Raw genomic sequence first — 71,666 nt, 5'->3', positions numbered from 1 at the left:
TATTTGTGGGTACCCCGAGTCCAACGGTCCCACCCTTAAGTCTCTAGGACTTAGGGTTCCAGAGTTATGAGCATTTGAAGTTCCCCCATATAAGTGAGTTGGGAGAGTCAAAATTTTCCTAAGTGTGAAATGCCAAAAGTGTTCCCCCAGAAAGTGTCTAGGAGCACGTTTCAGAACCTTAGGAATGGTTTGGACCCCCCTTTTTGTGGTACTTTTTGTCAAGGTGAAGTTGGTGTTTAGGGTTGTCAAGAGTGTACAGGGCTTGGAGTTTTAATCACGGTCAGTTTTGACCGATCCTCAGGGGGGTAAGATAGAGACATGGGACCTTGTCCTACCCCCGCCCCCCCATTTGTGTGTACCCCGAGTCCAACGGTACCACCCTTGAGTCTGTAGCACATAGGGTTCCGGAGTTATGAGCATTTGAAGTTCCCCCATATAAGTGAGTTGGGAGAGTCAATATTTGGGGTTTTAACAAGGGTCAGTTTTGACCCATCCTCAGGGAGCAAGGTAGAGACATGAGACCTTGTCCTACCCCCCCATTTGTGGGTACCCCGAGTCCAACGGTCCCACCCTTAAGTCTCTAGGACTTAGGGTTCCAGAGTTATGAGCATTTGAAGTTCCCCCATATAAGTGAGTTGGGAGAGTCAAAATTTTCCTAAGTGTGAAATGCCAAAAGTGTTCCCCCAGAAAGTGTCTAGGAGCACGTTTCAGAGCCTTAGGAGTGGTTTGGACCCCCCTTTTTGTGGTACTTTTTGTCAAGGTGAAGTTGGTGTTTAGGGTTGTCAAGAGTGTACAGGGCTTGGACTTTTAATCAGGGTCAGTTTTGACCGATCCTCAGGGGGGTAAGATAGAGACATGGGACCTTGTCCTACCCCCCCATTTGTGTGTACCCCGAGTCCAACGGTACCACCCTTGAGTCTGTAGCACATAGGGTTCCGGAGTTATGAGCATTTGAAGTTCCCCCATATAAGTGAGTTGGGAGAGTCAATATTTGGGGTTTTAACAAGGGTCAGTTTTGACCCATCCTCAGGGAGCAAGGTAGAGACATGAGACCTTGTCCTACCCCCCCCATTTGTGGGTACCCCGAGTCCAACGGTCCCACCCTTAAGTCTCTAGGACTTAGGGTTCCAGAGTTATGAGCATTTGAAGTTCCCCCATATAAGTGAGTTGGGAGAGTCAAAATTTTCCTAAGTGTGAAATGCCAAAAGTGTTCCCCCAGAAAGTGTCTAGGAGCACGTTTTAGAGCTTAGGAGTGGTTTGGACCCCCCTTTTTGTGGTACTTTTTGTCAAGGTGAAGTTGGTGTTTAGGGTTGTCAAGAGTGTACAGGGCTTGGACTTTTAATCAGGGTCAGTTTTGACCCATCCTCAGGGGGGTAAGATAGAGACATGGGACCTTGTCCTACCCCCCCATTTGTGTGTACCCCGAGTCCAACGGTACCAGCCTTGAGTCTCTAGCACATAGGGTTCCGGAGTTATGAGCATTTGAAGTTCCCCCATATAAGTGAGTTGGGAGAGTCAAAATCTGGGGTTTTAACCAGGGTCCGTTTTGACCGATCCTCAGGGGGGTAAGATAGAGACATGGGACCTTGTCCTACCCCCCCATTTGTGTGTACCCCGAGTCCAAGGGTACCAGACTTGAGTCTCTAGCACATAGGGTTCCGGAGTTATGAGCATTTGAAGTTCCCCCATATAAGTGAGTTGGGAGAGTCAAAATCTGGGGTTTTAACCAGGGTCTGTTTTGACCGATCCTCAGGGGGGTAAGATAGAGACATGGGACCTTGTCCTACCCCCCATTTGTGTGTACCCCGAGTCCAACGGTACCAGCCTTGAGTCTCTAGCACATAGGGTTCCGGAGTTATGAGCATTTGAAGTTCCCCCATATAAGTGAGTTGGGAGAGTCAAAATCTGGGGTTTTAACCAGGGTCCGTTTTGACCGATCCTCGGGGGTAAGATAGAGACATGGGACCTTGTCCTACCCCCCCATTTGTGTGTACCCCGAGTCCAACGGTACCACCCTTGAGTCTGTAGCACATAGGGTTCCGGAGTTATGAGCATTTGAAGTTCCCCCATATAAGTGAGTTGGGAGAGTCAATATTTGGGGTTTTAACAAGGGTCAGTTTTGACCCATCCTCAGGGAGCAAGGTAGAGACATGAGACCTTGTCCTACCCCCCCATTTGTGGGTACCCCGAGTCCAACGGTCCCACCCTTAAGTCTCTAGGACTTAGGGTTCCAGAGTTATGAGCATTTGAAGTTCCCCCATATAAGTGAGTTGGGAGAGTCAAAATTTTCCTAAGTGTGAAATGCCAAAAGTGTTCCCCCAGAAAGTGTCTAGGAGCACGTTTCAGAGCCTTAGGAGTGGTTTGGACCCCCCTTTTTGTGGTACTTTTTGTCAAGGTGAAGTTGGTGTTTAGGGTTGTCAAGAGTGTACAGGGCTTGGACTTTTAATCAGGGTCAGTTTTGACCGATCCTCAGGGGGGTAAGATAGAGACATGGGACCTTGTCCTACCCCCCCATTTGTGTGTACCCCGAGTACAACGGTACCAGCCTTGAGTCTCTAGCACATAGGGTTCCGGAGTTATGAGCATTTGAAGTTCCCCCATATAAGTGAGTTGGGAGAGTCAAAATCTGGGGTTTTAACCAGGGTCCGTTATGACCGATCCTCAGGGGGGTAAGATAGAGACATGGGACCTTGTCCTACCCCCCCATTTGTGTGTACCCCGAGTCAAACGGTACCAGCCTTGAGTCTCTAGCACATAGGGTTCCGGAGTTATGAGCATTTGAAGTTCCCCCATATAAGTGAGTTGGGAGAGTGAAAATTTGGGGTTTTAACCAGGGTCCGTTTTGACCGATCCTCAGGGAGCAAGATAGAGACATGAGACCTTGTCCTACCCCCCCCCCCCCCCCCCCCCCCCATTTGTGTGTAGCCCGAGTCCAACGGTACCAGCCTTGAGTCTCTAGCACATAGAGTTCTGGAGTTATGAGCATTTGAAGTTCCCCCATATAAGTGAGGTGGGAGAGTCAAAATTTGAGGTTTTAACATGGGTCAGTTTTGACCGATCCTCAGGGGGGTAAGATAGAGACATGAGACCTTGTCCTACCCCCCCATTTGTGTGTACCCCGAGTCCAACGGTACCAGCCTTGAGTCTCTAGCACATAGGGTTCCAGAGTTATGAGCATTTGAAGTTCCCCCATATAAGTGAGTTGGGAGAGTCAAAATTTGAGGTTTTAACAAGGGTCAGTTTTGACCCATCCTCAGGGAGCAAGATAGAGACATGAGACCTTGTCCTACACCCCCATTTGTGGGTACCCCGAGTCCAACGGTCCCACCCTTGAGTCTCTAGGACTTAGGGTTCCAGAGTTATGAGCATTTGAAGTTCCCCCATATAAGTGAGTTGGGAGAGTCAAAATTTTCCTAAGTGTGAAATGCCAAAAGTGTTCCCCCAGGAAGTGTCTAGGAGCACGTTTTAGAGCCTTAGGAGTGGTTTGGACCCCCCTTTTTGTGGTACTTTTTGTCAAGGTGAAGTTGGTGTTTAGGGTTGTCAAGAGTGTACAGGGCTTGGAGTTTTAATCAGGGTCAGTTTTGACAGATCCTCAGGGGGGTAAGATAGAGACATGGGACCTTGTCCTACCCCCCCATTTGTGTGTACCCCGAGTCCAACGGTACCAGCCTTGAGTCTCTAGCACATAGGGTTCCGGAGTTATGAGCATTTGAAGTTCCCCCATATAAGTGAGTTGGGAGAGTCAAAATTTGAGGTTTTAACAAGGGTCAGTTTTGACTCATCCTCAGGGAGCAAGATAGAGACATGAGACCTTGTCCTACACCCCCATTTGTGGGTACCCCGAGTCCAACGGTCCCACCCTTAAGTCTCTAGGACTTAGGGTTCCAGAGTTATCAGCATTTGAAGTTCCCCCATATGAGTGAGTTGGGAGAGTCAAAATTTTCCTAAGTGTGAGATGCCAAAAGTGTTCCCCCAGAAAGTGTCTAGGAACACGTTTCAGAGCCTTAGGAGTGGTTTGGACCCCCCTTTTTGTGGTACTTTTTGTCAAGGTGAAGTTGGTGTTTAGGGTTGTCAAGAGTGTACAGGGCTTGGAGTTTTAATCAGGGTCAGTTTTGACCGATCCTCAGGGGGGTAAGATAGAGACATGGGACCTTGTCCTACGCCCCCATTTGTGTGTACCCCGAGTCCAACGGTACCACCCTTGAGTCTCTAGCACATAGGGTTCCGGAGTTATGAGCATTTGAAGTTCCCCCATATAAGTGAGTTGGGAGAGTCAATATTTGGGGTTTTAACAAGGGTCAGTTTTGACCCATCCTCAGGGAGCAAGGTAGAGACATGAGACCTTGTCCTACCCCCCCCCCCCCATTTGTGGGTACCCCGAGTCCAACGGTCCCACCCTTAAGTCTCTAGGACTTAGGGTTCCAGAGTTATGAGCATTTGAAGTTCCCCCATATAAGTGAGTTGGGAGAGTCAAAATTTTCCTAAGTGTGAAATGCCAAAAGTGTTCCCCCAGAAAGTGTCTAGGAGCACGTTTCAGAGCCTTAGGAGTGGTTTGGACCCCCCTTTTTGTGGTACTTTTTGTCAAGGTGAAGTTGGTGTTTAGGGTTGTCAAGAGTGTACAGGGCTTGGACTTTTAATCAGGGTCAGTTTTGACCGATCCTCAGGGGGGTAAGATAGAGACATGGGACCTTGTCCTACCCCCCCCATTTGTGTGTACCCCGAGTCCAACGGTACCAGCCTTGAGTCTCTAGCACATAGGGTTCCGGAGTTATGAGCATTTGAAGTTCCCCCATATAAGTGAGTTGGGAGAGTCAAAATCTGGGGTTTTAACCAGGGTCCGTTTTGACCCATCCTCATTGGGGGTAAGATAGAGACATGGGACCTTGTCCTACCCCCCATTTGTGTGTACCCCGAGTCCAACGGTACCAGCCTTGAGTCTCTAGCACATAGGGTTCCGGAGTTATGAGCATTTGAAGTTCCCCCATATAAGTGAGTTGGGAGAGTCAAAATCTGGGGTTTTAACCAGGGTCCGTTTTGACCGATCCACGGGGGTAAGATAGAGACATGAGACCTTGTCCTACCCCCCCATTTGTGTGTACCCCGAGTCCAACGGTACCACCCTTGAGTCTGTAGCACATAGGGTTCCAGAGTTATGAGCATTTGAAGTTCCCCCATATAAGTGAGGTGGGAGAGTCAAAATTTGAGGTTTTAACAAGGGTCAGTTTTAACTGAGTTATGAGCATTTGAAGTTCCCCCATATAAGTGAGTTGGGAGAGTGAAAATTTTCCTGTGAAATGCCAAAAGTGTTCCCCCAGAAAGTGTCTAGGAGCACGTTTCAGAGCCTTAGGAGTGGTTTGGACCCCCTTTTTGTGGTACTTTTTTTCAAGGTTAAGTAGGTGTTTAGGGTTGTCAAGAGTGTACAGGGCTTGGAGTTTTAACCAGGGTCAGTTTTGACCGATCCTCAGGGGGGTAAGATAGAGACATGGGACCTTGTCCTACCCCCCCATTTGTGTGTACCCCGAGTCCAACGGTACCAGCCTTGAGTCTCTAGCACATAGGGTTCCAGAGTTATGAGCATTTGAAGTTCCCCCATATAAGTGAGTTGGGAGAGTCAAAATTTGAGGTTTTAACAAGGGTCAGTTTTGACCCATCCTCAGGGAACAAGATAGAGACATGAGACCTTGTCCTACACCCCCATTTGTGGGTACCCCGAGTCCAACGGTCCCACCCTTGAGTCTCTAGGACTTAGGTTTCCAGAGTTATGAGCATTTGAAGTTCCCCCATATAAGTGAGTTGGGAGAGTCAATATTTGGGGTTTTAACAAGGGTCAGTTTTGACCCATCCTCAGGGAGCAAGGTAGAGACATGAGACCTTGTCCTACCCCCCCATTTGTGGGTACCCCGAGTCCAACGGTCCCACCCTTAAGTCTCTAGGACTTAGGGTTCCAGAGTTATGAGCATTTGAAGTTCCCCCATATAAGTGAGTTGGGAGAGTCAAAATTTTCCTAAGTGTGAAATGCCAAAAGTGTTCCCCCAGAAAGTGTCTAGGAGCACGTTTCAGAGCCTTAGGAGTGGTTTGGACCCCCCTTTTTGTGGTACTTTTTGTCAAGGTGAAGTTGGTGTTTAGGGTTGTCAAGAGTGTACAGGGCTTGGACTTTTAATCAGGGTCAGTTTTCACCGATCCATAGGGGGGTAAGATAGAGACATGGGACCTTGTCCTACCCCCCCCCCCCCCCCATTCGTGTGTACCCCGAGTACAACGGTACCAGCCTTGAGTCTCTAGCACATAGGGTTCCGGAGTTATGAGCATTTGAAGTTCCCCCATATAAGTGAATTGGGAGAGTCAAAATCTGGGGTTTTAACCAGGGTCCGTTTTGACCGATCCTCAGGGGGGTAAGATAGAGACATGGGACCTTGTCCTACCCCCCTATTTGTGTGTACCCCGAGTCCAACGGTACCAGCCTTGAGTCTCTAGCACATAGGGTTCCGGAGTTATGAGCATTTGAAGTTCCCCCATATAAGTGAGTTGGGAGAGTCAAAATTTGAGGTTTTAACAAGGGTCAGTTTTGACCCATCCTCAGGGAGCAAGATAGAGACATGAGACCTTGTCCTACACCCCCATTTGTGGGTACCCCGAGTCCAACGGTCCCACCCTTAAGTCTCTAGGACTTAGGGTTCCAGAGTTATGAGCATTTGAAGTTCCCCCATATAAGTGAGTTGGGAGAGTGAAAATTTTCCTAAGTGTGAAATGCCAAAAGTGTTCCCCCAGAAAGTGTCTAGGAGCACGTTTCAGAGCCTTAGGAGTGGTTTGGACCCCCCTTTTTGTGGTACTTTTTGTCAAGGTGAAGTTGGTGTTTAGGGTTGTAAAGAGTGTACAGGGCTTGGAGTTTTAATCAGGGTCAGTTTTGACCGATCCTCAGGGGGGTAAGATAGAGACATGGGACCTTGTCCTACCCCCCCCCCCCCCCCCTCCCCCCCTTTCGTGTGTACCCCGAGTTCAACGGTACCAGCCTTGAGTCTCTAGCACATAGGGTTCCGAAGTTATGAGCATTTGAAGTTCCCCCATATAAGTGAGTTGGGAGAGTCAAAATCTGGGGTTTTAACCAGGGTCCGTTTTGACCGATCCTCAGGGGAGTAAGATAGAGACATGGGACCTCGTCCTACCCCCCCATTTGTGTGTACCCCGAGTCCAACGGTACCAGCCTTGAGTCTGTAGCACATAGGGTTCCGGAGTTATGAGCATTTGAAGTTCCCCCATATAAGTGAGTTGGGAGAGTCAAAATTTGAGGTTTTAACATGGGTCAGTTTTGACCCATCCTCAGGGAGCAAGATAGAGACATGAGACCTTGTCCTACACCCCCATTTGTGGGTACCCCGAGTCCAACGGTACCAGCCTTGAGTCTCTAGCACATAGGGTTCCGGAGTTATGAGCATTTGAAGTTCCCCCATATAAGTGAGTTGGGAGAGTCAAAATCTGGGGTTTTAACCAGGGTCCGTTTTGACCGATCCTCAGGGGAGTAAGATAGAGACATGGGACCTCGTCCTACCCCCCCCATTTGTGTGTACCCCGAGTCCAACGGTACCAGCCTTGAGTCTCTAGCACATAGGGTTCCGGAGTTATGAGCATTTGAAGTTCCCCCATATAAGTGAGTTGGGAGAGTCAAAATTTGAGGTTTTAACAAGGGTCAGTTTTGACCCATCCTCAGGGAGAAAGATAGAGACATGAGACCTTGTCCTACACCCCTATTTGTGGGTACCCCGAGTCCAACGGTCCCACCCTTAAGTCTCTAGGACTTAGGGTTCCAGAGTTATGAGCATTTGAAGTTCCCCCATATAAGTGAGTTGGGAGAGTCAAAATTTTCCTAAGTGTGAAATGCCAAAAGTGTTCCCCCAGAAAGTGTCTAGGAGCACGTTTCAGAACCTTAGGAATGGTTTGGACCCCCCTTTTTGTGGTACTTTTTGTCAAGGTGAAGTTGGTGTTTAGGGTTGTCAAGAGTGTACAGGGCTTGGAGTTTTAATCACGGTCAGTTTTGACCGATCCTCAGGGGGGTAAGATAGAGACATGGGACCTTGTCCTACCCCCCCATTTGTGTGTACCCCGAGTCCAACGGTACCACCCTTGAGTCTGTAGCACATAGGGTTCCGGAGTTATGAGCATTTGAAGTTCCCCCATATAAGTGAGTTGGGAGAGTCAATATTTGGGGTTTTAACAAGGGTCAGTTTTGACCCATCCTCAGGGAGCAAGGTAGAGACATGAGACCTTGTCCTACCCCCCCATTTGTGGGTACCCCGAGTCCAACGGTCCCACCCTTAAGTCTCTAGGACTTAGGGTTCCAGAGTTATGAGCATTTGAAGTTCCCCCATATAAGTGAGTTGGGAGAGTCAAAATTTTCCTAAGTGTGAAATGCCAAAAGTGTTCCCCCAGAAAGTGTCTAGGAGCACGTTTCAGAGCCTTAGGAGTGGTTTGGACCCCCCTTTTTGTGGTACTTTTTGTCAAGGTGAAGTTGGTGTTTAGGGTTGTCAAGAGTGTACAGGGCTTGGACTTTTAATCAGGGTCAGTTTTGACCGATCCTCAGGGGGGTAAGATAGAGACATGGGACCTTGTCCTACCCCCCCATTTGTGTGTACCCCGAGTCCAACGGTACCACCCTTGAGTCTGTAGCACATAGGGTTCCGGAGTTATGAGCATTTGAAGTTCCCCCATATAAGTGAGTTGGGAGAGTCAATATTTGGGGTTTTAACAAGGGTCAGTTTTGACCCATCCTCAGGGAGCAAGGTAGAGACATGAGACCTTGTCCTACCCCCCCATTTGTGGGTACCCCGAGTCCAACGGTCCCACCCTTAAGTCTCTAGGACTTAGGGTTCCAGAGTTATGAGCATTTGAAGTTCCCCCATATAAGTGAGTTGGGAGAGTCAAAATTTTCCTAAGTGTGAAATGCCAAAAGTGTTCCCCCAGAAAGTGTCTAGGAGCACGTTTTAGAGCTTAGGAGTGGTTTGGACCCCCCTTTTTGTGGTACTTTTTGTCAAGGTGAAGTTGGTGTTTAGGGTTGTCAAGAGTGTACAGGGCTTGGAGTTTTAATCAGGGTCAGTTTTGACCCATCCTCAGGGGGGTAAGATAGAGACATGGGACCTTGTCCTACCCCCCCATTTGTGTGTACCCCGAGTCCAACGGTACCAGCCTTGAGTCTCTAGCACATAGGGTTCCGGAGTTATGAGCATTTGAAGTTCCCCCATATAAGTGAGTTGGGAGAGTCAAAATCTGGGGTTTTAACCAGGGTCCGTTTTGACCGATCCTCAGGGGGGTAAGATAGAGACATGGGACCTTGTCCTACCCCCCCCATTTGTGTGTACCCCGAGTCCAAGGGTACCAGACTTGAGTCTCTAGCACATAGGGTTCCGGAGTTATGAGCATTTGAAGTTCCCCCATATAAGTGAGTTGGGAGAGTCAAAATCTGGGGTTTTAACCAGGGTCTGTTTTGACCGATCCTCAGGGGGGTAAGATAGAGACATGGGACCTTGTCCTACCCCCCATTTGTGTGTACCCCGAGTACAACGGTACCAGCCTTGAGTCTCTAGCACATAGGGTTCCGGAGTTATGAGCATTTGAAGTTCCCCCATATAAGTGAGTTGGGAGAGTCAAAATCTGGGGTTTTAACCAGGGTCCGTTTTGACCGATCCTCGGGGGTAAGATAGAGACATGGGACCTTGTCCTACCCCCCCATTTGTGTGTACCCCGAGTCCAACGGTACCACCCTTGAGTCTGTAGCACATAGGGTTCCGGAGTTATGAGCATTTGAAGTTCCCCCATATAAGTGAGTTGGGAGAGTCAATATTTGGGGTTTTAACAAGGGTCAGTTTTGACCCATCCTCAGGGAGCAAGGTAGAGACATGAGACCTTGTCCTACCCCCCCATTTGTGGGTACCCCGAGTCCAACGGTCCCACCCTTAAGTCTCTAGGACTTAGGGTTCCAGAGTTATGAGCATTTGAAGTTCCCCCATATAAGTGAGTTGGGAGAGTCAAAATTTTCCTAAGTGTGAAATGCCAAAAGTGTTCCCCCAGAAAGTGTCTAGGAGCACGTTTCAGAGCCTTAGGAGTGGTTTGGACCCCCCTTTTTGTGGTACTTTTTGTCAAGGTGAAGTTGGTGTTTAGGGTTGTCAAGAGTGTACAGGGCTTGGACTTTTAATCAGGGTCAGTTTTGACCGATCCTCAGGGGGGTAAGATAGAGACATGGGACCTTGTCCTACCCCCCCATTTGTGTGTACCCCGAGTCAAACGGTACCAGCCTTGAGTCTCTAGCACATAGGGTTCCGGAGTTATGAGCATTTGAAGTTCCCCCATATAAGTGAGTTGGGAGAGTGAAAATTTGGGGTTTTAACCAGGGTCCGTTTTGACCGATCCTCAGGGAGCAAGGTAGAGACATGAGACCTTGTCCTACCCCCCCCCCCCCCCCCCATTTGTGTGTAGCCCGAGTCCAACGGTACCAGCCTTGAGTCTCTAGCACATAGAGTTCTGGAGTTATGAGCATTTGAAGTTCCCCCATATAAGTGAGGTGGGAGAGTCAAAATTTGAGGTTTTAACATGGGTCAGTTTTGACCGATCCTCAGGGGGGTAAGATAGAGACATGAGACCTTGTCCTACCCCCCCATTTGTGTGTACCCCGAGTCCAACGGTACCAGCCTTGAGTCTCTAGCACATAGGGTTCCAGAGTTATGAGCATTTGAAGTTCCCCCATATAAGTGAGTTGGGAGAGTCAAAATTTGAGGTTTTAACAAGGGTCAGTTTTGACCCATCCTCAGGGAGCAAGATAGAGACATGAGACCTTGTCCTACACCCCCATTTGTGGGTACCCCGAGTCCAACGGTCCCACCCTTGAGTCTCTAGGACTTAGGGTTCCAGAGTTATGAGCATTTGAAGTTCCCCCATATAAGTGAGTTGGGAGAGTGAAAATTTTCCTAAGTGTGAAATGCCAAAAGTGTTCCCCCAGAAAGTGTCTAGGAGCACGTTTCAGAGCCTTAGGAGTGGTTTGGACCCCCCTTTTTGTGGTACTTTTTGTCAAGGTGAAGTTGGTGTTTAGGGTTGTCAAGAGTGTACAGGGCTTGGAGTTTTAATCAGGGTCAGTTTTCACCGATCCATAGGGGGGTAAGATAGAGACATGGGACCTTGTCCTACCCCCCCCCCCCCCCATTCGTGTGTACCCCGAGTACAACGGTACCAGCCTTGAGTCTCTAGCACATAGGGTTCCGGAGTTATGAGCATTTGAAGTTCCCCCATATAAGTGAATTGGGAGAGTCAAAATCTGGGGTTTTAACCAGGGTCCGTTTTGACCGATCCTCAGGGGGGTAAGATAGAGACATGGGACCTTGTCCTACCCCCCTATTTGTGTGTACCCCGAGTCCAACGGTACCAGCCTTGAGTCTCTAGCACATAGGGTTCCGGAGTTATGAGCATTTGAAGTTCCCCCATATAAGTGAGTTGGGAGAGTCAAAATTTGAGGTTTTAACAAGGGTCAGTTTTGACCCATCCTCAGGGAGCAAGATAGAGACATGAGACCTTGTCCTACACCCCCATTTGTGGGTACCCCGAGTCCAACGGTCCCACCCTTAAGTCTCTAGGACTTAGGGTTCCAGAGTTATGAGCATTTGAAGTTCCCCCATATAAGTGAGTTGGGAGAGTCAAAATTTGAGGTTTTAACAAGGGTCAGTTTTGACCCATCCTCAGGGAGTAAGATAGAGACATGAGACCTTGTCCTACCCCCCCATTTGTGGGTACCCCGAGTCCAATGGTACCACCCTTGAGTCTCTAGCACATAGGGTTCCGGAGTTATGAGCATTTGAAGTTCCCCCATATAAGTGAGTTGGGAGAGTCAAAATTTGCGGTTTTAACAAGGGTCAGTTTTGACCGATCCTCAGGGAGCAAGATAGAGACATGAGACCTTGTCCTATCCCCCCATTTGTGGGTACCCCGAGTCCAACGGTCCCACCCTTAAGTCTCTAGGACTTAGGGTTCCAGAGTTATGAGCATTTGAAGTTCCCCCATATAAGTGAGTTGGGAGAGTGAAAATTTTCCTGTGTGAAATGCCAAAAGTGTTCCCCCAGAAAGTGTCTAGGAGCACGTTTCAGAACCTTAGGAGTGGTTTGGACCCCCCTTTTTGTGGTACTTTTTTTCAAGGTGAAGTTGGTGTTTAGGGTTGTCAAGAGTGTACAGGGCTTGAAGTTTTAATCAGGGTCAGTTTTGACCGATCCTCAGGGGGGTAAGATAGAGACATGGGACCTTGTCCTACCCCCCCATTTGTGTTTACCCCGAGTCCAACGGTACCACCCTTGAGTCTCTAGCACATAGGGTTCCGGAGTTATGAGCATTTGAAGTTCCCCCATATAAGTGAGTTGGGAGAGTCAAAATTTGGGGTTTTAACAAGGGTCAGTTTTGACCCATCCTCAGGGAGCAAGATAGAGACATGAGACCTTGTCCTACACCCCCATTTGTGGGTACCCCGAGTCCAACGGTCCCACCCTTAAGTCTCTAGGACTTAGGGTTCCAGAGTTATGAGCATTTGAAGTTCCCCCATATAAGTGAGTTGGGAGAGTCAAAATTTGAGGTTTTAACAAGGGTCAGTTTTGACCCATCCTCAGGGAGCAAGATAGAGACATGAGACCTTGTCCTACCCCCCCATTTGTGGGTACCCCGAGTCCAACGGTACCACCCTTGAGTCTCTAGCACATAGGGTTCCGGAGTTATGAGCATTTGAAGTTCCCCCATATAAGTGAGTTGGGAGAGTCAAAATTTGGGGTTTTAACAAGGGTCAGTTTTGACCCATCCTCAGGGAGCAAGATAGAGACATGAGACCTTGTCCTACCCCCCCCCCCCATTTGTGTGTACCCCGAGTCCAATGGTACCACCCTTAAGTCTCTAGGACTTACGGTTCCAGAGTTATGAGCATTTGAAGTTCCCCCATATAAGTGAGTTGGGAGAGTGGTACTTTTGTTTAGGGTTGTCAAGGATCTGTATGAGAGACTTATATGCAAATCATCTGACAACTATAGTTACATATATGTGTGGTAGCATGAGAGTGCTGGGATGTTTCCTGACAAATCCGGAAGTCGGAAAGTGCTGCATGAACGGCTGTCAGTCCCCAAAATGTGTTTTCCCTATATGGGTCCAAAATGCTGATGAGCAACAACATCACCCTCAGCAAAAAAAAAAAAAAACTTCTTCAGTTTATTCAGCTAATTAAAAAATTAGCTATACACTATTTGGGCTCACTTGTTGATGAATTGTTATAGTATACAGTACAGTAAAGACTTACAATATACAACATACAATATATACATACACAGCACAGCAGCTATACAATATGTATGATATTAAAGGATGCAATAAATACTTATCAATTTAAAAGGAGCATAATGTTAGACCTACCACCACCAGAGCAAGTTCCTAACTCAGTAATCAGCATGTGGCTGATTCAGGTCATTCCCACTGGCATCCCCCCTTTGAGGTGTGTGTGTTTCCTCATTGACGTTGTGGGACTCATCTGAGCGTCTTATTCGCTGTGGGCACAGCTGAACAGGCAGCAGGAGCTCAGCTCTATTGAATAGTGAAGATCAGCAGCAGGGCTCTTTTTAACCTGCTCATTGATCTGTATGTTTTCTTCTTCTCCCTGGACAGACTTGGCTGAGTTTGTATTCCTGGGCCTGTTTCTGGCAGAGATGTCCATGAAAATGTACGGCCTCGGACCCCAGAACTACTTCCACTCCTCGTTCAACTGTTTTGACTTTGGGGTGAGTCTTCCTGTTCGGCTGGGAGTTCAATCAATGCATGAGCATGTGTAGTGTAATTCATGTAATTCAGGGCTGCTGCTGCTTCAGAAGAAAAATGTGTTTGATTATTGGCAGAGTAAAGTGTTTGGGATAAAGTGCTTGCCAGCTGTATTTATCAGAATGTGTTCACAGGTGATTATTGGCAGTATTTTTGAGGTGATCTGGGCTGCCATCAAACCTGGGGCCTCATTTGGGATTAGTGTCCTGCGAGCTCTGAGACTGCTCAGGATCTTCAAAGTCACCAAGTGAGTCAGCGCATATATCTGTTTATGTGCTGGGGATCACTGATTACGTCATATATGTTCATACAGTGTATCTCCGTGTGTGTAGGTACTGGAACTCTTTGAGGAACCTGGTGGTATCTCTGCTCAACTCCATGAAGTCTATCATCAGCCTGTTGTTCCTCCTCTTCCTCTTCATCGTGGTCTTCGCTCTGCTGGGCATGCAGCTGTTTGGTGGCCAGTGAGTAATTTATTTCTAATGTTGCTGCTGCTCGTAGTGAAGAAATAAAACACAGCCATCTTGAGGGACTTTACACTGACTCCATACAGAATGACTCTGGTAAAACAAGGCTTAATGGATTTGATTTGAATGGATCGTGAGTTTCTCGTCCTTCCATCCTTTGACAGTGTAACAGCATCTGGCTACTTATCTGTTAGCATCATCTGTGACAGCTGTACTTCTTGGCTGTTTGACAGATTCTCTCACTCGTTAGCCCACTTTAACTCCTGCAGGTTAAAGTGGGCTAACAAAACAAAAAAAAAAGCAACGTTATAACTACAAACTCAAAAAAAAAAAAACTCAGCAAAAACAGCCCAGAGGTCAAAGGGTTAAAGAAGAATATAATATTTTGTCACTTATTCTAGAAACATGGACAGAGCATCATGATTCAGCCCTCAGCCGCTGTCAGCATCTCTCTGCACTTTGAAATAATGGGACATATACACAAGTTAGAAATTAAGTCTTAAAATATAACAGTGAATACTTGAATCTTAAAAAGAATCTTGGAATAATTAAAGGAGTAAAAACTCCCAGCAGAATATGATGAAAATAAAAACACATTTCAGAGCAGGCCTCTGGAACAAATGCAGTTTTCCCTCTCTCCTCTCTGTGGCTGTCTTTTAATGAGACTCAGACAGAAAGAAGCTTTCTCAGATTTTCAGAAGGCACAAGACAGATTCTGCTGCCATCCCAGCCTTCTCTGTTTGCATCCCTCGGTTTTGGGGGGAGATGTAATTAGGTCTGTAGTATGACTGATGTAATGCTGCCTCTGTAACTCAACATAATCGGCAGCTGTTAACACCTCACACTGAGGAAGAAGCTGTTATCCACTGTGTCACTGACTTCTTTAAGAGGCTGTAGTCTTATTGATTAATCCTGCAGCATCTCTGTGTACACGTTGTGTCCAGTTACAAATCATACTGAGTAAGAACAAATCAGATCTTATTCATAAAAACGGAAGAAAATCAATGAAATGACTCCATAAAAGTGGCTCCTAAAATAATGACAGTCTGGAATTGTAGGCCAGTAGTGATAAAGACCGGTGGTTGTTCAGGGCTGGGTGAAAAACTGGGGGGAGGGTTGTAGAATCACCTGTTCTATAATAATTCACAATAATTTTAGTATAATTAACATTTATTTCAGCACTAATTGCATCATATAACATCAGAGTCATGCCATTCTCAGCCCTCTGCTGCTCTCACTTTCTGTGCTCTAATAAAAATATTGTTTTTAATCACTCATTCATTTCACTTCTTTCTTTCTTTTTAAATTGATTGCTGTTCAGCTGCTCTCCGTGAAACTTTCCACAGGTTTTTAACATTAAAAAGCACCAGGAAAGGGTAAAACTAGGTCCACTGACCAGCTGTCAGACTCTAAGACTCTTGTTCTGATGTGAAACTGCATGAATTTGTGCAGTGTTGAGTTTCACTGACAGTAGTTTAACAGCCTTCCAAACAGGAAAGTGGAAGCGAGTAGGTGAAATGAGTGAATCGAAAACGTATATACTATTATACTGAATTGATCAAAATAGCAGGTAAACTTGTGCTATTTGTACTGTATGTATGGTATGTATGTATTTTGCCAATACTGTCCAGGATGAGGAAGAGCAGGAGGAGGCCATCAATAAGAAACTCGCCCTCCAGAAGGCCAAGGAGGTAAAGGAGGTCAGCCCCATGTCAGCCGCTAACATTTCCATCACAGCTTAAGTCAACCTCTGTTATCTAATGTTCGTTCCAGCCTTTCTGAAATCTCTGTTCTTTTATTTTATTGCTCAGCTCTCACCCACAAAAAAAAAAAAAAAGACCCACGGGAATTCTGGGAATTTTAGTTCTACAGCTACCCATGCTAAAGAGCAGTTCACCAATATGTCAGCACTCATGACTCTGCAGGGCACACGTCCATCCTGCTCGGTGATTCAATTCTCAGGTTAGCGTTTAGCTTAGGGCACAAACCCTTAACCCTAGCCTAAAAAATGGGAGCAAAAAATAAAGATGAAAGGCAAAAATATAAAACAGCTATGTATACAGAATCCTCCAATAATTCAGTATAAATATAGCAGAATGTTAACATCTCTGGGTCGTTATTTTTCCTGTTTATTTCAGGGAAGCAGAACATTTAGACAAACATACACAGAATAGTCAGAATTTTCTTTTGATATCTTCGTACTTGGTCCCTGTTTGATTTAGCTCTCGGGGCTGCTTTTCCCAGATGACAGCCACATGTTGAAACAAAGCATGATGTTGATTAACATTCTCAGAGTCAATGTCCCAGTGAAAGTCAGTGCTACTCTGCTCACCCACACAGTCTTTTCTTCACAAAGCAGATCCCCCGCTCTCTGCCTCTCAAATGGCCTCTGCTGTAGATTTCTGCAGGGTCCCTGAGAAGAATCATAACATCAGCAGACAAAATACTACTCACAAGTGAAATGAGAAATGTTTTACACTCTTAAACACCCAGTACGTCCATGAGATCCCATTATGTTTCTGACAACCAACCATGGGCACAGACATACAGCATATATGATACTGGGATGGACAGATATTTAACAAAAAGCTTTTCAGAGGAAGCAAAGATACTGAAGCTGTTGTGCGATTTTAATTATAACCATTCAATAAGGTTCAGTCTCAGTTTTGTGTTTCTGAGCTTTGACTGTCCATTACATTGAAATGTGATGGGAGGGGCTAACGGACAAGCAGAGAAGACAGAGAAATGTCGAATGGTGTCTGGCTGTTTCCCTGACTTCATCCTAAATGATGTCCCCTCCCCCCTCCCCCATTTTTGTTTTGTGCATGTGCAGTTTTCTAACACGCAGTCGAGGTAACGCGCATTCTAGCAGCTCATCCATCTGCAGCGTTAACTCACTGTGAGTTATTACCTCTCTGATACACTTTTTAAAGTCCTCTCATGATCCTTCTCTCATTCCTCCTCTTCTGCTGCTAAACCCTTTCTTCTTCTGGTGTCATCATGTCTTTCTTCTGTCTGAGTTGTCCAAAAGAACGTGGCAGCTCTTCTGTGCTCACAGAGCTGTGTGTGTGTGTGTTTCAGTATTTCCATGCCCGTGTTGTGTTTTCATTATTTCCCTGTGGACAACAAGGGTCACAAGTGTCTTTGTCAGTGATGGTAGTATCTGACTGTCTGTGATCCACATCCTTCTGTCTCAGAGCGATTTCTCACTGACTGCACTTCTTCTTCTGTAAATCTCAAGATGCTACATATCACTGTTCATTCTGTATGTGATATGATTCATTTCCCAAGCTGGTTGTAAATATGTATTGTACGTTATAACTGCAGTGTCAGCTGTATGCTTGTGTTTTACAGATAAAGAATGGGACTGCTCAGTAGAAACACAGCAGCTTTTGATAGCAGTTACTATCATTCTTATTTGTACAGTGATTTGTGGTGAGTCAGAACGATGTGGGACTTTGACGGCTGACAGTGACACTAGTGGACTCACGCTGCTGGGGAAATTTTATAGAATTTTCATATCAACAATTCCCATGAAAATGAATGGAGAGTATTTATGTAACACTCTTGTCTTGTTTGATCTTATCGACCACTCAGAGCACTTTACTCTACAGGCCACATTCACCCGGTCACACACACATTCATACGAATGTTTTTATTTTGTCTCAATCCCACATGCACCATCCTGCTGCCTCGGATACAGATTAGTGCACCAAAACAGTCTCCAACAAATGAACTATTGAGTAACGTTTGCTAAAAACCACAGTGACCAGCTATTTGAGGAAATTACTGAAACTTTTTAAAAAATGAAATTATATATTTGTGAGGTGTGAGGTTTAAAGGTTTACGTCTTCAGTAGGAAGCAATGAGCTAGAGGCTTAAAGCCACCGAGACAAGCTAGCATACTGTTGGTTTTAATCTTTTCATTGGATTTGTTGACAATAAGAAAACAATTTTTAAAAAATTGAGTTGTTTCCCATATTCTGTATTGTTAAATGCAACAATCTTCAAAGCAACAAAAGCACTAAATGAAACCTCATTAACCTTATAACCATTAAGATTTGGTAGAAATCTGTCAAGTGACCTTTCACTTGGCCATCAACTAAGGTGTCTTTACGCCTACTGTGGTCATGTGTAAATACATAGATTACACTGTAACAATAATTCGTTACTAGATTGCATACACTTTACCAGACTATCTCCAAAATTGTTGTAGCACTTTCAGTAAGTGATACTGAGATAAGCAACTAAGAGTTTGCTTCTTTAGGCTGCAGATTCTGTGATATCCAGTATTTGTTGCCAGCAAGCAAGAAAGGGTTTGCCCCCCTAATCTCAGATCAGATCACACATCTTCACTCTGTAATTATAAAGCAGCTTTAGGTCTGGCAGATACTGAGGGTCTAACAGCTGAAAGACAGAATTAGTGTTGTAATTGGCCATAAAACTGTCATTTTTGTACTATTTTCAGTATTTGTTTGTTCTGTAATTTCATTTGTATAAATAATGACAGCTAGTAGCACATATATACACATTCTTCAGTTACTTGTGCAACCCTGGTTCTATGAGTAGTTTGAGTGCGATGTCTCAGTGTGGGATATGCTCTCATGCACCTCTTGCATTGCGACAAAGACTATGCAAAACTATAGTTTACTTCAGTGCAATGGAGGCAGATCCCATAGTGAAATAATGCTATGAACGGTCAATCAGATCAGTCAAGCCAAACATTACACAGCTCTTTTCCACTGTAACGGCACAAGTTTGCATTCAGAGTTCAGTATTTTTTATCTCCTGCCCCCCATTATTACCCTGCTCCCTCTCAGCACAAACAATTTCTGTTGGAGTTTTTGTATAATTTTGCATCTCTACTGTACACGTTTCTCCCCTCGTCAGTTTCCTGAAGCTTATTTGCTCCCTCTGTGCTTTTGTCTGTAACTTGTTTCTGTCCCTTTGAAATTCCTTCTCTCCCTCTGTTTGTTTCAATGTTGCTCCCTTTATGTGTTTGTAGGAGTTATGTCTGCACCCCAGTCCATCACTTCCTGAGGTAAACCCAGCCGCCTGCTAGCAAGGTGGTGGATGATGGTGATGATGATGATGATGATTACATACGTAAAAACATACATAATCATTTTCTCATTATTTACATCCTTTGAAAGCAAGACCACATAAATAAAACAGACCTGCCCTGCATTGTTGTCATACACACCATGTTACGGGCTTTCCCGTTCATTCAGTGAGTCCAGTCCCATGTTGTCCATCTACCCTCTTAGCAGGATCACAGTGCAGTGTGTTACATAGTTTTACATATGTAGAAGGTGAGTATGAAGAATGTAAGGGCAGGATGATGGAGCATTGAAAGCATGGACTAAAGTTACATTCTGTCCTTATAATCTGACTTATTTGACCCAATGCCACGTTCAGAGATGGCATGGTTACATGTCATTTTCCAACTGTAAAATAATGTGAAGAGATAGCACTGTTAAAACTTCACACAGAGTCAACAGTGCATGCATTCAGCCATTTCACAGTGCTGTATTACACAGACATTGACAGAAAAAAAAGGTGCTGCATGTCACAGCATGGTTATGTGGCCATGCTTGGCCTTTGTTCAGACATATCCATGGATGAGCCCTCTCCACAGTACAACTGTGATAAGTGAACACAGTGGTTTGCTGTGTTGAAAGCTCCATTGCACCTTGTTCATACTGTAAATCATTCAAGCATGTAGGGACTATGTGTGCCATCGTGGGATGTAAAATGAAATATACTGCAGGTTTTATGTGCCATGAAGTATAAAGTACATACATACTGAATGTGTCACAACTCAAAAGAAAACCATGCCTGCCAGTGTATCCATTGGAAATGCTTAAATCCTTTGTAGAAAAGACAAGTGTTGTGAAAAAACTCTGTCACCGATATCAAAGTAGAGGCATTGGTAAATAATTTACATGGGATTTTGTATTGTGGTGTCAATGTTTTCAGTGGTTGTGATTTGTCTGTTTCTTCTGCCCCTCCCTTAGTAAGGAGCAGCAGAAGTCAATGAAGACAATGTCGGTGTGGGAGCAGAGGGCCAACCAGCTGAGGAGACAGAACCGGGCGAGCTGTGAGGCCCTGTACAGTGAACTGGAGCCTGAGGAGCGCCTCCGTCTGTCCTCGGCCCCCCACAAGACCCACCATGACCGGCCACTGCTTGTCGAGCCCTGCGACGGGCCTATGCTGGGCGGCCACCAGCACCACCATCATAAGCCCTGCATGCCAGAGGAGGGTGAAACTGCCGCCGACCCTCCTGTGCCTCACCAGCCTCGTCGCCACCACCGCCACAGAGACAGGGACCGCACCAGAAATAAAGAGGAGACAAATGATAACGGTGACACTGGTGGGAGACACCACGTCCATCACAGTCGCTCCAAAGATTATGATGGCAGTCGGGGCAAAGAGGGGAAGAGCGAGAGGTCCCGCAGCCGAGAGGGAGGCAGGAGGCATCACCATCAGAGCTCGGTGGATGACAGCGGAGGTGGAGGAGTCACGAGCGAGAGAGAGCATCGCCATCATCACTCACACCGGCAGTCCCGAGGGGGCAACGGGACAGTGAACAGTGGAGGGAGGGGAGAGCGAAGATCCCGGCACAAAGATGGACGTTCTTCTCACAGGGACGGGGACAGGAGTTCCAGGGGAGACAGCGGCGCCAATGGAGAGAGGAGGAGACATCGGACTCATGGATCCAGGGGCCAATCCACAGTTGAGGGAGAGGAGCCCAACGAAAGAGAGAAGACTCATGGTCACAGGTAAAAAGGATTGAAAAATCAAAGCTGCCGCACAGTCAGCACTCTTTCCTCTGAACAGACTTTGTAGGGCTCTAAGCTCATTTAAGCCAGTTGTAGTTTCTGTCATGCTGTAGCTGATTAGTGGTGAAGAATTCATTCAATATTCATTTAATATCTGTTTTTGTTTTGTTTTTTTTTCTTTGGTAACAGTCATGGACCACGCCCACATGCACCACACAACATGTTACTCCAGATTTTTGTTACTACCTGTCCTCCAGGTTTTGAGATACATGTTTTTGGTATCTGTGGCGTCCACTATCAGTGAGGCTCAGGATGCTTTGGTAGGCCTACTCCCAAATCCAGTCTGAAAATATCTACCAAGATTTATGATGATTGGACAGATCGTGAATGAGTTATGGCCAATTTCCAGCCAAGTGCACAACACAGGGAGGAGAGGAGACTGGAGCGGAATAGAAGAGTATTTATTGCAGGGTTAAAGGGATGGGATTTGAGCCAGAGGGGATGGCTGGGAGCGTGTGGGACTGGGCTGGTGGCTTCGCGGAAAAGCCAGGGCTGAACCCACCAGAGTGTCCAGACAGTGGGAAGCTGGGCCGCTGGAGACAGGGGCAGACAGGACTGCAGGAAGAGGAGAACAGATTAAGCAACAAGGCAACAAGGCAACAAGCAAAATATATATTAGAGTGGTACCATGGTGGTAGCGGCAGAGCTGGGTCTTTGTGGAAGTCTTGATTGCAGGATGGGATGCAGCTGGTGGTGGGTTCTGCGTTCTCTCTGAGTCCAGCAGACCTGTCTCCACTCAGACTCTCACACAGACATACAGGGAAAGGGAGACTGCAGGCTTGGCGGGGGGGGGGGGGGGGGTGACAAAATGGTGTTGCTCCTGCTCTGTAAATGTTTATCCAGATCCAACAGCTTTTATTCAGCCAAACTAAATGTCACTGACAGTGGTGACAAGTAGCACAGTCATTTCTTCCCTGAAGGGACTTAAGAATGGGATGTTATTTGAGAATATTCTGTATATTAATATCTAAACTCCTGTCTCTGTTCTAGGGACAGGTTTGGTGACTCAGAGGGGGAGTCCCTAGCCATCTCCCCTCAGCAGGACTCTAAGGGGGCCAACTGGCCTCCTGACGGACCAGAGGACTCAGACAACCAGCGGAATGTCCAACGAACTGGCCGAAGCTCCATCCAAATTCCTCCTGTGACTATCACCTCCCCACCTGGAGAGACCACCCTCATACAAAGTCAGTATCAAGCCGCACATATAATGTGACTCAGAATACTCGAAGGTTTATTCATAGCCACAGTTAAAACAAGAACAGTTCACAGAGAATTCAAATACAGATTAGACAGATGTAGATATTCATCAGGTCTTTTCCCTTTCATAGAGATTGAATAGTGATTGAATATTTGGCCTTAGGAAATTATTTTTTCTGATTTCTATCGAATCAATTCAAGTTTTAAAGACATGAGAAATAAAATGGGAAAAGAAAATTGCAAAAAAAGAAAAACAAAAAGAAATACTCCTCTGAGCCAAAGGAACACCATGTCGGGGATACCAGCATGCTGAGACCAAACAGAGGGCTTAATTACTCATGTGTTTGTAGACCTGGGAAGGTTGAGACGCCCTCATGCAGCTCACACACTGACAGGATCTGCTCCAGCCTCGGACTGTAACAGACCTGGAGTTGGTGTCTGCGCCAAAACTATCCTCAATAAATCATATTGCATTGCCATTCAGGTGTTAAACTGTGTGGTGTACAGCTCTCTGTACACTGAAATCCTAAAAGGCAAAAATAAAAATGTATATGGCGAGTTGACAAAAAAGATTAAATGAATAAAACTAGTATAGTAATAATAGTAAAATTAAATTGGACTGGAAATAAACCACAAAAAGTTGAGTTTATCCATTTCAGATGACCAGTTTCTTGCTTATATGAAAAATGGTCCCCATAGAAAAGAATAGGATCTTTATATTAAATACATTTTTATAAGTCAGTATAGAGATAGCAGGAAATGAGGGAAAGAAAAATGGGGAGCAACATGCAACACAGGACTGGATGTGAACTGGGAACATTATTGTCTGTGGTTGGCACCTTGATCCTGATACATGACCAAAACATGTGACAGCAGGTCACTGGAGACTGACAACTCCCATCGCAAAGAATTTTGATTTGCTCATGTATCTGTGACAGTCTGTGTTTGGTTAAATGTTAATGGTAAAGAGCCTACGGGCTGTGTACGGGCTCTTGAAGAGGACAAAGAAGAGATCTAATTTCTGTTCCACTCTGTTCAATACCACCATGTTCTCAGATTGTTGCTGCAATTGAACTGTCTGTCTTCCCAGTGAACAGTATTGACTGTGAGACAATGCCCATGAATGAGAAGACCCTGGAGGACCTCGGTCAAAGTGGACCCAAACCCATCCTGCCTTACAGTTCTATGTTCATCTTTGGACAGACCAATCCGTGAGTCCCCTCAGCCTTGTTTGTCCACTCACTTTTTGTTGTAGAACCTCCAGTATGTGATGGAAGTCGGATCCTTCAGAGACTGGGCAGCTCTTTTATTTCATATCTATAAACTTGCTCTCTGCTGATTTAGATGACCTTTATTTATGAAGTCAGATGAGAGGTTATATTCATGGCTGTGGCCTCTTGTAAGCCAGTGTTTCAATAAATTTAATTCATACAGTATTGTTGAAACATTTAAATGATTAATCTGCATCATGATTTCCATCGTATATTCCTCCAGTGCTTGTGTATAGTAAATATCCTGGTATTTCTTCACTTGTTTGACAAGTGAATGAAAAAGCAAGGATGTGCTCAGTTTGGTGTCATTATGAGAACTTGGTTTTGTCTTTGTTAAACATTTTCCTTGATGAAGTGACTGAGATCCTGGCTTTATTTAAAGCCTAAGATTTAGACTTAATAACTTTAGACTTTAATAATAAATGGTGAGGAAACAGAAGCTGCTGCCACAGTTCAACCTTTGTTAAATCTGTGTCTCCTGTTGACTGGTCGTCTCCCTGTCTCCCGTCTGTCTTTCCCTGCCTTCTTCTCCGCAGGGTGAGGCGGTTGTGTCACTACATTGTGACCCTGCGTTATTTTGAGATGTCCATCCTGGTTGTCATAGCTATGAGCAGCATCGCTTTAGCAGCAGAGGACCCTGTCTGGACAAATGCCCCTCGCAACAATGTGAGACACAGTGCACATAAACATACACTCAAATACACACTACATGCATATTATACACTTGATTATTCCACACCTATACATATGTACATATACATTATGCAGTGCTAATGCAGTCTCTGTTTGTGCAGGTGCTCAAATATCTGGACTACGCCTTCACTGGTGTTTTCACTTTTGAAATGGTGATAAAGGTAAGCATGTACATGCACCATTAAAAGAGAAATAACCTCAGTGTCTCTTTGTCTTTCACTGCACTTTTCTTCGTCTTGAGTTAAACTGTCTACAGACTGAAGTGATGAATGAGGAGAGGACGGGGAGGCAGTCAGTGCCAGGACCTTACCTCACTGTGACAATTATAGTGCACTCAGGGGATCAGGATGCATTACCTTTTTTTATTGATAATCCACTGTATTTTCATCTAAAATCATCATCATTTACTGTGTGTCACTGATTACTCTAACACAGTGGTGTTTAAACCCATTGGTAGTTCAAAATGAACACTTTATAAATGTTAAATGTTTCTCTCCTTTAACCCCAGTACATCTCCCTGCCACCCCCCTGCTGATACCCACGGTGTTTCCTGGGCCCCTACTCCTATGCTTCTGCCTGAGCTACACCCAAAAGCTGCCCTTCACGGCCTCTTCCGCCAGATCTTGAATGGCTTGTCAGTGCTTTTTCCCTGTCACTCCCATTTCACTGAGAACTCTAGATGTTGAGAAGTTGACAAATCCCAGCATCCCGCCTCCTCAGGGTGAAGGAAGGCCCAACATCCAGTCTCTCTACACTCGGTTGCCAGGCCAGAGTACTTTGAGTGCTTTCGCTCATCGGCAGCCTCTAACCCCTCCTCCCATGGTATCATGACTTCTGTGTTGGGCCAGTTGTCTCCCTCAGGAACTGGAGCTGCTTTCCCAGGTGTGAGGAGTCTTGCTGATTCTCTTAGGCAGAGGCCTTTGGCACTCTCACCAGACCTGATGAACTGAATGAGATGCTTGGCTGAAGAGGAAGGTCTGCTGTTTGGTTCTGCCTGCATGTCTCAATCACTTCAGCCAGTTTCCTCAACATACTGCCGTCATACAACCTGACAGGATGTGCTGGAGACAGCTGGGCTGTCCATCATTCCTCACAGCATCCTCCAACCTCCTTGACCTCTTTCATTTTAAAATGAAATGCACATTGAATTGGTAACACCATACTTTATACTTGCCAGGGTGCTGGCTCTGGTTGATACTTGAAAGGCCATCTGAAATCTGTCTCTGAGCTACTCTCCCCGTCTCCCTGTCCGAGAATCTCTTCCCCACCTGCAAAATATGTCATCTCTTCTGATCCCTTTTCGGATAAACAGACTTTGCGTCTTGAAGGGCTTGATCTTCTTTCCAGCGCATCACAAGCTTATCTAGCCTCTTCAGCAGTCATGATGTGCATCCTGATTTCTGGAGTACGCTTGTGATGTTGTCCATATAGCGTCTCAGTGGCAGAAGCCTTTGTCCTGATGGTAGTTTCGCTCCTCCAACAATCTGTCTGTGATGCCTACTTCTGGCTGTGGCCAGCTTGTGGTGGAATCTTGGAGGGAACAGCACATTCAAACATCCTTGAAGCATTTCACTACCAGGCCTCTGATTCAAACAGGCATGTCGAAAAATTCCAGAGCAACGTTGCTGGGGAACAGAGCCATATGCATTTAAAATTAAAAATTAAAAAAATTAAAATTAAAATCCAGCCACACAACATGCAGCTCGCCTTTCTCTCTCTTGGCCCTCTGGATCTGTTCATCCCCTTGGCCATAATAGAAAAGAAAATTTTCCCCTCTACGTTCATCCATTCTGATGACCTCTGTCACCTCACAGGAACCAGCTGGGTGATCCTAATGGGACTGCCTTTGCTGTACGGCACTTTGAGTTGTTCAAGCTCGGCTTCGGGTAATTTCCAGCTTCCCACACCTCTTGTCCTCCAGTGTGCTTGAAAGGATTCTCACAAGGAAAGTTGCTCCTTTCGTTCTCCCTCTGCACCTGTTCTCTGCCCTCTGCAGGCTGACAGCCTCTGCTTCACCCCGTCCCACAGCACCTTTAGGCCTAGCTTCTTCCACTCCCTTTACTTTAATTACAGCAGACTTTAAAAGTCTGATGTGATTAATTTTAAAATGCTTTATAATAACATAATAACATATCAGAATGTAACATATCATATAGTTCCATATCAGAATTAAGGTGATTTAAATCATTTGAACTTTAATCCTATTAAACATCCTAAAATAAAATGAATTAAACAATGAATAAAACGACATAACAGTGGTGTTTTTGGTTTAGATGGTGGACTTGGGCCTGCTGCTTCATCCTGGATCCTACTTCAGAGACCTGTGGAACATTCTGGACTTCATAGTGGTCAGTGGGGCGCTGGTGGCTTTTGCATTTTCGTAAGTTCAAAAACTCCTACCTTTTTGTCATAAAATGAGTCGTCTCCAGTTTGTAAGTTGTTAATCCTGATTATCAGATGTGCTGGATCTGGTTTGTCAGGTATGATATACAATTTAAACCAAACCTCAGTGAGAAATATTGGAGTATGTTTGGACGGTGGGGGGCGGGGGGGGGGGGCAGAAACCTGTGGTGCAGCTTTTAGTCTGCCACATGTTCAATAGAGGAAAAAGGACCAGTGTGTTTAAACTGTAAACCAGAAGGTAATTAAACAGTAGAGGAAGGTGAGCTCATCTTTTGGCAAAGCCCTGCTACAGAGCAAAAGCTTGTTCAAAGTGATTATGTCTTACAAGTCAAGTTCTGTAAACATGTGGGACCCTGTCCGTCTGCTACCCTGCCAGTTCAGCCAGATGCTGAACGTAAGTGGATCCAGTAATTAGTGAACATCCCTTTTTTATGAGAGTCATATTGATGGACTCATCCCAGGTTGGATGGCTGAGCTTGCATTATGTAAACGTCATCGTATGGATCCACAAGGCTGACACTGTCAACCCACAGAGCCCAGTCAGAAGACTAAAATATAATCATCAGTATGGTGTTTTTAGGTGACAGTCTTTTATGTGACAGTTCTATTGTTGCGTTATATTTGTGAGTCAGTAGTGTCTATGTGTGTGTGTTGTGGTGTTGTGCTGTGCTGTGTGTTTATTGACATGATCCTCTCCCTGTTTCTGTGCTGGGATCGTTGTGAAGGAGCTTCATGGGGTAATGCCTCCTCTATCTCTCTCACCTTGCTCGTCTGTGTCATTCTCTGTGTGTATGTATGTGCGAGAGAAAACATACATGACTCCCACTGCAAAAACAAGTCATTTCCTCACATATTCAGTCTTACATCTTTCACAGAAAAGAGTAAAAAACATTTAAAAAAAAACAGAGTTTGTTTCAGAAAAGTAAATATGAATTGGTTTAGTTCAACCTGAACCGAAAGCATTACAAGATGCATCACTATCAGCTGTGGTGTCCAGCAGGTGTATTTTCCCTTGAAACGACTGTAAGACAATGCAGTATGTGGAGTGAAATTGCTTGTGTGGACGGGTGTGTATTTTGCAGTGTTCACGGGTTGCGCCTGGGACACATTCCCATCTCGTCGTCCACCTAAGACCTTCCTGTACTTGACCCTCATGTGCTTGGCTAAAGGTCCTTCCTCCATGCTCTCCTCTGTTATAGAGGGGCATGTGACCTGCGCGTTCATCATCCTTAGCTTCCTCGAGCCTCTGATGGGAAGTATTTTCATCAGCACTTTGCCTCGACGCGGCTCTGCTTAGGCTGGAATGATACCATCAATTTCACATTCCCTGTTATTAATTCACCCGAGGCTGCTGTCGCAGGGCATGAGTACGACTCAGGGAGTATCAGCCTTCTCTGTGATCTTAGCATGCACATCAGATGGACTTATGACATGTATGCTGTTAGCTGTAGGTTTTTAATGACCGCCCTATGACCATATTGCCCCGTCATTTCCATTTCCATTCAGTTTATTCTATACTTTCCTACTTAGCCTGTATCCGAGTGACTCAACATCCTGCTGCAGATGGAGATATATTCATATGGTTTGGATATGGTGCTGAATAGCATTTGTGAATACTTTTTTTTTTTCATATACAGAACTTTTCAGGGACTGACAGCCTGTCTAAGTGTTCAATATTAAATAAGTAAGACCTTATGAAATGATGCTAACTTCTTAACTATCTACATGGTAACCTAGCACTAGTTACAGGGAAAAGAGTTAGCATATCATTAACTAACTACATTGGTTTGTGGGGTTAATGGTTATTCAGGACTGACACATCCATGGTATGTGGAAGCTGGTCCTGGATGTTACCACATATCAGCAGCTCCTTTTACCTTTTACATTCCAGCAACCACAGACAGCTGTTTCCTAGATACTTTATTTCATCCTAATCCTAAAAGCCCTTTGATGTGATGTTAAAAGTCAAAACATACTGTTTAAATATATGAGCAAGTACATGAGCTAGGCTGCCAGACGATGTTATGTTAGAACAGTACGTTTTTTCCTGCCATGCTTAGTACTGATGAGCTCTACATTTAATTTTTACCCAGACATGCAGCTTTATCCTGGGTGTTTTAGGACAATATAATGGATTTGGCATATTTAAGATAATTTCTTTTAAAATTTGTGATCAGAAAATCAGGAGACATTATCCCAGGATGTTAAAAGTTTAAAATAAATGCCTTGGGTGATATTAATCTGCAGTAATCTCTGTGGTTGGAAAAAGAAACAGGATGAAATTCAGTTTCATAATATATGGCTCATTGATTTATTTACTATAGAACACTTAGGATCACCTTGGTTGTGATTCTGCCTTGTTCTTCGTCCCACTCAGATTCTTCAGCAGGTTAAATCAAACTCAGACAAATTATTTGCAAAGGCTGTTTGGCACCAGGTCACTTCCACATTGGCAGTTACAAATAGAAAGCCTTGTTTGATTGACAGCTGCCATTCACTCACCATGCATGTCTCCGGAGCTCGGGCTGCCTGATTTCCATTTGATCGACTGCCTGTGGCAAGGACAACAAACCATAGCATCTCCATCAGAGCTGTATCTGTGAATGTGTCATCTCACCTACTGGAACCTCGAAAGTGTTGAGCTTAGTCTGCAACTTTTTGGTGCATTTCACGTTTGATGCTGCAAAGTGCAATACTGCTATTTAATGTCAGCTTCAGGTGCTAGAGATAACCTGTTTTTCAGGGCTGGGATGATATTTCTATTTGTTTTCTTAGAATTATTAGTATTATTATTTAGATTATCTCATGTTTAGCCCTTTGTTGGCATTTGCTTTTTATTATGTGATGTTTTGGTTGAGACTGAGAAGTTGTAGCAGCGTACAATTACAGAACAAGGGCTGAACAAATGCCTGTTTCAACAACCAACAGTCCTGATTTGTGTTTGACTTCAGTGATAGGCTACCTCCAAAACTAACAGGCACATTCAGCATCCAAGCACAGCTGCTGTTTTCTCCTCACGTGGCCTCACGTGGCCTGTAGCTGGATCCACTGTGGGGCCTATTCTTTACTGGGATTTCCTCACACAGTTGTCTGCTACCAACCAAAATATGAACAGTTTTACATCTGTTTTCATTAATGGAAACTATGGTGTTGTCATCTGATGCAAACATATGCTTTATTTTGTTTGTATGTGTGAAGCATCCATAAATGTGCTGTACCTTGTTTTACCACTGTTTTCCCCCAAGTAGATCGCAACAAGGTGTGACCAGGTGGGGAACCCTCCTATGCCACCTCGACCTCCTCCTTGACTCCTCACCCTGTACCCATACCTTACCCCAACCCTCCTCCCTCAAATCCAACCCTCTCTAAGTACCATTCTTCCTATGCTTAGATCAGCTCCATGTATAATATATTAAACCCATACATACAGTGAATCAAATGCCGTTTTAACACATCAGTAACCTCTGTCTGACAGCTTTCAACTGAAACCTGCCTCTGCCTCCCAACACCATCCATGGTTTTGGCCATTTCATTCCAAAATGCTATTTTGCCCTTTTTTGGGGTGGAAATATTTTCCTGTATTTATTTTCTATTAAGTAGAAATCATGACTTCAATAAACAATAAAGAAGAGTTCTTTAAATGAACTTGATAATTATTTTAATAGTATCCAGTTTCAGTAATAGCCAGTGATAATCAGTGTGGTAGTAAATAGTTTAAAGAAATTCTTTATAATGCATCTTGGAATGAAACCTGTCATTTTGAGGTCAGTGTCTTTAAAAAGCAATATTTTTGTGTCTTTGTTCACAACATCCACTGTCAGCAAACTCAGGTCTGTTCACACAGAATTTCCCTTCTTCCAACCTGAGTAACATCAGGTACCACAGTAACAGCATTATAACACCTCCCACCTCCCACAGTACACATACAGCCAGTGTTTGCCAGCACGGAGAACAGGTAGCCAGTGGAAGGTTGTTAGGAGGTGAATGAATGATGAATCACACAAAACAGAAAAAAAATATAGGTTTGTGTTTATAATTGTTGGTTGAGAAAAGCAAAGTGAATACATTGCGGGGAATCCTATGAAGAGTAGCAGCAGCCGTCAGTATTCACTGTGGTGAGGTCACACTCAAACAAAAACCACAGTACATGTAGTGAATAGAAGGAAATCCTTCACTTGTTTGGGGAATGTATGATAACTGGGCTACTTCCTGCTGTTTAAGACACCAAGAGTGTAAATATGGACATTTTTACTGTTGAAAATGTGAGTGGCTAAAGATTATTTACCTCACATCCCATTATTAATACAATAATACAAGAGCGAGATCAGTTTAGTATTTCTAACACTACGGTCTCCCCCCTATAGGATACAATAATGTAACCAAAATAATGTGTTTACAATAGATAATAAATCTGTTCTTTTATTATTTTATCTTTTTACTCAACCTGAAAAAATTAAGAACAAACATTTTAAAGGACTGGTTCAGATTTTCTCATACTCACATGTCATATGTAGTTTTAGAGGGTTACTGGTTACTGTAATTGTTCTTTCTCTCTACACTGACCATGAAGTGAGTCCAGTTCTTGTTCTGTGCAGAAATGCCTTTCTGAAGTTCAGCTGAAGCCTTTTCATCTCACAAAGTGCTTTTAGTACAAATTTCACTGTGTGAGACACAGCTGAGGAAAATCACTGGTAGTTTCATGTAGTTTGATTTTGTTGCTGCGACACAGTGCCAGCAATGAAAGCTACATATGACCACCACAGTGAAGATAGCTAGTAACAACTTCTGAACCCCACTATTAGCTCTGGCTAATGTCAAATAATGGGACACTAAGGAACATGGCCAGTGGGTGTTGAACACACAATCAATGTGAAACTTTTTCAGCTCACATGCGTGTGTCTTTGCCTCAGTTGTCTCGCCCACTGGCTTCTGTACATTAACACATATTTACTTTACTTTACCGCTTCTATGAGTGTAATGCTTCATATCTAGTGTGCAATGAATGAAATCTGAACCTGTCCTTTAAATTATTTTTGAATGCAGCTGGCCTGCTGAATATTACAGGCCATACTCTGCAGGATGGAGTGAGAGTGAAAGGGAGAAATTGAGACAAACAGACTCTGGACTGTAATGGAAGTGAAAACAGAGCAGTGTTGAGAGAGTTGCAAGAGGGATTTTGTTTTCAGGGTCCAGCTCTCTGTTCCCAGTCCAGGAATATGATGATGAACAGTTGTGGCCTCAGCCTCATCTGAGCCAGATGTCCTCATTATCATTTGAACCTTCACATCCCCATAAGCGTCACATTTTAGCCACTGAAACTAGTCCAATCTCACTTTCTCTCCTGTTTCCTGGCTGTATCTGGGTGTTGAGGGGTATTCTTTGAAAGCTATCAGAATATCTTATGTGGTTGTTCCCTTAGTCCTCTTTGTAAATGTGTGAGTGTCTGGTCTAAAACCACTCTGGCCCCCTGGTCACTGTAAAGGCATGCTAGACTAATGTGCATCAGAGCATGGAAGTTGTTGCATGTGGTTGTGATTGGAGTAAAGGGACCTCATAAGGCCACAGAGGAAGACAGAAGCCATGTCATCGTATCACATGGATGCCACGCTGTTTGTTACACCAGAGCTAATTGCTGTGGAGTCCAGGGTCATTTTAGGGCTTCTACAGAGCCTGTGGCACCATAACTGATAAGCTTTCCCATGGAGGCTGAGCAGTCTAATATGCTACAGCAATAATTGGAACATACCATCAGCTCCCTTTTTTAAAACCACCCTGGTCTGCCAGTTCAAGTACCTCTCTGTCTTGTTCACAAATGAGGGTAAAATGGGCCGTGAGGTCAACAGATGAATTGGTGTGGCCTCTGCAGTAATGTGGGTGTGGTAGTGGACCCCTGGGCTGAGGAGGAGCTGGGCAGTCTGTCTGTGTTCCCGCCCTCATCTGCAGTCAAGATATTTAGGCAGTGACCTAAAGAATGAGAATGGAAATTGAATCTGTCAGTTAGCATCTGATTGGTCAGGTGTGATGGGATGAGGAAGTAGACAGGGTTTGAACCTTGATCTCAAGCTTTTTTTTTATTTTTTATTATTCTTCACACAGCTTCCACCATCACTTTACATGTTTACAAATGACTGCGGCATCATGTGAACCTTTAAGCTAAACGTGCATCCATTAACTTATTCCCATTTCTATGGTTTATCATGTCTTTCTATGACAGCAGGAACTTTACCCTGCCACTGAGTGTGGCCATTCAGAAAAGCTATAGAAACACGATGTACTACTGAGCAAACTAACCAAGAGCAGGAACCAAAAGGATGTCACGTCTTTTTGTCAAGACATGGTGTGAGGTGTCACAGATGCTGTGTCACTGTCCTCCATGATGACTCACCACACGGGAGGAAACTAGCCCGATGTTTATTTTTGTACCTGATGCCCCACAACTGACGGGTTAGGACTATTATCTTGGAATTACACTGCAGTAGTGTTGGGAGCCAATGCCTTCTGCCGTGTTGTGAGTACAGAGAAGGACACGAAGGATGTTGTATTGATAAAGACTTAGCTGTTTACAAATTCCTCTGTTGATGACCTTGCAGCTTCCACTGGAGGAAACTACAGTGGATCTAGTGTCACACCAAATATAATAGTTATTTAATAATACTTTAACACAAAAAAAAAAAAACGTAACAACCCTACAACTGTAATGGGATGTTGATTCAAATAGTGCAAATCCTCATTTGGATCCTTTTTGGTGTCCAACTGAGCTCCGCCCACTTCAGATCAGTAAAAATAGCACCAGCAAAAACACAATGACATCAATATGTCAACTCTTCAAACCTTGGCCGAGAATGTTGTGGTCATGTATGATCCCATCGTTCATGGTAAGAGGCTGAAACTGGTTAAAAAAAAAAAAAAGAAAGGCTTTAAAGGCTTTAGTGTCATAAGAATGTGGCAGGGAGAGTTGTTGAGAGTCAGTCTGATATACTGTTTTATACTATTCTCTAATGAGCTCTGGGTATTGTTGTCACTTTGACATACGTGTATTCATTTTCCATCAGTCTCCAGTATAGACAAATTCTGGTGTTAGCTTGTCCTAGTCCTAGAAAATCCACCTCAGACACATGAGAGAAGCATCTGTTGTTACTTGCTGTGCAGTGGTAAGTTGATCAGTTTCTATCAGACTCTGTGCTCATCGTGTGTTTCTGACAAAGTCATAAAATCGCTGAATAAACAGAAGAAAAGAAATAGAAACTGCAAAGATGAAACTCACAGAGGTTTATTCAAACATCTCACCCCAGACAGTGACATGATAAATTTAAAAAAAATGTTTAGTTTTTTGTTTTTTTTTCCTTTTCAGTAGCAGATTAGTTTAAGATCTTAATCACTGAGGTGTCCACTGGACATGTTGTTGATTAAGATCCCTGATGCACAGTCTCAAGTATGATCAGATTTGCATGGAGAACAATGGAGTCCTCCTTTAACTAAAGGACAAAGGAAGCCTTCCTGTGAATTACCTGACTGACTGCATGTTCACACACAGATTTCACACTGACTTGTTCATGTAAACCAGGATTACATGATACACACAGCTGAATGGTTGTGGGGGGGGGGGGTGCATGTCCCTGTGTGAGGCTGCCTGTATAGTGGAGTGTTTAGTGCTCAGGAATAACATCACAACTAGTCTCACATACCCCAGTTAGTGTGCTTTAAACGTATTCCCTCCAACCCCATACAGTCATGTATTATAAATATAGTAAAATACATATTTTACCATTTATTGTTTCTTTGGATGTTTTGTTTTTGATAGAATCAGCTGTTTCGGCCTTTCTACAACATATTGCTTTATAGTAGATTATAATAGAGGGTAAAGTCAGTGATTCTCTGGGCTGCTGTGTGAATATTCTACTCACAGTGGAAAACAGTGGAAAAACAAAAAAGAAAAAAGTGAAAAGAAAAAAAGTGATTATGTTTTTGCAGGCCACTCTGTGGTATAAGATATGGCTAAAATGTGCATAATGATTCTAAAGTGGCTGTGAAAGGAACAGTTTCTTGGAAACAGGCTTATTCTCCTTTCTTTCTGAGAGTTAGATGTAAAGACCAATACCAGTCCTTTACTTATACTGAAGCTTCTGCTATTTTCTCTACTCTCTCTCTCCCTCTCTCCCTCTCTCCCTCTCTCCCTGTGCACTTTGTTGCTTCATGCACCTGCAGCCTTGTGGCATATTTGTAAAGTAAAATAGACACAGAAGACAACCTAAAGTTCGGAGGTTGAAGAACCTGAACATAATAAAAATACATAAACCATAAATAATTACAAAGACAACTCAAATCAAAATGTACCTTTAAATGCCACAGGTTTACCACTGACCCTCTTCCCAGAGGGTATTTCCTCACTGTGGCATCATCAGCAAACTGAAATATTTTAACTGAGTCATCACAGGTTGTCCAGTCATTTGTGTAAAGCAGTGGAGAAAGGCACCAGTTCTGTGGAGGCTCAGAGTTAATTGTATGTGGGTTCAGCAGAAAGTTGGAAGTTTTCCTTCCTGCAACAAGTCAAGAATCCAGAAGCTTCAAAAGAGTTTCTCTGGGATTAACTGTATTCATAACTGTAATCAGTTAACAATATACATACAGATGAGGAAACCTGTTTTTTAGGCCCAGGCACCACAGCTGGATCCTTGAGATGACCGACAGACCTGAACCCATTAAAAATAGAGGTTAAAATATGTTAAAACTCATTTCATTTACTGGCTAATTTTAAATTATCCTAGAACTCGTCCCTTCCCTTCTTCAAATCTGTTATCTCCTGCAAACATTTCCTCATCCCTCCACCGTCCCCACTATGAATTCTATCCTCCAGTTTCTCTTTGTGTTACCTTCTTGCTTGTTGCTCTGCTCTTTCTGTTTCATACAGTATTTGGCAGCTTTATACAGAATTTTATCTCCACTTTGAAAAGCAGCATTTTGTTCTCATACACTGCTTTAAGACCCGTGTTAAACCAGGGTTTGCTGTTACTATAGAAAGTCACTGGCTTAGATGAGAGGCCGCAACATCTTCACTGTAACTGAAATAAGACGTCACTGTGTTCACCAGTAAAAGAACAAGAGTCTGTACAAACGTCCCAGATGATGCAGTCCAGGCTGTCCATTAACCTGCTGTTTGTCACATCTGACCATGATCTCATTACTTTGCTTACGCTGGAGTCTGTACTTGTACTATTTTAGCTGATGAGAACTCCTGGACATGGCACTAAGGTCTGGATCTGAAACATGGGGGTCTCATGGTCCAGAGAGCAGGATTGTGATAGCTGGTGACCATCCAGGCACCAGCAGTTGTTAACATGGAGTCAGACAATGGCAGAATGGTCAGCTCCATACAGGGAGAAACCAGACTGCTCTATGGCTGCATGCAGGACTCTGGAAGTGAGCACACATAGGTGGACCAGTCCTGCACTTTGTATATCTACCACCCACCCTGACCACCTCCCTCTAGCATGGTACTTAAATGCAGCACTTCATTCTCTTGAAAAAAAATGTTGCTGAACATAAGACAGGCAGTGAGACAGGTGTTGAGGTGATGATTCCAGCTCTGCACTTAACACGCAGACATAACACTGGTATCAATCTTCTCATCTCAGTCTCTGAAAGAAAGCGAACAAGTGTATTTCCTAAAAGGTTGAACTGTTCCTTTAAGTATAAAATCTCTCTCCGCCATGGTATCCTAGAAATACTAGACATTTTCATCCATGTATGAAGAAGAAAATGTGTCTTGGTAAATTAAATTAGAGTAGTGCCAGCTACATTTCTTAATATCAAATGGTTAACATCAGTGGTGTAGTTACCAAGGTAATGTGACAGGATAACGTATAGGAAGCCAGTCACAGGGTTACACTGGCTGCAAAGATTCGCCTCCTCTCTGCCCAGCCTAACACTAGTACTGATGCCCTGAGCACTGTGCATTAGGAGCATTATGCATGAACCAGGATACCTTACATAACAGTGTTTCCCCCAGACTTTCCATTTTTCTCATTGATGTTTTTGTTGATACCCAGAAAAACCTGTTGTTGTTGTGTGTCTCATTAACCCAGCTGATCTAAACACACCTGATTCATATCCTGCCACATTTCAAAAGTAGTTACAAATGAATTCTGACTACGATGTTAAAGTCTGAAAACCAATTTCTGCTACATGTGCTGTTTATCAGTATTAGTAATACTGACAGATCTGATTACTGCAGGCTGTGTGTGGATAATTATGTGTGTGGTGTAACAGTGGCTGCTTTCCACAGGGGGACCAAAGGCAAAGACATCAGCACTATCAAGTCACTGAGGGTTCTCCGAGTACTCAGGCCTCTCAAGACCATCAAACGTCTGCCGAAGCTCAAGGTTCTGCTCCTTTACTGTTCTCTGGTTTGTTTTTGGTTCATTTAACCAGGTTAGCAGGTCTCAGCTGTGATCAAGGCAGGCAATCTTACTGCCACAATACTGTTTTCAGTTTGAATTATCTGTGACATACATGGAAAATGCTGATTACACCATACACCATAACCACCTCATCTGTAAAATTCAACAGACGAACAGTGTTACTCCATCTTCCCTGTGGTTCTCAGTTCCAAGCCCATTGGTTCCCACTTCAGTTCAAATATACAGCTTCATTTTCAAAACAACAGAAAATAGTTCCTTTGTGAGGGACTATTTATTTGTTTATTACCTTTGGATTATAAATATAATAATGTAGAAGTGGTCATTGGCATCAGTGCTGCTCTGTTTCATGAGGCAACAAAAAAACTTAGAAACTAAGTCCATCACTTTGGATGAGCTCAGCAGAAACCACAGCAGCTGTTTTCATTCATGCTTGTTTGAACTGCAAAATGCAGAAATCTGTTACATGTATATTAACAAAAAAAAAAACAAGGTTTTAAATCAGATGAGAGTTTATCTGTCTCATTGTGAAAACCGGACCCCAGCTGTACCTGTACCCTACACACAATACATGTGGGGCCTCATGTACTAACGGTGCGTACGCATCAAAATGTTGCCAATGTTCCACGCACACGTCGGGATGTACAAAAATCAACTCTGCGGGGATTTTTTTCAAATTTTCGAGCTGCCGTGAGAGTGTGCGTACCACCACGCAAACTCTGTCATTTGATAGTGCCAAAATACAAAGTCGAGAAACTCTGTTTATACACAGAATATGTTCCCCCAAATATTCCCTATAATTTGCCCTATAAATGGCTGCGTGAAGTCACGCGTAATTGCGCAAGAATGGCAGCTTTGGCACAACTAGAAGATAGTGCTATGATGAAATCTGAAAGCTGTGCAGTCCTTCTTACATGAGGCCCCTGGTATCTTGTTGAGCATAGGGTATGAGTAACTTACACTGTTAAGCTGCTTCTCTCAGAAAGCTGAGCCTTTCTGCTCTTTGTTTGTTCCTCTCAGCTCCATTTTGTTTTTTTCCATCCTCCCTGTGTTTGAGTTGTTGCAAAGTGATCTTACACACGTGAATTGATTATTAGCTGCACGCCTTATAAATGACATGCTAATGCAGGAATTGTCCCATTATTGGGACAAGGTGCATGTTTGTATCACTGAGATTAATATAGAATCAAATTCAGATGAAAAATGCCATTAACAGATGGAACAGGTAATAGTTTTCATGTTTTGTCATGTTCCGAAATAATTTTCCACTTATTCCCCAAATGAAACGTGTGTGTGTGTGTGTTTGTGTGTGTCCTCAGGCAGTGTTCGACTGTGTGGTCAACTCTTTGAAGAACGTGCTGAACATCCTCATCGTTTACATCCTCTTCATGTTCATCTTTGCCGTCATTGCAGTTCAGCTCTTCAAAGGAAAATTCTTCTTCTGCACAGACGAGTCCAAGGGCCTGGAGAAGGACTGCAAGTTGGTCTAAGATCCCCCAACTTCCTCATTTTTTATTTTAGCAACTTTTTAACTGTGAACCATCGAACGTCGGTGTGGTCAAAACCCGACCTCATGCCTGTCTATACCCACTCAGCTGTATTTATGTCTTCATATCTTCCAGAGGACAGTTCTTGGACTACGACAAAGATGAGGTAGCTGCCATGACCCGAGAGTGGAAAAAATATGATTTCCATTATGACAATGTGCTGTGGGCCTTCCTGACGCTCTTCACTGTCTCCACTGGGGAGGGCTGGCCAACGTAAGTGCAGTGGATGTGACTCCCTCTTTGAGTTAAAGACGTGTGTGATGCTGTCAGAGTGGAAATGACACTCACCTGAGGTGAATGTGACGCCTTAAAAAATAGGATTCACCCAGGATTCATAAATGTTACTTTAACGGTTCCTGTGGGAAAATTGGATCATTGAAAATGCAAGTAGGAACAGAAGACTACAAAAACTTAATCTAAATACAATAAAGGGAAGATATTCAACTTAAAATACTGATAACGTACTGTACAGAGTGGATCCATCTGTATGTAACTGACATGGATTTGCCTTCATTTTCCTTTGGGCTCAGACTGAAGGATCATTTCACACAGATCTAACCTGTTCGGTCCCACTCATCCAGCAGTAGGCCAGTCTTTACAAAGTCCCTCTGCGCAGCCAAACATGGTTCAGTCCCACAGAGCTTTATTTTGAATTCTAGTGGAGATCCCCAAATTTCCAAAGATTCACAAAATCTGAGGCTGAATTTTGGATCGTGTGTTTAGAATTAAGGTCACGTCATCTCGAATATCTCCATCTGCTTAAATGATGCAGCCATTAAGAAAAAGCACATGGAGTCTTTGGTTTAAATATTTCAACAGCATGTAGCTTCAGTTAAGAGCCTGATCTTGGCAGACAGTGTGGAATTGGATGATTTTTCCCAACACTGAAATACTGAAGCTGCATTCATTTTTTTTTTTGGCCACTTTTTTTGGGGAAACAAACTGTGCCCACTGCTTCTGAAAAGTGCTGTCTAAATAAACTTGTAAGTCTAACTAGATCCGGTTTGGTCTCCAGCTCCAGCTCCAGAGAAACATGGCAGAGCTTTCTCTCTGAAAACAGCTGCCTCCTCCTCCTCCTACAGGAAGCGATCAGAGAAAAATCACTCTGATAATGTCAAAGTGACATCAAACTGGGTTTGAGTCTTTAAAAATCTCATAAACACTGTGCCGAAATGAAAGAGCAGTGGTATTACACCTCCTTTCCCATTCTGTTTTTCATCAGGTAACCATATTTCCACACATTTCCCATAGATGCAGATACACATTCTTTCACTGGCAGTATCCTACAGTGAAAGGAGGGAATTGTTTTGTTCTTTCTCTGATGTTGCTTTTCAGATGTTGCAGAAAGTGCTGGAGGGTTTTGTTTGCAGGTGCAGCTGAAATATTACGGAGTTATTTTTGGGAAAAGATTGAGCTGGAGGAGAGAATGGTGTTGGCAACAGGAACACACTGACCTATTACCTTTCAGTCATAAGACAGTGTTGGGGTGGTCACTTGTCCATTGGGACCTTATTATTGAAGACCTCCTGGTCTGTTTGCAGTTGTCAATGATATACACCTCACTGCTAATAACCTGAAAGTTGAATTTTAACACTGTTAGGCAAAATACTCCTTCATATAACAAATGCTGAAAATTAATTCATGTCTATGACACATTCACAAAAGACTTTTAGATTCTTCTTTTTGGTAAAGTTTTTTAGAACATATGAATTTTAGCTCAGTCTGTGGAGCTGTATTGCCACATTGGAGCATAACGTTACAGAGTGGACGTGTTACTGTATCTCACCTCCTGACTTCATGTTGTGCTCCTCTCTCCCTGCAGTGTACTGAAGCACTCTGTGGATGCCACCTTTGAAGACCAGGGTCCCAGTCCAGGCTACCGGATAGAAATGTCCATCTTCTATGTGGTCTACTTTGTGGTCTTCCCTTTCTTCTTTGTCAACATCTTCGTCGCTCTGATCATCATTACCTTCCAGGAGCAGGGAGACAAGGCCCTGTCTGAGTGCAGCTTGGAGAAGAACGAGGTAAAGCACAGACATGACAGACAGCTCAGAGCTTTATGTTGTTTTGGCTGCCAGTGTCTGAGACGTTTGAGCACAGCCAGCCACAGACCGTGGGTCACAGACGATTCCCTCTGCTCACATCAGTGCAGAATCTGAATGATCAGTAACACATGTGTTCTTTGAATGGAGACAGTGAAGCAGAGGTGTGGTGTCTGTCTTTGTTACAGAGGGCATGCATAGACTTTGCCATAAACGCCAAACCTCTGACACGCTACATGCCAGAGAACACGCAGTCCTTCCAGTACAGGATGTGGAAGTTTGTGGTCTCAGCTCCGTTTGAGTACTCCATCATGATCATGATCGCTCTCAACACTGTGGTACTCATGATGAAGGTAAGAACTATTGAAGAAGATGTTAATAATTAAATGCAGATTTGATATAGTGGGTTAAGCTTGTTCAGATGTGTTCAGATCTTTTATGAAGTCAGTCCTGGATTCATTAGCTTGAGGAAAGAAAAGACATTTTGAGACACAGCCTCTTTCTCCCTGAGGGTTAGATGTTCAGACGGATACTGCTCTCAGGTCAGTGCAGTGAACATGAAGCTACAGCTAGCAGCTGTTTAGCTTAGAAGACTAAAGAATAGACACAGAGGGGACACAGCCGGCCTGTGTCTGTCCAAAGGAAAGACAGTCTGCAAACTAGCACCTCATAAACACACTAAATAACAGGTTGTGTGTCATGTATTTCATCGCTGGTGCTGATCTTCTCAGCAAGAAAGTGAGTTGGCCTATTTCTTAAAATGTTGAATTGTTCCTTTAATAGTCTTACAGCTACAAGTCAGCAAGGAAAACCTGATGAGCAGAAGTGTGCCCTGTATCATCCCTCACCTCTGTCTTTCAGTTCCACGGAGCTCCAGAGTTCTATGAAGCGATGCTGAAGAACCTCAATATAGTCTTCACCACTCTCTTCTCTCTGGAGTGTATCCTCAAGATCATTGCTTTTGGTCCTCTGGTGAGTAACGTTTACCGAGCACAGCTTCATGTCCTGAATTAAAAAAAAAACAAAAACTAATGATTTTCAACTGCTGTCTCTCAGAACTACCTGAAGGACGCCTGGAACGTGTTTGACTTTGTGACAGTGCTGGGCAGCATCACTGACATCCTGGTGACTGAAATCAATGTAAGAGCACCCTTCCCCACCCACTGCACCCTCACCTCAACAAGGCTGAATGCACTGTCTCCATACAGCACTGCTCTCATGGTAATGAGCTTGGGCAGGGACAGTCTGTACAGCAAGCTTTCAGCAAACAAGTTAACCAGCCATATCAGCAAAGACAATCACATGGCAGTGGTCCAGGGAGCCTGATCGCTTTAGATGCAGGGAGAGGGGAGGATTGTGAGGGAGTCTGTTGTTAATAGGCAGGATTTATCATACAGGGCTGATACAGGAGCTGAGGGCTTCTCTGAATCCAGCTCAGAGACTAATCTTTAATGCGTGCTTTACACTGGACAAATACCCTGCTGTGTTTTCTGTGTTTGACAGTTTCTTTGACAGATTTACATGTGTGTATTTGTTGACCTGTATCAGTTTATGTTGTGCAATATGACTGTTCCTGTTCTCTTGCTTCTCCCTCCTCCCTCTTCCTTTCTGTTGTCCTTACTCTGCCTCTCTCTCTCTCTTTATATCTCTGTATTTTTCTGTCCTTCTCTCTCTCCCTTTACATTTTCATCTTGTTGATTGTCGTCACTGGTGTTGCCATGCCCTGGTCCCAAACATCACTAGACTACGGTGAGTGACATTCTGTTGCCATCTTCTGCTCTTAGCTTGCATAGTGTTTTCTTTAATATATAAAATGTTACTCCAGCTATTTAGTATTGTACTGCCATGAATGTGGGGAGGTCATGAGAGAGGCACTAAGAAGAATGGTCAGAGCTGATGTCACACAGGCTCAGATATCCCGACTTTAGCCCTTTTCAAACATGGTTCTTGTTACACACAGTGAATGAGCTGACAGATGTTTTCAAAACTCTTCACACGATCAGTACAACAGCAGACAGACTGTAGATCAGAACTGTTTTCTGACTCAAACTCATCCACCACCTTAACTCTGTGTTCACAGTCCATTTGCACATGAGTACATGCTGTTCTTAAAGTTGTTAAATTCAAATTCTAAACCAGACATAACACAAAATTAATGTGAATGAGTCTGTAATTTCCTGCGTTCTGCTTCATTTACACCTGGAAAGAAATTTTTAAAAAATGCATTTACTCCAAATTGGGCCTTAAAATACCGAGCACCTCGTTTCATTCCTTGATGGCCTCTATCAAAGACCTGTGCCAGGTGAGACAGAACCCAGAACATTTTGTAATCATATGGGACACTGTGCTGTTTCACCATTCTCTTCCAGTCTGAGTGGTTTGCAGCCAGTCTCAGGACAGTGCCACTTTCCCCTCCACCTTACTCTCCATTCCTGAACCTCATAGAGGAAGTGGGAAAGTTTAGGATCACCAGCCACAAGAGTGTCAGGATGGATCAGGCTGCTTGTTGGTAAAGAGGAGTGTGGGAAGATTTTTGAGAAACTGACGTCAGTGCAGAGAAACGTATTTTACCTACTGTAAAAAACAAACAGAAAAGCTGCAGCAGCACAAGGTTTATTACACTCAGAGAGAAATTAAATGTACATATCAATAATATAATCAATCACTTAACTGTCATTTCATTTGCACAAAGAAAATCAAATCAAATCAGTCTGACACAGTTACAATGATCAAACCTGCACTGCTCTCTAAGCTTTTCTTCGTTCCATCAATGGGAGCAGCATGAATGATTTTATGAGCAAACCCTTTACATACAAATGGGTATTTGTATGGGTATTAAACGAGTCTCCACTTAATGTCTTGTCATTTTATGTTCTGTAAAACTGGAAGCAGAATTCTGATAAACCATGAAGATGATTAGCACATTTATTAGTGGGTTCATTTGAAAAGTGTCCTGATGGCCATTAGTCCAATAGAACAAGGTTTAAAATGCTTCACAGATGAAGCCTGTGAGAGAAGAGAGAGCAGGCGTCTTCCTTCACATCTTCACATGGCTGCTTCTTATGCAGACGTCAAATATTGCATAAACACAGTTTATCTGTTTATCTGTTCTATATTTGTAGCCTTCTTCCTTACTCTGAGATGACTCTGCCATCATCAGGGTTGCTTCCTCAAACACAACCGTTTCCTCAAACTCAGTCGCACTAACCGCGATGGTTAAAATTGTATAATATGTTGAAATATTGAATCATTGGAGTGCTCCTCTGTGGCAGGAGATGGGTTTGTCTCTAGTGGGCCATCACAGCGTGTTTCAGTGAGCTCAGCTCGTCGCATGAGAACGTTCTTCTTCTGGGGGTGTGTGGAATGATTCACAGCAGGGACAGGCTGTCATGTTTAGTGATGGGCCAACAGTCTACACAGTTTCTTTGCTGAATGATGCCTTCAACACAGAGTGCCCGTCACCAGCTGATAATCTGTAACCAGCTGAAGTGACTTTTAAAATAATGAAACCCTGATAAGGGTGTGTTTTAATCAGAGAGGTGAGAGGGGTATTTGGTTGGTAAGTGCTTGATGTCCCACGTATGTCTCACAGGACAGACTGCTGAACCTGAGCTTCCTGAGGCTGTTCAGAGCCGCTCGGCTCATCAAGCTGCTGAGGCAGGGATACACCATCCGCATCCTGCTGTGGACCTTCGTCCAGTCCTTCAAGGTGCTCACACACTGTGTCACACGCTCACTTTGCACACGCACACACACATGCCGTGTGTGTATGTTAGCATCCACATTGGCGTGCACACAGACTAGTTTACTTTCACAAACTCGCTTCACAGCCATGTACAGTATCTCCCTGCACACACAAACTCAAACATCCTGGAATAATTCAGAGTGGATATTAATAATTAAGTGTGTTTTGGTTTCCCATTGTTCCCTTTAGGCCCTGCCTTATGTTTGCCTGCTGATTGCTATGCTGTTCTTCATCTATGCCATCATTGGGATGCAGGTGCGTGATGCCGCTCCGCTGTGGTCACAGAGGTCATGATACTCATACAGTTTAAGACACATCATTAAATTGTTGTGGCTTAAACATGAAAAATATTAATTGCACCTTGCTAAGACAGGACAAATCCATTTCCCTCTCTGTGTCTCTGTGTCTGCAGGTGTTTGGAAACATTGACCTGAATGAGGACACAGCCATCAATCACCACAACAACTTCCGCACATTCCTCCAGGCTCTCATGCTGCTGTTCAGGTATAAGAAGCCTTATTATATAAACATAAATACATCACATGAGCACGTTAGAGCACTTTGACCAAACACAGACTGTTTTCCATGAAAGAGTCATCCCTTCCAGTTGGGCAAACAGCCCAGTAGGTAATGAGCAGCTGAACCAAAACCATAGTGTTATTTAAACATGAAATTGTACCTCATCTATATTTGATGATATCACAGCTACAATGGCAGTTATAGGGAAAGGTATAAACAAGGCACAGTAGTGTGTGTTCAGCAAACATGGACAGAAACCTAGAATTAGTCCACTGGGTATAATGACTCATTATACAAGAACAAGAACTTGGAGGGGAAACACTCTGGACCTGAAGACACAGTCAGACAATCCATCCTATCTGTGAGACTCTTATAAAGTGAGGCAGGAGAGGAGGGAGATCCATTGTCATTCTTTAGGAAACTACAAACTAGTCTATGGTCCTAACCTGCAGCAGCACAATCAGATCTTTGACTTACATATCCATTAAAGGTAATGACCTGCTTAATTAACAAAGTTTATCACCCAAAACAACTACAGGGTTAAATAATTACAGTATTAGTATTCTTGGAATATTAGTACTTATGTATTCATGTATAAGAAACATACCATTTTTGCGGCTAGTCGAGGTGAAATGCAAATGCAATATTTTTTACTGCTACCACTAAAATCATAGGAGTAGTAATACTCGGATAAACATCCTCAAACTCTGAGTACATCTCTGTTACATAGATGCTGCATTTTAAAGCTGATGGGGAATTTAAAATGACCGTCCATGATTGGAACAGTCAGTGTTCGGGTTTGTGATTTGGCCGTGGCTTCTTGTTTACTTGCGGCCTTTTTTCTTCTGAAACAAATTATCCATTTCATTTGAATTTCTGCAAATACTTGGATATCAGCCATGAGGTGAATACACTGAGAAACAGCAAATCATCAAACTCAGTGGGCTGGATGGTCCCTTGCCAGGAGGGATCTCAGGTGGCAGCAGATTCTGAAGTTTTAAGAAGTTGTATACTAAGAACGAGTCAATACATCCCCACTGAAACTGTAATTTGTGAGAACAGTGGAAGACACAGAGCACTGAGTTCATTCTTAACCCTAGAAACAGTAATGTGACAAAAAAGGTTCATTTCCAACGTTTACACTGCACCGCTCTTCCTCAGTGGATGGAGTTTGCTGAGTTGGGCCTCTGTTGCTCTGTTGGAAGAAGGAACACTTTGAGATCTAATCAGAATTCTGTCCCGTCAGTCAAATGTGATCAAACCACAGACGCACAGTGCTGCTGAAGCACAGAAGCCGGGTCTTTAAGGATGTTTTTTGTTGCTTGTTGTGTTAAGATTTGAAACCAGGTTTATAGGATCTTTAAGTAAAACATTGTTACAGCAACACACAGTAAAACGCAATCTGCCAGCCAGGTTCACTTTAGCTTCAAGCCAACTGCACATTTTTAATTCAGCTCCTGCAGCATCTGCATTATCTGACTTTTTCTGTAAGAGGCGTTAATTTAACATCACTCAGCTCTAATTAAATTCTCATTTGTTGAAGCTGAACAGTAACAGACCTGTCACATGCTGCCAGTCTTTTTATGTGTCTTCTGTGTGTGTGTGTGTGTGTGTCTGTGATATTCTGTGTATCAGGAGTGCAACTGGTGAGGCCTGGCACGAGATCATGTTATCATGTCTGAGTCGCCGACCCTGTGACGAGCGATCAGGGACCCATGGGAAAGAGTGCGGCAGTGATTTTGCCTACTTCTACTTTGTCTCCTTTATCTTCCTGTGCTCCTTCCTGGTCAGTACTGAAATACACCAGCACTGTAGCCACTGTAACAGCTGTGGCCTCTGATTCATTCTGTCTCAGGTCACAGTGACAAAAGCTTGTGGTTTGTTTGTAGTGAGTGTAAACAAATGTAATTTGACTTATTGTATATGTCCAATCATATTTTTTACAGCAAAGTATAAAAAAATAATAATAATACACAAATAATATTGTGTATTTTACAACAAAATACACAATATTAATGTTACATTGTTATAATCATACATATTATCATACAGCCATCTAACCACTAACAAGCTAGCCGCCCTATGATACTATAGCTATGGACACTCAGGACCTGAGTTCCCTCAGTGGTCAGCACTGTCAAGATGTTGGTATTGTTCAGCCGTACAGATTGACACGTCAAAGTTCGTAAGATAAGACATAAGATATGTGTGGATTTTCTTTGCCTCCACAAGCGTCTCGGCTCATCATGCCGGTGCCACTGAGATGAACTGATCTGGCTCCAAACGTACTGTTTTAAACACTAAACCAGAACAGAGGTGTAAACCCAACCTAATGTCTGTGTTCCAGATGCTGAACCTGTTTGTGGCTGTCATCATGGATAACTTTGAGTACCTAACCAGAGATTCCTCCATCCTGGGACCTCATCACCTCGATGAGTTCATCCGGGTTTGGGCCGAGTACGACCCAGCTGCGTGGTATGTTCAAAGCTCCCTCTGAGCCCCAGAGGATAAAATACAAAGTAAAGTGGAGGGAATAGACAGCCTAACCTTGCTCCTCTCTTCCCCGTTTGTGATTAAGGTGACTTAATGAGGCCTCATACACAGGCCTCAGTCCTGTACCTTGTTGTATGCAGTCAGCCCACTGATGATCATTGTTTTATTTTAAGCTGTCCTGAACGTTTGTTTATTTATGTGCTTGTTCTTTTCCACAGCGGACGGATTTCCTATAAGGATATGTACAATTTGTTACGCGTTATCTCACCCCCCCTTGGCTTAGGGAAGAACTGCCCTAATAGGGTAGCATACAAGGTTTGCAAATACCAGACATTTCCGTCACAAGGGTGCTTTGTGTACCTCTATACCAAGAAACTTTGAACTGAATGGCTGTGCACCAATGAAATCGCCTTTAGTCTAGCACCTGCCCCTCCAAACTGACTGGCTTTGGTTGATGATGCCGGAGTGGAAACAAAGCTTTCAAAGCCACGGCATTGTCCCAACATGCCGCCTGCCATGCCTACTTTCTCCTGTCTGTAATGTTTAGATGGCAGAAATGTTTTACCTCACATTTCTATCAGATTCAAATGTAAAAAAAAAAAAAGTATTGAAAGAAAAAGTCTTGAAAAGTCTTCAAGACTTTGAAAGAAAATCACCCTTGAAAGTCTTGAAGGACCCGATTGCTACACAGCTGAATCAGATCAAAAGCCTTATGAAGAGTATGATTTGATCTTTACATGAAGACGTATTCTAGAGGAAAGTCAGGCTATGAGTGAAAGCCCCAAACCAGAGCTTGGGCTGGCATTGAAACCTTTGTCTCTGTGTTCCCTGGTTGAAGTACCAGTGGGATGTTTGCAAGCATGCTGAGGCAGACATCCCTGTTACAATGCTGTCATTTCTCTTCCCTCCCATCAGCATCCTGTGTGTTGGGTCAACCCATCGTCCTTTCTTCTCTCCCCTCCTCCCCTCTCCCACCAAACTCACTCTTCACCATCCCATGTCTCCTCTCAGGGATCCTGAGGTCCACAGCGATGCATCCCCGTGCCCCCACGCAGTGGCCGAGGATGGCATCCACCTAACATCACACTTTAGGAAATCTATTAACAACAGATTTCTGTTTTTCCTTTCCATTATTCTCTTGTTTTGTTGATTTCCTCCCTTTGTTCCTCTCCTCCTTCTCTAACTCCCCATCCTTCTCTGTTTTGGGTTTTGTTTGTTTTTGATTTCCTTCCCTGTGAAGTGGCCGTATCAAGTACCTCGATATGTATCAGATGCTGCTCCACATGTCCCCACCATTAGGTTTGGGAAAGAAATGTCCGCCAAGAGTCGCCTACAAGGTAGACCCACTTCTTCCTCTACCTTCTTCCCTGTGCTCGACAACCTTTCTTCCACTGGCGTGAACTCAAAGCCAGTGTCTGTGCTCTGCAGTGTTCCCTCGTTTATTCACTTTGTTTTTGCTAGCGCTCTGATATTTTTGGTGTAAGCCCCCACCTCATCTTTACTGTCTTTACTGTTTCTTTGAGCATAGCTGCTTGTGTGGGGCTAAGACCCATCACTAATGATAACAGCATAGAGCTCAATGAAAAAAACTTTAAGACGTGTTAACTAAGATATATTATGTTTATGGAGGAAACTTGCTCCTATGTCAGTATTTCCTTTGAGTGGTACGCCCTAGTTGGGGTTTTATTTTGTGGAGCAGTGTGTGTGTGCCTGTGTGTGTGTGTGTGTATGTGTGTGTAGTTGGGTGTGTGCGTAGCTTCTGTTGCTTTTCTGTGGAAGATCTTCTTTCTATATACGATTTTCACTGTGTGGTTCTGTCTTTGCTACCCGACCCTCTCATTCTTTCTCGCATTTCATCTCAGCCTATCCACTGTTGGAAAAGTTGTGTGTGTGTTTGCGTGTTAGAATGTTACTGCTGCACAACATCCACAAAATACATCACTGTGATTTTGATTTTATTTATTTATTGCTGAACATTGACTGATATAAATGAGAAAAGCCTCCATTTCCACCTGATATTAATGTGTGATCGGTATCTGGATGTCTTATCTGAGTCAGGAAAGCCACATGTTGCAGGGGATCAGGCGTGATCATCATTAGCACTGGTCATATTGGGATCAGATCAGATCTAGCAGTAGGGTTAGCAAGGATCCCAACTGGCTATGATCAGTAACATCAGCCTAGTTAGCAGGGCTGCCTTCCATACACGTATTATGTATATACCCATTTCATTCCAGTTTAAGCTCACTGGACTGTTCATCATCTTACAGCTGTTTCTTTTGTAACAGGTGTAGATGAAAATGAGTCTCTTGAACAGATCCATTGTGTTTATTAAAAAGCCTACCAGCTCTGAGTACCTTATAATGTGTGTTGAGATCTACTCACAAGCTGAATCCAGATGATGATACCAGGTGTAAAGGCAAAGGCCCATGATGAGATAACAAAGCCAGATACAGGTTGCATGTTGTTACCAGGTGGAGGTTGTATTAAGTCCACACGGACCCAATGATCCATATCCACAATTTTTCACGTATGCTGTAAAAAAGGTTTGCAGATAAGACCTGGTTAAGATTGTCTTTAAGTACAATCTATGATCTCAGTTATTTAGTCTTTAGTTTCTAGTTGCTAGTATTGCTTTCTCTCTAACTGGTTGTGCAGCCTGTGGTTGTGTGTACGTATGTGTGGGTGTGTGTGTGATCATATGCAAATTAACATGGTTGTATAGTGTATATGTGAAGGTGTGTGTATGCGTGTGTGTGTGTTTGCCCCTCAGCTCTCCATCTCCGTCTCATTCTGACTCTGGTCTTTCTTACTCTCTGCACTGCCACTGAGAGCACATGTATATGAATGCTTTTTGTGTTCAGGGGAGCTCAACTCTTTCAGCAACAATCCCACATCATTCTGATGCATCTTAGTGCTTGCTATCAGTCCTATATGAACCAAGTCTTCCTGCTACGGCTGCCCAAGCTTGGTGGAATGGACACTTTTTTTTATTGTTAGCTCACACACTCAACCTCCTCAACTCCAAGTTGACGATTGTTAGGATGGCAACCACAGAGTCGAGCTCCTGCGACTGCCGAGGCACCTTCATGGTTATGCGTTACATGCCTTCTCTCACCTTTTTTTTCGGTCGATGTCAGTCTTGCACCAGTGCACTTTGACTTGCAGCGTATTGCATACTGTAGCCAGTAGCAGTGAATGTGAATGTCCAGTTTGTCTCCTCTGTACGTACTTGTAGAGAAGGCTTTTTGTGTGCTGAACTGAGTCACAGTAACATTCTGTCAATACGGCCATAGTTCAAACATGAAACAAAACTTAGCAAAGCGCCTTTATGCTCAGAGAATGAATCCATGGAGGGTATTTGATCACAGCAGCACACAGATTGATTTCTCTGGGTGGACTGTATGTTCTGACTGGGCTGTTTGTTAGAACTTGGTTGTGGTGGTCTAATGTCCGTCTGTCACCACTTGTCTCCTCTTCTCAGCGTCTCGTCAAAATGAACATGCCCATCGCTGATGACAACACCGTCCACTTCACCTCCACCCTGATGGCCCTGATCCGCACCGCCCTGGAGATCAAACTGGCCTCAGGTCAGAGAAACGCAACACAGAAGATAATAAAAATGAGTAGAATAGACGTATATAAAGGCATTCTCTATGGCGTGTAAACCCCTGTACTTAAGGGTGTAGCAGGTGAGAAACGTAGCTTGGAGCCAATCTATTGTACTTTAGGAGTGATTACTGATTAACTGTATTCTTGAAGCCATGGGAGCCTGACAGCTTCATTTCAGACCAATGGACTGTGGACTGAACAGTCAGTCTTCTTCTAATGTCTGATGAACTAAACTAAGTAAATATGATGTTCATATTATTTAGGTTGAATATATAGTTAGTCACCAGTTAAACTACTTTATTAAATATGCCGTTTGTTTTTTTTCAGTTCACCTAAAATGTTCCCAAATAACTGATAAAGTCATAGCAAAAAACAAATGACTTAAAATGTCTCAAACTCCAAAATCCGCCTCACTGCGATGTTATGTGAAATGCCATCTTTAGCAGCCAGCCAGTCCCAACCACAGTGACAGATGTGTGCAAGAACCAGCTGCTATTTATTGTTCTCAGAGCTGCAAATCTCCCATTTGGGCTCATTACACGTCTTTGTGCTGTGCTGGGTGTGTCTGCTGGATTCTCTGAAGCCTCAGCTTTTTTTTTTACTGATTTCTCTTCATCCCTCGTCTCAGGAACAACTCCTTCACAACTATGTGCTTTGATAAAGGGGGTTAAAGGTCTGTCTCTTTCTCTTTCTCTCTCTCTCTGGATTTTTAGGTATGGTAGCCCAGCGATTATCTGACGCTGAGTTAAAGAAGGAGTTGTTCACAGTGTGGCCCAACCTCTCACAAAAGACCATGGACCTGTTGGTGACGCCACATAAACGTAAGCATTTCACCATCAGCACCATCACAGTCACCTAAATATCTGGATCTCCTAAAAAGACGTTCTCCGTAATGTAGAGTAACATAAATTATATCTGGGGAGACATTTACTTCTCTACAAATGATGTCTTTTCTTCACTGAGCACTAACTTACTAATTAAACAAAACTGTCTTTATGTGAAAGTTCAAGCGTAACTTTTCACACCTTATCTAATCTTTTTTCTCACATTCATAAAGGACAGTTCATCATTAAGTAATTAGCCTGGATGTCTCAGGGTTATTACCATGGTGACAGTACGTAATGAGGCGTTGTGGATGTTTTTATTCTGCACGACGTGCTTTGGATTTGTCCTCTTCACCATCAGTCAGAGCCCCTGATGGATAATCAGGAAAAAAATACTCACGCCTATACATTTTTTTCATGTTTTTTTTTTATATATATATCATATCAAATGACTGTGACAGCCTCCACTCTTCAGGGCTGAAGCCAACCCAGAGATGCCAAGATACAATAGAGAGTTGAAGTCATGATGTATTGTTCCAGCAGGTGGTCTCTGCTCTGCTGTAACTCACTGCAAACTCTCACTCAGCTTTTCTTTAATCGGTCGCTCTGAAAGCTTAAGCATGTTCCTGAGATTTACTTTCCATATGTTCAGACAAATCAGATCCAGTACAGCGCTAATCAGAATTAGAAAAACTTTATTAAGTTTTCATCAGAACAAACTCCAGAGCTGTGTCTAAAATCACTCCCTGCTTACTGTAGAGGAGAGATGCAGTCAACCAAAAAAAATCTTGGCCGCCTGAAAATGTACCTACTCTTCAACCACTCAGTTGGTCTCAGGGAAAGTAAAAAAAAAAATCTACATGTGAGCTCAAGATTAAATCAGCCACAGTGTTCTGAGTGCACTCTAGCTGGCAGCCTTATTAACCTGAATGAGCTAGTAAAAATAGTAAAAATGATAAGCTGGGATTAGTTAACGTGTCAGTTACTTTGGGTAAATGTTCAGTAAATGTACAGTGAACGTTGAATGAAGGCATTCACTCCATTAGGTAGTGAATGCCTTCACTGGTAGTCTGTCCCTTCCACTGCCCAAAATAAGGGATTAATCCTGGAAGACCACTGATGATTGACTGATTTCTCCTTATGAGATAAACATCAGCGATTGTCCAACCAAAACGTCCAAAACGACAAAACGCTGTGTGGGAACTGTCAGTGATGACAAAATGATGATGATTATCAAGTGTCCAAAATCTCAGGTTGCCTCTCACGACTGAAAAAGCAACTACGAGTGTCTTTTATTTACAGAGGAGTGAGTGAGGAAAGGATTTTGGACACAGCTTAAAGTTTCTTACTCCAAGTGATGCCACAGATTCTTTTTGTCAATTGTTTGCCATTTGTTTACTGACTAAGAAGTTACAAATTCTTAAACACAAGCCTGTTTTGTGTCTTGTACCATGTCACTTCCAAATCAGCTCTCCTGGGTTGCACTCAGAGCCAAAGACCCACGTCCTTTCAGAAACCTACACACCACAGACACCAGGCCCAGGTTTACTAGAGTTCATCTCAATGCAAAAACTCGTTGTTAAAACCTGATATTTTCATTACCCACAAGACAATTTGACTGCTGACTGCTGGGTTGGAGGGTTTGGGTGTGTTATGCTAACTTGTAGACTCACGTGACATCACTTGAGGACATTAATCAGACTTCACACAGCTGGAGACACAAAAAGCTTTCTACAACCTCTTTTACATTATGTGGTAGTACACCACAACACCTGTAAACTGACTGTATGAAGTGGAAAGAAAAAGAAAACAAAAGTGGAGCAGGAAAGAAATTCTGCTGCTTACAGATGATGAGCATTAGATAAATAATATGTTTAGTACCATGTTGATAATTCTGGTAAATTAAATTAAAATTAAGAGTACAGGTGAAAGTAAAGGGTTTGATAAAGTACCGTTTGGTCAGTGCAGTGAGTGAGTACCTGTGCATGTGTCCATCCACATGAGTGCATTAAAAGACGAACCCTCCTGTGCAGCTGTGAGCTTTGCTTTTGCTGCCACCTGTTGGTAAGAAGTGTTCACCACCTATCTACACAGAGGCATTTTCAGTCAGCTCTTTCATGATGCTCTTTTTGTTTACATTAAAAATCTATTTTAATTACCTGCTGTGAATTCATTAAATCACACTCATTAAGAAGTTTCTTTTCTTAAAACTAAACCATTAGGGAGACGAGCAGGCAAATAGAGATGAATTGAGGAGGGAGGGATGAATGAGTCAGCAGAATTTCCTCCTCCGCTCCCTCCTTTCTTTCCTGTACTGTCCTCCTTCCTCACATCATTTCTTCTCTCCTCTCTCTCCTCACCTCCTCAGCCAATGAACTGACGGTAGGGAAGGTTTACGCAGCCCTGATGATCTTCGACTACTACAAGCAGAATCGAGCGAGGAGGCTGCAGCTGCAGCAGCAGCAGCAGCAGAACGCGTCAGGCTCCCAGGTACAACATGCACACCACACGTACCCGCAGCTGCACACACACACACACACACACACATGCACTGAAGCACACCCACATTGGATGCTGTAGTGCAAACCCGTATGCATGCGCCCACTTACACTGTGTATGCACACACACTGACCCACACTTTGACGGTATGCCTGCATGCATACACACATGCAAAGAAGATTCTTTTGTATCCACCAGCCGTTCAGCGGTGGATGACAAAATCAATCAGCTGCTTCCCCAATTTAATATTTCCACTGTAAAAGCACCCAGTGATCGGTTACCCATTACTATTGATCCAGTTTGCATTGAAGGCGCACTCACAAGCCACAGCCAAAGATGAATCTGCGTTTGGCTGCTGGTTGGTAGTTATTTGCAACCTTGCACATCTACTGTACAGGTGTACGTTTGTTTCTGCATACACAAACACTCACACAGATGCACACAGTTGTACAGTGCTACATACAAGCATGACTGCGAGAAATGAATATTCTGGCCCCAGTCTCTACATCTGGGTGGCACTGAGCCCCCCGCTGTCAGATCTGGGTCCGACAATATTCTGCCTGCTGCCTCTGAATGTCTTCAGCATGTTGCCATCCATCTCTCCTCCACAGTGCAAGGTCGGGGCTCTGTTTAAGCCATTGCTGCCTCTGACTCACATGCAGGAGAAAGGCCTGCCTATGATGTTAAACAGTGTGGAGCCTCCCAGCATGCTTCAGTCCCAGCCCAAATCCAATGCCAAGTCCCAGCCACAGACCAGACCTAGCTCCAACTCCCTCAACAATGGAGGCACGCTGTAAGTTCAACGCTTCAGGAACTAAAACTTCATTTTCCACATGAAATTTAAAACCTACAGTTGGGTTCACTGCATCCAGAGTACAAACCAAGTACCAGCATTTAGATTAATACTAGATTTTGGTGTAGAATACTGCATCCAGGCTGAAAATTAACTTCTTAATTACCATATAAATGTAAAGACTGAGGGACATATTTACTTTTGGGTCACAGTCTGAGTGTATTCAGATGACATAATGATAAGCATGTTCATGGGAAAGACACAAAAACTTCAGCCATCGGGGGGGGGGGGGGGTGCAGGTCCAGCAGCTGGGGGCAGGAGGAGGTGGAGATGGTGTTGATGTTAGTAATGAGGTAAAATACAGCAACACACTCACTTTAATATATCAGAAAAAAGAAAAGCTTAGTTGTATGTTTCGTCATTGTAATTCTATATTTAATGCATATATATATATATATATATATATATTTCTGCTGCTCCATCCTGACACGTGGCTCTTGTAAATCCTCTCTGCACTGTTTGTGCCTGATCTACAGAGGCTGAGAACTTAAGTACATTCTTGTCTTGTGTTTAATACACCAAGACAAAAATCTAAGATCAGGTTTATCACATGGAGACCAAACAGTATGATGTAATTTAGCACAGGAATACAACACATTTAAGCTGGATTTACTACATAAAAACTAAAACCTACGTTCACATTTACTGTGTCAAGACTGACAGTTAAGACAAGGTACTATGCACCTACTGTAACCTGCAACTGCTTTAACCTGGTGTACCAGGAGTATATAGCATAAGTACTTGGTCAGGTGTAAGGTTTAATTTACCACTGGAGCTTTTTGAAAGTATGATGGGTGCTACATGCAGATTGATGCTTCTCTGCTCGGCTGTGCTTAGACTCCTTAGCTACATAGAGGCAGCTAATGTGCACCTCCTTAAACCTGTTACAGTACGTGTCAGGGCCGCTGCACTGAGACCACTGTGATACCTCTCAGTAAAGGCTCAGTAAAATTCTCTTCTCCAGTAACTGTGGCCCCTATGAACAAAGGACATCCATGAGTGAAAACACTGCCTCTATTCATTTTGTTTGTATAAAAACCCCAAAGTCCACAGAGATGTTGTTAAACTGCCCAATAACACATGTATTTATTATGTATTTAGCTTTACCTTCAGATAAACTGACATCAACAAATATTATATTTAAATTTGAGGCCACACTTTATCAACCTAAAGGAATTCAGTTGTATTTCAAAAAGCTATGGACAACAGAGCCAGCTGTAAATTACCAGAGGACTTGCAGAGATAAGACAGGACACTGACTGTCTTGCTAGTCTCACCCAGAAGGCCTTTCCTCGAATGTCTGAAAATGTCAGATCACACGGACATTACTTGGATAAACTGACCGCATGTTTGAAATCTAAATGGTTACTTCCTCTCCTGGAAAAAATATCACACTTTAGTAAAGGGTTAGGTTATTGACATAAGCAAATAAATCTGTCGGATTTATCCAAATCAAGCCCATCACTCCAGAGCACTCCTGGTGCAGCAGATCTGTGTTGCATGTGTTGTTGTATTTGTCACATTTCTGGATTTGTAGCGTGTTTCCCTGAGTGTTTGTGTTTTCACTTTTGTCTGTGTTTTCATATCTGGAGCGTTTTTATTTTTTTTTGTATTTGTATGTGCTTTGTCCTTAGGGGCCACTGTACAAAGTCAATGACTCATGATTACTTTAGGATTATAATCTACACTGTCAGATAATTCATGACTCATCCACACAGTGTTTAGTGTTGAGTTGATGTAACAACAATCAAAAGGGTAACTCCTACTCTGAACTTTAAATCAGTCTGAGTGTTAAAGGCCACTGAACCTTGAGAGAGAAGCAGATCTGCTCTTAACCAGCAGCTTAGGCTAATTTCCCATCCTGATCTTACCTTATCTTTTTCCCCACAATGAAACCAAAAAGTAGTATGCAGTAGTAGTATCTGAGTGTCTGCTATATGGAGAACAATGAGTGAGTAAACAAGGAGGGGATGTTGGACACAACCAGTGAGAGTGGTTGAGGTAACGTGGGTCATTAGGCCACTTGGTATTTGTGTCCGAGAATTCAGAGTCGCAAAAATCAAGATGTGCATTGTTCATGAGAACAACACACCGACAGTGTCTGACATATACCAAAACACCCACACCCATCATTTTCAGTGTAAGCTGGCACGCCAGCAGCAGCTTGAAGTGCATCTGTAAAATAATGCAATGCAGCCGACGTGTTGTGCTTTAAACTCACCGGTGGAGGAATGGAGGCTAATGAGTGGTGGTGTCTTGGACTCCGCACCAGTCAGTCAGTCAGAAATGAAGGCGCAGGAGGTGAAACGTACAAAAAATTTGCCTTTGACTTAGATATCCTGTGACATTGATAACTGTAAATCTCCACAGACACGGGCAGATCATACAGATAATGTAATAATGATATAACACAATGTAACATGGTCTCAGAAAAACCTACCATGTTAGAGGAGCTTCTTAAACAAAGAGTGGGTTTGCTTTTACTGTTTCACTCACATTTTCATTCAAAATAATATTCACAGAACTGTGTGTATCAAATATTGGATAATAGCTATATAGATGGTTCAAATCCAATTAAAGGTTTCACTCAAACCACTGAACTGTGCTCACACATTGAATATATATAGATCTAAATGTGAAAATGTTAACCCTGTAACCTGATTTACACTGTATGATGATGATGATGATGATGATGATGATTATTATTATGCTGAGCTGTGACTGATATAACACACAGGCCAGGTCATGATCACAACATCAAGCCATCACCTTCCTTGGTGATGGAGAAACCCAAGGCTAAGAGAACCATATCCAGGGGCCCGTCAGAGGACACACCAGACACTGCCGTCATTCAGGTACCGTCCAACACGTGGTGTGTATGTGAACCTGTACACATGTTCTGATCTGCTCCTGTTGAATGTGACAGGACTTAGTTGTTGTACTGATGCAATTAGTACTGTGGAAATGTACACTATAGTAAATTAACTGAGTGAGTCATTATATTAAGTCCAGCCTACCTGTGTGTAAGTGCAGGAGTTCGCAGGATTCAGAGTTTGTGTGAACATTACAGTAACATTGATCAGCACAGGGTTCAGGCTGTTTAACATCTGCTGCTTAAGGAGAAGTAAAGAGGAAAAGTAACTGTCAGTCCACCCTACCCCTACACACATCAGTGATGCTAATGGGCTTGTGTTTGTGTGTGTGTCCAGGAGTCAGTGGAGATGAGGAGGATGGAGACCAGTGCCAGCAGTACGATCCCAGTCCCTGGCACGGGTCTGGAGAACCAGGGCAGAGCTGCTTCTATGCCTCGCCTTACTGCTGAGCTGCAGGTAACATCTCATCTGCTCCACATTTGTGTTCAAAACTTAATTAGACTCAGTTTTAGTCTTAGTCATCTGACAAGGATGCATATTATTTATAGTCACATCTTAGTTGTTTCAGTCAATAACTAAAACTAAAGATCTTTACAGAGTTTTAGTCAGATCTTTGTCCTGCATTTTTAATTCTGATGTTGTGTTTTTCTAGCCTGTTGGGAGATTAGCAGAGAAAACACTGTGCCTCTTCATAGCAGAATGTAATGGCTCACACACACAGTGCTCATGTCATCCTGCTCTGCAGTGATACAACAGATCGACTCTCCTCAGTAAATCCACCTGTCGTTCCCAGACTCTGGCTGCTTGAACAGAGTCGCCCAGTCACTCCTGTCCTCTCGTCTGCAGAGCAGAGGCTGGATTCACTCACATATTCACTAAAGCACTGTTCAGTATCTGGGTTTAGCTTCAGATGAGCAACTTAAGCCGGCCAGATAACATTTTTGCAGTAATATACCTTTAGAGAAAAGCTGCAGTAAGTTTTAAATGTTTAACATCCTGCTTAAATCCAGCACTCAATCCTTTTTTTTCTCGCCCTTTTCCTCAGATGTTTTATCTAATTTTAAATGGGACTAAAGATTCATTTAGTCTGTACAATTGTGACATTTCTGTTATATTACACATCTTTATTACACAGGAGCTGTGAGCAGCACATTAGCAGAGTGTCTGCAGCAGCTTCATGTGTTCTTCATTATGTATTTATGTCTTTAAGTGTATTGAATGATGACTGATAGATTAGTTCATTTGTCCATTCATCTGCTCCCACAGTTTTATTTGTAGACAGAATCTGTAATAAAATTCCTCATAGTTTTTGTTGTAAAAGTCACTTTTTTCAGTTTATTGCTTTGTTTGTCTTTTTAAAAAGTGTTGTCAATCGATTTGCTTTTTTTTGGTCACAGTTTTTGTTGACTAAAGAAACACTGTACCACACCTACAACTTTCTGTTAACTTCTAACACCACCAGAGTGTTTGGAACTTTCTTTCTTTAGCGAGAGGGCTGTTAAACACATCTTATCATAGCTCTACATTTTCAGTGAGTGAAAGAAAAGTGTGCTGTGCTTACATTACTGAAAATAACCCAGAACAACAGTCAGTCAGTGAACGTTTCTTCTGAAACGGCATGGAAGCATGGACTCACTATTCATTCGGTTAAGGCTGAAAAACTCTAAATGAATCTTTCACTAGAACCTAAGAAATATAATAAGCCTCTCATTTCCTGAGTGATGTTGATATTGATCGATTCATGCATTTAAAGTGCATTCCTCTCACAGCCCATTTGGAAAGAGCTGTTGTTGATCCTACTTTCGCTGCAGAGGAGAAGTCTACAGTAATCTGATTAGATCCTGGCCGGCCGCCAGCTGTTTGTCCAGTATTCTTTTTCTCCTGCTGCCAACTGAAAAGATGGTAGTGGCTCCAAATGGCTTTGGGCACAAGATGCATGGGAGAGGAAGACGGTAATTGGGTTACTGTAGAAGTGAGAGAATCTAGAGTAATAATGAAAGGATGTAAAGAACAGGGGCGGGAGGTTGCCTTGTTGACTTGCTGTCTTATTTTTCTCACCTTTTGGAACAGAGGGCAGGAAATCCTTTAGCCAATTCAATTAATGCTGGCCTTTTGGAAGTTGCCTGCGGCTGCTGGAGTGTGCTGGGAACTGTACCGTGCAGTCTGAACTCTGGGGCCTCCGGTCCTCAGTTGCAGGAGTTTATCTGTCATTCTTGCTATTGCATTTCTTTTGCTTAATTTGAGCTGAGGATCAGGAGGTGACATGTGTTAAGACGTGTTCTGCTCTTTAAGATCCTTCTTTGTGCGCTCTTTAAGATCCTTCTTTGTGCTGTGGTGACATGGGAAACCTGAGTGACTCAGTCAGTCTGGCCTGTCTGTTCACAGTGAGGTCGCTGAGAAAGCAAAGCCCACTCTCTGTTCCTCTAACCCAGGTGATACTGGACATTCAATCCTGATTTTTGCAGTTTCATCACCTTTTAATATAGTTTGTGCCGAACCCTCATTTTAATCTGTAGGATATGCTCCGGTCGGCCTCTCTCCAAATAACAAGCCTGGCAGGCGAGAACAGAGGGAATCGATACTGGTATGTTCTCCGAGTTATCTGACAGAGTCACGGAGGCAGAGTCCAGGATGTGCTGAAAGAAGCAGACAGAGTGAGCACTGGACAGAAACCCACAGAAAAATATCTGTGTTTCATCCTGTGCAGTGTGTTATTTTTTTTTTCTCTCTGGCAGCTGATGAAACCTGCAACAGACATCACAGAACAGCACATGGTTCAGTAAAGTAGCTGACTGAAATACAGTGTTGAGGTACCTGAGTGTTTCTGGGTAATGCAGCTTGATACCTATTTGTTTTTTCTCCATGATTTTTAGTTACTTTACATATTTTACATGCCAGATGTAAATATGTAAAGTAACTAAACCACTTGCTATCACAAAAGACAGACAGTAATACTTGCCACTATCCCCCCCGGTCCTAAATAACTGTAAAGCATCAGTTTTCAACAGGATTGTGTCATTTTTCTACAAACAAAACGACTTTAATGACATAAGAACTGCACAGAAGTTGGCTGTCAGTGAAAGATTTGATCGCTTTCATCAGAACAAAACTGTAGCTGCTGCTGATGTTGCTTAATGTCCCTCATCTCTTTCTCTGCTGTTCTGTTTTTTTCTGCTTCCTCTCCTGTGAAACAGCGGGGCCACTCACGACACTCTCCAGGGATCCATCTACCTGTACGTACACGCTGTCACACAGCCTACAGTATATACCTGTTTATGGTTCCTGTATTGAGTGTATTGTATTGAGATGGTGATGTCAGATGATCACATGGACTCACATGGACCAACACCAGCATACAACCAGAATCACTATTATTCTGGATCATGAGCCTGAATCGTGTATGGCCCCGTAGCTTTAAAGCCCCTCTGTGTGGCATGTGAAAACTTCCAACTTTGACGCCCCCCAGTGGCAGGATTTGAGAGGACATTTTTGCCACTGCATCTGTTGTTACCAGCGTATGTTAAGCTATTTGTATAGGTCTTGTCATTGTTGATGCAGTTGATTCTGTGTGTCTACTAACATGACACAAAAATACATAGGATCCAGACAGGGCTGTAGTCTGGATCTTTGAAACCCTGAGGTCATGAGTTACTGCTCCAGCAGAACTCTTATCTAAGTCTTACCTACGACATTTCTGACCAGGTATGTAATTCTGGTTGAGGATCTAATGTCAAATTCCTTATTATTTAGCTTAAAAAACATGTTATATGTGTATGTGCAGTATATATATCTCATCACACATTAACAAGTTCAGATGGTTTCCTAACGAGTCCTTGTAAACAAAGGGAGTCTGTTTTAGCTAATGAATGAACTTCCACTTTGGATGAAACACCTGCTCCTTTATTCTTCAGCGGTACAGTGGAAATGTGGTTAAGTCAGAGCTGTTGGTGCAGGAGCACCAGGTGTTCCCACTGCTGCAGGCCTTATATAAAGCTATTAAAAGCTTTACTCTTCTATGTGGCAGCACAGTCAATTTGTTTAAAACCTTATGTATATTTTCACATCATTTCACGCCTTAATTGTCTTTAATCACGTGGTATCGTGAATAAAATTCTGGTGTTTTAATGTGGATTCATACCATCTGCAGTGGGAACAGTCAGATCCTGCTCAGTGGAGCGTGTCAGAGGGTTCAGTAAGTGAGTCAACAAATGAGCACTCAGAAGAATCAGGTGTAGTCTTAGTATGAAACTGGAGCTATATGAAAACTACAAGTGCTCAGTGACCCTCTCTGTCCCTCTATCCCCCCTTCAGTCTGTCCCTGATGCCAGTCCCATGAGGCGCTCAGCCTCCACTGTGGCCCCACAGCGACCCCAGGAGGTCAACCTGAGGGACTACACCCTGGAGAAACCCAGCCAGGAGCGGCCCCACCACCATCACCACCACCACCGCTGCCACCACCGCAGAGACAGGGATAAAGACAGAGAGAAGAGGCAGAGGTCTTTGGATACACCTCTAGGTGGACAACCTCCAGCCTCTGCTGGTTAGTCAGCACACACACACACACACAAACACACTGTGTATTCTAAAGTCGCTTTTGTTGGATATTTCTTCCAAAACACCCTCAGGACTGTCTCCTCAGTAACTGGTTTTAATGTTGTGGCTGATCGTTCAGTTGTTACATAATAGAAGAAACAAAAGAAACAGAAATAATGTCAGTGGACAGTCACACTGGCTGCCCTGTAACCAAACTCCAGTCTTAAAATACAATAAAAAAAAGAAAATGCTAAAATGTCAAATAGTAAAGTAACTATACAGGTGAGCAGGGCTGATAAACTGTTATACTGCATTTAGTACTGAATTCAAATATACTTGGACAAATCCTACATTATTGTTTGTTGTTGAGAAACAGTTGTCAGTCCTGAGAGACTTTATCAAAGATCTTTTTTGGGAAATTCACTCCCTCTCATTTTGGTGGAGAGCCTCTGCTGGTTGCCTGGCAACTGCTAAGCAACAAGTGTCCAGCACATCATCCCCATCAAACAGTAAATTGTCATTTTTAATATTTTTTACAGGTTAAGTAAAGGAGATGTTATTTAGTGGTGGGAGACAGAGTTTGTCCCCTATGGACAGAGCCAGGCTAGCTCTTTCCAGTATTAATGCTAAGCTAACGGGCTGCTGGCTGTGGCTCTAAATTTAATGAATAGATATGAGAGTGGTATTAATCTTGTCATCTCTCTGCCAGAAAGTTAATAAGTGTATTTCCCCAAAATGTTTCCCTTGGACAAAATGAATCATTTTATATAAGTGTCCTTGACTTTGACTACGCAGTGCTTTTTGCTGCAATGTACATTTTGGTTTAAACCTTTGTTAACAGTCACAGTTTATGGTGCGTTTCAGAAATGAAATTCAACGCTACATCAGAATCAGAATCAGAATCAGAATCAGGTTTATTGGCCAAGTTTGTACATACAAGTTTGTACATACAAACAAGGAATTTGACTCCGGTTTTTCTTCCTCTCCTGCGGTACAACAACAAAGACAACAACAACAACAACACACAACCGACGGAACACTAATGGTGCAAAAAATGTGGGTGGTGCAATTTGTTCCAGAAACTAAAGATAACTATATAACTATTTACATATATATAAATATATATCCAGGCTATTGACAGAATAGTGCAGGTTATAGTGCAAAAAAAAAAAAAAAAAAAGAGACACGTTGAAATGAGGTAGTGGAAAAATGTGCAAATATGCTGAAGGAGGTAGTGGGGAAAGAAACAGTCACATGTTCATCAGAGCCACAGCCTGGGGAAAGAAACTGTCCTTGTATCGGCTGGTTTTGGCGAGCAATGTTCTGAAGCGCCTGGCGGAGGGGAGGAGTTTAAACAGTTTGTGACCAGGATGTGAGGGGTCTGCAGAGATGTTTCTAGCACGGTTCCTAACTCTGACCTGGTATAGGTCTTGTATGGAGGGTAGGTCGGTGCCGATAATCCTCTCTGCAGCCCGGATTGTCCGTTGCAGTCCAGTCTTATCCCGTTTGGTGGCTGATCCAAACCAGACGGTGATGGAAGTGCAGAGGACAGACTGGATGATGGCGCTGTAAAAAATGATCAGCAGCTCCTTAGGCAGGTTAAACTTCCTGAGCTGACGTAGGAAGTATAACCTCTGCTGAGCCTTCTTCCTTAAACAGTCAATGTGGAGGGTCCACTTCAGGTCCCGGGAGATGGTGGTACCCAGAAACCTGAAGGATTCCACGGTGGACACTGTATTGTTCATGATGGTGAGGGGGAGGGGAGTGGGGGGGTTTCTCCTGAAGTCCACTGTCATCTCCACTGTTTTGAGCAGGTTCAGCTCCAGGTGGTTCTGACCACACCACAGGACCAGCTGTTCCACCTCCTGTCTGTAAGCAGACTCGTCGCCGTCCTGGATCAGTCCAATGACAGTGGTGTCGTCTGCGAACTTCAGAATTTCCACAGATGGATCACTTGAGGTGCAGTCATTGGTGTAGAGGGAGAAGAGCAGTGGGGAGAGGACACACCCCTGGGGGGCACCAGTGCTGATGGACCGGGTCTTGGATGTGATTCTCCCAAGCCTCACCTGCTGCTGCCTCTCTGTCAGGAAGCTGGTGATCCACTGACAGGTGGAGGCGGGCACTGTGAGCTGGGAGAGCTTCTGATGGAGGAGTTCAGGGATGATGGTGTTGAACGCCGAACTGAAGTCCACGAACAGGATCCTTGCATATGTCCCTGGGGAGTCGAGGTGGTGCAGGATGTGTTGCAGTCCCATGTTGACTGCATCATCCGCCGACCTGTTTGCCCGATAGGCAAACTGCAGGGGGTCCAGCAGGGGGCCAGCTATGTCCCTCAGGTGGTTCAACACTAGTCTCTCGAAAGTTTTCATGACCACAGACGTCAGGGCGACGGGTCTGTAGTCATTAAGTCCAGTGATAGTGGGCTTCTTGGGCACTGGGATGATGGTGGAGCGTTTGAGGCAGGAGGGCACTTCACACAGCTCCAGGGATTGGTTGAAGATCCGGGTGAAGATGGGCGTCAGCTGCTCAGCACAGACTCTCAGGCAGGAGGGGGACACTCCATCAGGTCCTGGAGCCTTCCTGGTCTTTTGTCTCTGAAGGAGCCGACACACATCCTCTTCACGGATCGTCAGGGCAGGCGGGGGGGGCTGGGGCAGAGGGGGAGGTGTTGCAGGTGGGTTCATTGTGTGGCCGTGAGGTGTGAGAAAGTCCTTATCAAACCTGCAGTAGAAGGTGTTAAGTTCCTCAGCCAGTCTGGGATCTTCTGCAGGGTGGGGGGATGGTCTCCTGTAGTTGGTGATGTGATTAAGACCTCTCCAAACTGATGCAGAGTCATTTGTTGAGAGGCTGTTTTTTAGCCTCTCACTGTAGCTTCTCTTTTCCACTCTGATCTCCTTGGTCAGTTTATTCCTGGTCTGTTTAAACAGGGCCTGGTCCCCACTCCTGTAGGCCTCCTCCTTGGCCTGGCGCAGCTTCCTCAGATTGGGAGTAAACCATGGCTTGTTGTTGTTATATGTACAGAAGGTCTTGGTCTGCACACACATGTCCTCACAAAAACTGATGTACGATGTCACAGTGTCAGTAAGTTCGTTGATGTTAGTGGCTGCAGCTTCAAAGACACTCCAGTCAGTGCAGTCAAAGCAGGCCTGTAACTCCAGCTTTGACTCCTCTGTCCATTTCTTCACAGTCCTAACCACAGGCTTAGAAGATTTTAGTTTCTGCTTGTAGGTTGGGATGAGATGAAGCAGACAGTGATCAGAGAGCCCTAGTGCTGCGCGGGGGACAGCGCGGTAGGCATCTTTCAGAACCGTGTAGCAATGGTCCAGTGTGTTTGAGTCTCTGGTGGGACATTTGATGTGCTGCCTATATTTAGGAAGCTCACGTGTTAGGTTTGCGCTGTTAAAATCCCCGAGAATGATAATAAGGGAGTCCGGGTGTTTTCTCTCAGTGTCTGATATCTGGTCGGCCAGCTGTTGTAACGCATGTGTTACGCAAGCTTGGGGGGGGATGTAAACACCGACCAAAACAAACGAGGAGAACTCCCGCGGTGAATAAAAAGGTTTACAATTTATGAAAAGTGTCTCTAGGTGAGGGCTGCACGACTTTTCTAACACTGTGACATCTGTACACCAACCTTCGTTTATATAGAAGCAGATTCCACCACCTTTCGTTTTCCCTGAGAGCTCAGTGCAACGGTCCGCACGGAAAAGTTGGAAGCCCGGCAGCCGAAGTGCGCTGTCCGGGATGCGCTCACAGAGCCAGGATTCAGTGAAACACAAGGCGGCGGATCTACGAAAGTCCGAGTTGGTTTGGTTGAGCAGCAGCAGTTCATCTATTTTGTTCGCCAGGGAGCGGACGTTGGCCAGGTGAATAGACGGGAGCGAGGTTCGAAGTCCCCTCTTATTACATGTGATCACATGTAATAAGCCATCGATAAAAATGTGTACGGGTGTTAAAGAAGGAGTGGAGGAGTGGAGACCCTGCAGGGTCTCAGCTGTGATAGAGATCAGCAGTGGTCTCTCTGGGTCTGACTGTGAGACGGCAGCTCCAGACACACAGAGACTGAAAGACATGACCCCACGACCCATTGATTAATAGGTAGCTGCTCTGCAGGGTGAAGCTGTGGAGAAAGAAAAAAAGTCAGTAGAAGGGATAAAAACCCTTCACTGTCTGTCTTAAGGCTGCTGCAGAGTTCTCTGCTTCAGCTGAGGACAGAGTGTCCAAAGGTCCAGCTTCTCACTGAGTGTAGACAGAGTGGTGTTTATAGGCAAACAGTGAGGCCAGTATTGTTGGACTGAAGATCCTCTTATCTGGTATTCTATCATTTTAGGTTCTTTTTATATTAGACTTTAAGCATTTACAAAGAATTTTGTTCTTGTGAGGGTGGATGAACATCTGAAAAAGTAAGAACATGGACTGTTGTTGTTTTTAACCGGTGGCAAGAAAGAATTACAATACAGACTGGATCTGTTCCTTGGCATGTTCCAGACAAGTTTTTTTGAAAATTTCAGACGTTGTGGACAAAGTTAGCTTATGAGATTTGAGAACATGAATGATTACATACAGGACACATTCATACGCAACACTAAAAGAATGAGACCAAATGTGGCCTCCAAACACAGTCTTGACTGATTGGATCTCAATGTGTCTTGGGTGCATTCACACCTGTACTTAGAGCTGTCCACTTGTGATCGGATCACCTGAGACTCTTGCTAATACCAGGTCTGAACAGGACCTCAGTCTTGTAAGTGATTTCCCAAATATACACCTGCGTCACCTGCAAGAGCACACAGCTGCGTTTTCATTTTGACATGTGACCTCAGGAAAAGCACGTGTGTGAATGATCAAATGCACAATGGCTGAATTCCATGTAGCTGCTTCAGTTTCAGGGTCCTGGTATTGTCCATAGTGGTACACTGTCATGATTTAGTGGGACACTGGAACAGAACAGAGCCATCGTTCATGTTAGTAGTGAAACCTGTGCTTTTCCTACTGTGACAAATATCTGCTGAGAATAATAACTTCTTATTTCTTACTGAACAGAAATAAATGCCATGACAAGTAGACAGGCACTCCAGAACCAAAGTAAATCCATCAAAAACTCTAATTTTATCTAGAATAGAGAAACGTACACTTTCACCCTGTAATATTTTCCTAATCCCCGGTTGCACCAGGAGAGCCAGGGTCTGACCCAGCTGCCTCCAGAGAGCGAGCCCACGATCGCGGACGCTCCCACGAGAGGAAACACCACCACTCCTCAGCGGACAAGCAGCGCTACTACTCCTGCGACCGCTTCTGCAGCCGGGAACACTGCCACACCAAATCTGCCACCGCTAGCTGCGCCGCCTCCCCCAGCGAGGGGCAGGAAACCAGCAACAAGCAGGTGGGAGAGCACAGGCGTGTAGAGTAGGGCCAGATGAGACTTAAGGCCAGGTGAAGAGGATTTCTAAAGGGTCTGTGGTTTCAGCCATTGCTCAAAATGATACTTTATACTTTTCACAGCAGTTTTGATGGCTGATTAAAACTAATGCTGTTATATCTGATGTGTGAAGTGTGACTGTTACAGTTCATCCACTTCCAGACCAGCTAAAATCTACCTGCAGGCTGCAGATGTCCATGTAGTGAACTGGCCAGCCGCTACACAGGCACAGCCTATGTTGTATTGCTAACACACGGCATGGTGGTGCTTGTGTTTGTTTGTTGGTGTGTGGTAGGGTCCCCTTCAAAACATGTTGCAGTGTGTACGTTTTGTTGTGAATATTAATGACCCATGTGAGATTTCAGCTTAAGTAAACCAGCTTAAAGAGCAGCTCCATTAAGACACACACCACCTTTCCACTTCATAGTAGTTTTACCTCTGTGAAACTAGAGGCCTCAGAGGCCTCTGTGTGTAAATGGATCAGTTCCATCATAAATGTGTCCTAGAGGTGAACTGCTTTGACCAGATGTGTTTCTTAATACAAGCTCGTTGTCAGTCTGCTATACATCTGCATGTTGATGATGACTGACGCAGCAGCGCGGCCTTAGACCAGTATGGTGCAGGTAGCGTGTTGAGTGTAGGAGCGGCAGTTCAGGAAAAAGTGAGAAGAAGCAGGGAAACTGAAGGCTGATGATCCCTCTGCATGCTCGTATTACTGCTTTCTCCTCTGTCTGCCTTCAGTGCAGCCTCTCATGGCCTTTCACTTCTTTTCCCACTTTCTCTTTTCATCATTTTCCATCCATTTTGTCTGTCTGTCGTTACCTTTCCGTTAGTGTTTGTTCTTTCATCCTTTGTTCTGTCCCTCATTTGTTCTGTGTCATCACATATCACATTTTGATGTCTTTCCTTTCCTCTCCTCTCCTCTCCTCCCTCTGGTGGCCCTGTCCCTGTTTCCTTCCCTTTACCTTTCCTCTCTTATATATTTTGCTCATCGTTCTCTCGTTTCAAATTGCTTGTTCAATTTTCATCTAGGGCAGTGGTTGGGTTAAAGGCAGCCCAGTGGCACTGAGTTCCAGTTCTAGCACGCCAAGCCGCGGACGTCGGCAGCTCCCCCAGACCCCCCTCACCCCACGGCCAGGGGTGGCCTACAAGACTGCCAATTCTTCCCCCGTGCACTTTGTGTCCAGCCAGGCCTCTCTGAGTCCTGGCCGGCTGAGCCGCGGCCTGTCGGAGCACAACGCCCTCCGGCACAGCGGCTCCCGCCACTTCCCCTGCCCTGTCACTCGTATCAGCTCCGAGCCCTTCTTGGGCCGGGGCCATGGCGATGCCCTGGGCAGCCCCTACGGCAGCCTCCGGGACCAGCTAGACGTCTTCCAGGATGTGGCGTCACTGTCGCCCAGCCCCCGTGCCGGACGCTCATCTTGGACCGCACTGCCTCGCATGATGGGAGCCCTGCTTCCGGCTCCACAGCAGAACCTTGGGGTGCCCAATGGGTACCACTTCAGCTTCGGGGGCAACACCAGCCCAGGCTCTGGCGTCAGGGCACCCAGGTATTACCAGGAGGCAGAGGAGGACGAATGGTGCTAGCATGGCTTTAAACCAACCTTTTTAATGCATTTTTGAGGAACTGTGATGAGTTTTATCATCTTCTTTGAAGGCTTTAGTTTACATTGTCACTGTGTGTGTTTAATGCTGTATTTTAATCCTAACTTGGAGAGCTAAGTTTAGGGAGAACATCTAAACAGGGAGAACACTTGAAGTGGGTAATATTTGAATGTGAACAACAAATTGTAAGGGCACATAGCGTTATGAAGCAGAGGAGTAGACTTTTTGCCAACATCAGATATCTTACCGTAGCTATCCTTGATTTGCTTTGACCAGTGTTTTGTTGACACCACCATATCGACCCTCAAACTGCATTACATCAGAAACACAGACTATACACAAGCTATATTTTGCAAAGATCTACATGATAAAACGAGTTCAACAGCGCTCCACTCTGTGTACCGTCAAATCTCGATGAGGCACATATGCAAAATCAGTTTTTTTTTCAGACTCAAGATGAGTCGTGCTCTCTTTATCAGCCGCTCTTGCTTCTTCCACATTATTATTACACCCAACAGGGCAACATAAAGTCTAACAGACCATTTAATTTTCAAGCTGTACGTGAAGTCAGTTATTGAATCAAACAGTAGCTGAAAGTGCGTTTGAGAGTCAGTATGGCAGTTTCAAAAGGAAGTGATGGCACTGCACGTCATGGAAGCAGGACAAAAAGCAGCTCAGTAGTTCAGTGAAATGATAGTTTAAAACGTTGGAAAACCTCAAAGACATTATGACACTGTACAAATAGCTGTGATGTTCTTTAGTTTAGGACTCTACCATTCTATGATTATGCCTAATCCTTTATGACATTCCCTTTGTGTCAGTCAAACAGATGAAGTGCTGTCACACAGGCAGCGGTGATTGTTTACCTGTTAAATGTTTCTTGCAAACTTGAAGAGAGAAGCAGCCCGTGGTAGTGAGAAGTACCTGACTGACTGATTTGTTTTCTATAAAAATGTCCTTGTAGATGTTTTCTTTTCTTTGTCTTTTTTTTTTTTTTTTTGTATGACGTTAAAAAAAAAAAAAAAAAAAAGACCACAGTGTGTTTTACGTGAACTGCTTCTGGTTTGCCATCGTTTCAGGTCTAATGTTTCTTACAGACTTCTTTGCGATGTTTTAAGACAAAGTGCCTATCCTTTTAGATATACTGTAGAAAAAGATGCAATGTCAACTGTTTTCTAATGCATCCACACTTGGAGTAGGTGTTTGGTTCATTCTGCATGTAGCTCTGCTGGAAAACATGTTGTACAGAAAGCCTTATCTGCAAGGAGAGAAACGATACCTACAGTACGCTTAAACGACAGGAATCAAAAAATGACCTTATGAAAGTTGATTATTTTTCTTGTTTTTGATAAACCATGAAAAACGTTGTGGAAACACTATGAAAACTGCATAAATATATTTGTCCAGCTACGTTAATGCCAGTAACACATTGTGCATGTTTAGATGGTAGACCTGGCCAGCTACCTGCTATGACCACCGTGTAGAGTTTCTTTTCGATTTATTTATTTATTTGTTTTTTGAAAGGGTGTCCCAGTGTGAGCTCCCGTCTTATTTGAGCTGCTGAGTGCGTTGGTCAGCTGAGGTCTGATGGGACTGAGTGGTGGGGAGGTGTGACAGAGTCTGCATTGTCTGATTTGGGACCCAAAGTAGCAAAGGGTAACGTAGTCTGACTCTTGATGGGTATTTGGGTCAAACCAGGCGCTGTGTATGTGTATGTGGATTCAAATTAACATTGGTAAGCATCAGCTTTGGTGGATACATTTTACATATCTGGATCCAGTTTGTTGTTTCGTGCTGTTTCTTCCTTTAATTATTTATTTTTTTCATACTCTCATGTATAACTGGCAAAAAAAAAAGAAAAAAAAAACTGATCCTGTATCCTGTCATGCCAAGATAGTTCCAGCACTTACTGTACCATGGAGTCTGACAGCAGGAAATGTTACAGCAATCTAACTCATTCATATTAAAGATCAGGCTTTGGTGTCAGAATGAAAAAGTT

At 43.8% G+C, this 71,666-nt stretch overlaps 2 protein-coding genes across 2 annotated transcripts; both read left to right on the top strand.

Annotated features, from left to right (window-relative positions):
* Positions 1 to 13,060: 13,060 nt before the first annotated feature.
* LOC121184954 (voltage-dependent N-type calcium channel subunit alpha-1B-like) lies at positions 13,061 to 27,819 on the top strand. The gene is made up of 11 exons (XM_041042887.1): positions 13,061 to 13,121; positions 13,666 to 13,778; positions 13,950 to 14,062; positions 14,148 to 14,279; positions 20,300 to 21,064; positions 22,115 to 22,308; positions 23,412 to 23,532; positions 24,129 to 24,258; positions 24,387 to 24,446; positions 26,559 to 26,665; positions 27,771 to 27,819. The coding sequence occupies exons 1-11, from the start codon at positions 13,061 to 13,063 to the stop codon at positions 27,817 to 27,819; spliced, it is 1,845 nt and encodes a 614-aa protein (XP_040898821.1).
* On the top strand, positions 26,609 to 69,967 carry LOC121185076 (voltage-dependent N-type calcium channel subunit alpha-1B-like). The gene is made up of 27 exons (XM_041043053.1): positions 26,609 to 26,665; positions 27,414 to 27,425; positions 29,887 to 29,957; positions 36,971 to 37,067; positions 38,423 to 38,583; positions 38,726 to 38,863; positions 40,473 to 40,674; positions 40,881 to 41,045; positions 41,554 to 41,664; positions 41,749 to 41,832; positions 42,436 to 42,441; positions 44,285 to 44,401; positions 44,627 to 44,692; positions 44,850 to 44,941; positions 46,592 to 46,742; positions 47,304 to 47,431; positions 48,690 to 48,786; positions 50,934 to 51,039; positions 51,775 to 51,882; positions 54,254 to 54,375; positions 54,996 to 55,177; positions 57,975 to 58,092; positions 58,447 to 58,566; positions 61,305 to 61,343; positions 62,422 to 62,650; positions 67,818 to 68,026; positions 69,095 to 69,967. Exons 3-27 carry the CDS (start codon positions 29,896 to 29,898, stop codon positions 69,647 to 69,649), a joined length of 3,465 nt encoding a protein of 1,154 aa, XP_040898987.1. The 5' UTR covers positions 26,609 to 26,665; positions 27,414 to 27,425; positions 29,887 to 29,895; the 3' UTR covers positions 69,650 to 69,967.
* Positions 69,968 to 71,666: the final 1,699 nt, after the last annotated feature.

Source organism: Toxotes jaculatrix, chromosome 7, assembly GCF_017976425.1.
Source record: "Toxotes jaculatrix isolate fToxJac2 chromosome 7, fToxJac2.pri, whole genome shotgun sequence".
Lineage (NCBI taxonomy): Eukaryota > Metazoa > Chordata > Actinopteri > Toxotidae > Toxotes > Toxotes jaculatrix.
This window is presented reverse-complemented; position numbering and strand designations above follow the sequence as displayed.

Bases quoted from the DNA above. Each gene is read 5' to 3' on its own strand.
- LOC121184954 (XM_041042887.1), top strand. From the start codon at position 13,061: ATGAGAGTGCTGGGATGTTTCCTGACAAATCCGGAAGTCGGAAAGTGC. The intron at 14,063-14,147 runs GTGAGTCAGCGC...CCGTGTGTGTAG, and splicing joins AGGATCTTCAAAGTCACCAA to GTACTGGAACTCTTTGAGGA. The intron at 22,309-23,411 runs GTCAGTATCAAG...CTGTCTTCCCAG, and splicing joins AGAGACCACCCTCATACAAA to TGAACAGTATTGACTGTGAG.
- LOC121185076 (XM_041043053.1), top strand. From the start codon at position 29,896: ATGTGCTGTACCTTGTTTTACCACTGTTTTCCCCCAAGTAGATCGCAA. The intron at 38,864-40,472 runs GTAAGTGCAGTG...CTCTCCCTGCAG, and splicing joins ACTGGGGAGGGCTGGCCAAC to TGTACTGAAGCACTCTGTGG. The intron at 41,665-41,748 runs GTGAGTAACGTT...GCTGTCTCTCAG, and splicing joins TCATTGCTTTTGGTCCTCTG to AACTACCTGAAGGACGCCTG.